The following is a 59,466-nucleotide window of genomic DNA, read 5'->3' on the forward strand; positions in this document are numbered from 1 at the left end:
ACAATGTAGAACTCGAGAGAAGCCCGCTAATACGGGAGGATGAGATATGTGTATTTCAGTGTATTTTAAATATAAATACGCCTAAAACGGTATTTAAATATAAATATAAATACATTTTCTTGCCTGTATTTAAATACGTATTTTAAATACATGTATTTCTGTTTTCGGGGAGGCGCTAGATCCTGAGGGGTATAAACGGCTCTGAGGGGTATCATTCGTTGTGGTTGTGTTCGTGCGCCTCGGCGGCGGTGGCTATGAATGTAGTGCCCTGGTCAGCGCATGAAGACAGAAGACATCAATTGTTCTCAGTCGTCGGTTTCGCGCTGTTGTGTCTTGTATGAAATCGGCAATCAGCTGTTCTCGTTTTCTGGAGTGTACACCAAACTGTTCACAGTTCAAGGTACAGATATTTAATCCGAGTGGGAAAGCCTCGGCGGTCTTCCTGTGGATTCGTGGGTGCATAAACGAAGATGGGCATAGTTTTCGGGATGGCTGTGTGTTCGACAGTTCATATCTGTGCGCTAAACTAACTTCTATTTTTTAAAAACAACTTCAATATATTGCAGTTGTAGCGTGATAGTTTCCTTGGTTTTGTCGCATATTGCGTTCACTTCATCTGCTTTTTCTTTTCGCCAAGTGGTGTAACCCCCGCTTTGACTATTGCGGCCTCCCTAAGGTTTATGTCGACACTCCAGACACTGGGTAAAATTTAGGAAGCCATCAATCCTTCTGGAGAATATTTACGAATATTTGTCACAGTATATAAGCGTATGATATCGTCGGACATATGCGCCGGCCCGTCAGCAGCTGCCAATACGAGACCAAGTTCCTCATAAAGTGATGGAATTCGAAAAACGGTATGAACTGCGGGTGGAGCAGTGGGTTAGCTATCGAACTAAGCGTATCAGGTCATTAAGTCACGTTGTATAGATCGGCACAAATATTATCGGAATAGCACGGGAACTGAGACGACCGAAAAAAAAATAATCAAAAAGTAAGACTTTACAGTACTTTTTCTTTTTTTGCCTACTGCAATATTGATCACTGGAGGAACATTCGTGTCCTTTCTTGTATTTGCTCTATATGGCAATCCGGTCAATGCACAGAATGTAGGGAAACTAAGGGTTATATAGAATACATTACCCTTTCAGAATGTACTTCATTACTCATCTTTAAATGAACTATCCCTGCTGCACATGCTACTTATAGTTAATAGCTGTCGGCGGGGAGATCTTGCCATGATTTATTGGTTGTTCTACGCCGAGGGAGCAATACATGGCGAGTGTAATACACGATGGAGTGTCATCACATAGCAATACAGTAAAGCATCGCAAAACGCGAAGAAAAAGCGTTGTTACAATAATAGGAACAATAGCAACAAAGGAGTACACAAACTGGTGAAGCAACGAGGAGATCGGACACTAATTCGGAACAGCACAAAAGGTTGACATGACCGCCACCATATCCGCCTCAATTCGTGCTCCATATTTTTCTCTTTTCTGCTTGAAAGTACAATGCTTGATCCTCAGTTAGGTAAGCTTTTTTTTTTTTTCTTTCTGAACCCAATATAACTTTCTCTTTGCCAGAATATCACCGAATTCCTGTTGTCACGGATGAGCGTCCTGTAGCACCCGTGTCATGATATCAGGTGGTTGGTGCAGGTAGCTTGACTCTACTCGAAGCGCACAAATGGTGAGTGCTGGTCTTTGTTCTCTCCCTGACAAGTCCTACTGCAAAACAAAATCCACGTAACGCATTTTGTACTCTCGGTTATTCTGGGGCTGAACTACGGACTAGATCTTGATGTGGTTTCTGAATCTTGTGACATCATAGAGTGAGCAATCTACAACGCTTCTGATGCCTAAGGCACAAAAGGCCTCTTCACAAAAGGAGTGGCGAAAATCGCTTGTTGCGCCCGTTATCGTCTGGCAAGCCAACCTTCTGATAACTGCGAACTGGCATCCTGCCCTCACTTCGAACACCAACGCCAACAGTATTTCACCGCATTCTACAGATACCATGTCCCACTCCACCCAGCCCTTCTACTGGGTGACACCCCTCTTGCGCCGTTTGATAACGTAATCAAATTTTTGACCACGTGTGGGTTTCTTAGTCAGATGTAGATGATAAGCATTGCTCCGCTTTTATCCATTATCACCGAACTCCTCATGTAAATATCTCATTGTCACACTTGTAGATAGCTTTTAACTGCCATGCTCGCTTGCTATCGTCATCCCCCTCTCTCTTATCCTGGTCAATCAATCATCGCTCATCGCTCATACCTGTAGATAGGTTTTAACTACCACACTCTCTCTCACATCATCTTTCCCATAATCGTCTCCGACACACTCAGCATAGTTTTGGCGCTCTATGGCCTTTGTTGCCTTTGTGCCATTAAACACATAATCAATCAATCAATCAATCAATCAACTGCGAACTGCTGGTCCTTCATGGTCCGCTTACGAAACGATAACTGGCGCCACGCGAAATTTTCAGCACTCCTTTTGCAGAAAGGCCCTTCGAGCGTGCGTGTCTCTTGGGTATGATAAGATTGCTCCCCGAAGGTCCCTTTCTCTCTCTTCACCACAGCCACTCGTAGACTTCCGACGTTCGACGAAGAACCACAAGGGTGACACAAAGTTCCGACTCTGTAACCACCCCCAAGCGGTCGTTTATGGCAAAACCGCCATATTGTCCTGCCCCCTTCGTCTCGCAGAAAACGTGATCTTGAGGTCATGTGACCTTGTTTAAGTTCCCTTTTGCAGCTGGCTGGTATTTCTTTGTCAGCGCAAAGTTATCAGATATGCAGCTGTATTTTGCTCGTGTAATTTATACCGTAGGGCATGACTTTTTCGGGTTTTATTTTTGGCCAAATTCAGGGGGTAAATATCGGGTGATATTTTTCATGTGAAAATTCGGGTGTATTCGGGTTAAATCCCATTACGGCATATTCTGTCGTCAGGAATTCGGGTGATTTTTTTTTTGTTTAATAAAGATTTGTCTTAACATGGAACTAATGTTTAGCAATGTTATCAAACTTTATCTTAATGCACACTTACGAGTGTGCCACGCGACCCGGTTGTTTTCGGGTAGATTCGGGTTAAACCCGAATTTTACAGATTTCGTTCGGGGGGTAAATATCGGGCGGATACGGGTTTAACCCTAAAAAGTCAGGCCCTATTTATACGGTGCTTCTTACCCGATATAGCAGTTTACTTCTAAGGATTCTCAGTGCATGACGTCTGCTCAGTGAGCCTTAGCATCGCCGTCGTCGTCATGTCCTTGAGAATGGCGAGCAGTACGGGAAAACATGCGAAAGCCGACCTGACCTGTTTTACTGCAATAAAATTAGATAAAACTTACATGTATAGATAAAAAGACTTCACAAAACGACGCACAGAAGCAGGAGTCGCGTTGTCTACAATCGATTCGGCCGCCGATCATGGGCGCCTCCGTATTTATCGTCACGTGCGTGATGACGTTTGCAAGACGTCAGGCCAGGACCTGTCCAGAATGCATTGCGTTCCCCTGGCACACTATCGTCGATGCAACAGTATGTCGTAGGCCGTGAAGGGAAGTACCTAACATACCAAATACGCAAGTAGTGCTTGAAGTACATTTCTGAGTACGTAGCTGTACTTTATACTTTACTACATTTCGAATAGTGTACTTTGTACTCTGTACGCTTTTTCTAGTACTTTCCCGTCAAGTACTCAAGTACCGAAACTTGAACTCCAAACAAAAATCACAAAAAAGAACGAAACATTATTTTTCTGCTTTTAGGTCGAATCTTTGAAGAAGAAAATTTATTGTCGAGAGGCCTGAAATGTCGGTAAAGAACCAGCAGTTTTATCTATATGTTAAAGGAACAGAATGCAAAGGCACGCACACATTATAGCACCGCAACTGGCGGCACGGTGACTTGGCCTTGTCATTTCAGTTCCCCAAATGCACGGTTCTAGTGCTTCTTAAATATCGTTTCCTCTGTTGGCAATTGATAATCATTCTATATTAAAAGGTACGATTGGATTACGTAATCAAGTAAGGAGACTGATTGAAAGAAACAGATGCTCTCCTTTTCCATTTTGGGTTGTTTAAGCGGTCGCATTGACTACACTGCTGCAGATCACAGTCATAAAAAAAAATTACAAAAACTACATTTTGCTTTATCATTTTTTTATACAGGGTGTTCAAAATTAAGCTTTCACGAGCGCTACGCAAACACAGCGATGACAGGAAACCAGATGATAACTTTACGCTACTTGTGTAAGAAACAGGTGCTGCTAATTATGTAGCACCTGTTTCTTCCTCAAGGAACAGAAAAAATAGCACCAGTTTTCTTTTGTTCGCCTATTTATAAAGTGCTAGTGAAAGCTTAATTTTGAACACCCTGTATTCCGCATACTCGTTTTTGCAACACGTTGCGTTTTACAAAGCATCAAAGAGTAATCCGAGGTACATAATATCTGTTGGCTTGTGCTCTTTTTTCCCCTGGAGTTTCCTTGCACTTTGTACCTGAAGGTTAGTACCAGCATACTACCCTATCTCGGTGAGCACTGATCTTGGATCAGACAGGGTATAATACTATTGTGCGCAGCTCATTGCCTCCGTACATATAACTGGTGATGGCGATGTGACAAAGAAACAAACGGGGATGTGAGTTACGACAAAGTCGAACTGGTTACCCCAGTACGGTTATACACACACAAAGTAGAAACAGATGAGCGAGTTAAATAAATGATGGAGTTCAACACGTAGTTCAAAAGTTTCAGAGTGTAAAATGTCCGAATCGGTAGGGTGGCACACAGCACACATTCAGTCATAGTCATAGAGTCATACTCAGCGAGTCATAGAATGTCCATAGCCCGATTGTATGACCTGTAACTGCAAATTATGCCATCTGATTCAATTCATATTCACGGGCTAGTACTTAGCAATTAGGAATTCATGGTTTCGTTGCATTTGCCATGAATGTTTTCTGAAGTTTTACTAAAAAAGCAATTCATAGCAACCAAACAGTGAATAATCGGTGAACGCTTTATTCTAGCTGCTTAGCTGGCTAACACAAGGCGGTAGCTCTTAGACAGAAGTAAGGTATAGAATGCTCCGGCTGGGAGCTCACAAGCTTTTATACACAGCGGCGGACATTGTAGAAAGCGCGCATCGCTGAAGAAGTGGAAGTAGAGAAGCTACTTCTAAGGTCGTCGATCCGTCCGTGAGATTGATGCGAGCGAAGGAACAGATGCTTCTGGAAGCATCGCTTGCTAATCAGCGCGACGTGTTGTGGATCTCAGCCCGTCGCTCGACGGCTTCCCGCCCGCTGCCGCTGTTCCGTGTGGTCGCTTCAAAGATGATACATGGCAATATGCTCAGGAGCAGCAAATCAGAAGAGAACATTCGATCACAGTTGCTTGATGAGTTGGGGATTATTCGCTACCAGACATAGCCGTTTTACCTACATTTTCCTACAAAATTAAAAGCGTCGAGCGTTCGCTGTCACATGTACAACTGAACTGTTGGCCTGGATTTACAAGCAACAAGCTGTTAAACTACTGCTTCAAAAAAAAAGTGCTCGCCTTCTCATTCACAACACTTTTAATGACTACGTGAAGTCGTTTTAACAATCGGGCTTCCTTTATCGAGATGTCGTCGGCAGAGCTGATATTTGATGTTATAGGAGGTAAGAACTCCTATCTGCAGGTATTTAGTTACTGGTGTAATAGGTGTAATATTGTTCTTCTACGCTTCGTAATTCTTTTTACAATATTTATTGTTCAATACTTCTCCTTCATAAAGTGTGCAGCGTTAATGGAAAAAACTAACTATTTTTCGGATACGGGCGAGCAGACGTACCGCCATCCAGATACCTCTATCCATTGTGACGTCATCTGAAGAATTGTAGCACCCAATCAGACGCCAGTGCGGAGGTACACATAACGTTCTGCTCTACACTCATAAAAATGAACTTCACGCCTCTGGCGATGAACCTCCCCACTCTCCAAAGTCAAAATAAAGTTGTTGTTGTCGCCTCCCGTTATCAACAAATCAGGAGCGAGAATGTTGTCCTTGGGGGAGATGGTTGGCTAGCAGTGTGCTATATGTGGTGAAGATACGGACCTATCAGATTAATCCGCACAAAAAGTGTCACAGCTAAAATGTTAAAATCGCCATTTGGAGCCGACACAGTCGGCGGGCTAGCTTGGTAGAGTTTTAGCCTCTTTATGTTCGTTGCTGAAAGAACTGTATATAACCAAATCCGAATAACCCACCAGCCAGATTAGAAACCAACCCAACCAATCACATAATTTTTTTTTTAATAATCTGACGTACAGTTCATTGTGCGCATTGTGTTTTGAAGCACATGCGTTAAACTCCCATAACCCCTTTGAATGAACTCCTGCATTCAAGCCGTTAGCAAATTCCAGGGCTCTGAGAGTCAGTCTAAAGTCAATGCGTACAGATCCAGCGGATGGCGATAAATTGTTTCATATCCCAGTGGTAGATGGTTAATAAGACACGATTGGCGTAGAGAGTTCACGGGGCTCGTTGTTCCATGCTAAAGCCATCATAGAAAAATATAATAGGAACGTGAGCAAGACTAAGCAAAATGTCATCAGTCCGAACAGAGTGACCGACTCCTTACAAAACAACAGACACACGGTTACACAATAGGGAACACCGGTTGATGAATACACGAAAGTACCAAGACGAAAAAGGATGAAACACAGACGTGCCTTTTGGTCTGTCTTCAAAGCACGACCTACTAGATGATAGCGACCATGTCATGCGGACCCCTTCCCAGCGCAGCATTTGGAGTCTAGCAGTGGCCCTGCTCATCGGCCGAGTTATTGCTTCCTGAGTTTCTACAATATTTCGAACTTTAACTTACCTTAGTATTTTTGTAAGGCTGTGGAAGTTCCACGAGAGATGCTTCCTTCTAAAGTTGATTACCATCATAATTCTACGCATTTTCATAGAAACTATTGCCGTCGTCTGCTACGGTAATCGTGCATCCACTTGTGCGCGTTCAAAATTGAAATTTCCATCGTCCAATCATGATCCAGATCTCGCGGGCCGATGAGTGGCGCCCCTAGTGGATCTGGCGAACGGGCTTCTCATTGGGTTTGCCGATTATGACATGGTCGCTATGATCTAGTAGGTCGTGCTTCAAAGTACCAAGAATACGACACCGAAACTGGCAATACGGTCTTTCCATCAACTTACTGCATGGAATCTACTAAACTGAATAATGCAGCTTGCGTCTGGGATCCAGGTCAGGTGGCGCTTATTAACGCCCTCGAAACCATCCAAAACAGAGATGCGTGTTTCATCCTCGGGAACTATCAACGTACCACAGGTGCCACTTCTGTTAAAGTTAGCCTTCAGCTTACTGATCTTGCGGTACGCCGGAAAATTTCCCGACTGTGCCTCTTTCACAAAATCTATTACCACAATGACTCAATGCGAACTAACCTTATCCGTCCTGCGACGTACCCCTCCCACCGCGCCAGTCATCGCCAAAAAGTACACGTGCATATTTCGCATACTACATGCTTCGCTAATTCCTTTGTTCCCCGTACAAGCCAGGATTGGAACCACCTTCCTGGTTGTCTCACATCCATTTCATCCATTAACCTATTTAAAACCGCTGTCTGTGATTCTGTTACCAAGTGTGAAATTTCCTAACACGGCAAGTTCTTATTACTATCATGCAGATTGTAACCTTTTTGCAATCCACTCCCCTCTGTAACGCTCGTCGCCCCGAGGGTAAATAAATAAATAACTCGTTGCAACAGGCCATTGTCAAGCTTAGAGGGGTCGTAATTCATTTGCAACCGCACGGGTTGAAGCGCGCGTCTCGGCAACACTGCAGTCCATATGTCTCACAGGAAAAATGCTACCTGTCACCATGGAACACTTTTTTAAGGTATAGTTTTTGTGAAGTGTGAGCGCCTTCCATATCAGTATCAATCAATCAGGGTGCAGCTTGCTGAGTTGCTCGCTGGTAAACGTTGTTATGGGTCAGCGACTCCCTATACCTCGAAGGGTACCCCTTCCCGGGTTTATCTCGTGAAGTCGCAATGGTGTGCCCCGACAAGTGTGGCGATCGTTTGGGGAACGTCTGGAATTTCAAACAGGTGTTGAACGACGGACCATCATTTATTACTGCTAGTGGTTTTTGAAAATACAAGCAGAAAGTTCATGTCGAACATCTGAGGACGGGACTAACCATTTTGTCAGATGGATAGCATGGATTGATTTTCATTGATTTATTTTCCAGAAATATACCTTCTGTCATGTGCTTGCAGGATCCACCATTACTCGAGACAACGGCGGATGAAGCTGGAGGATCGTCCGATTCTAGCTTCAACATGGAGACGTCCCCCGAGACGGCGACGATTCGGAAAGCGATGCGTGACGCCATCGACAAAGGCGACTTCGGTGAGGTGGAAAAATGTCTGAAAGAGAACAGAGATCTCAGCCACTGGTTGGACACTAATAAGAAATCGGCCTTGTGTAGGGCGCTAGACAGGAAACAACTTAAAATAGCTGCCCTGCTAACGACACATAACTGCAGACTTAACCACAAAAAAGAACAAGAAGAAGAAGACCTCATTGGACAACTCAATCACATGGAGGGACGCGAGTATCGTTACCAACTGGGCCTGCTTGTGCACAAATGCGATGTTGCTCAACAACTAGTAAGCAAATCGTCAAGCAAAACGAGCAGTGACGGGTTCGAAGTCAAAGTGAAAGAACTGTATGAAATACTCAGTAAGATCCCTATGGTGGACACTATTCTCCGCGTTGTCGCTACGACCCCCGTGGTTAGAAATCATATTTGACTTCCAGAGCGAGAAATTACACTGTATGCTGGGGAGCGATTACAAAACAACCGTGGGTCTGACTCTGCCTCGGGAGGAAAAAATCTATCTTGGAGCAAAGAGGGAGGACAATGAACTTCTGGGAACAATGGCGTATGAGTTTTGCCATGCTGCCCTGGACATGGTGTATAGAAATGGTGGAAAGCCGTACCGGGGAGATCACACAGTGCGCAGAGATCGCTACCGACGCATTCTTAGTGAAATCGAGGCTAACAAAAATAAACTCCACACTATAATAGCACAGACATTCCATAAAAAGACTTATAAAGAAGAGGAACTTGTGGTGCGCATTCCGCACTTGCTCGCAATGTGTTTCCCAAAGCCCGACACTTGCGAGGCTCCCGTGACATCACGACAAGAGCTTCTACAGGAACAAGTTCCTGAGCTCTTTCAGTTTTTTAAGGACGACATTATTCCAGATATGAAAGAGTTCATCTCCAAAAATCGTCTAGAAAAGGATAGAGAGGACATAAAGAAACACAATGGGCAACTAGGCAAAGCCGAGGCTACAGAAAACCTGAAGATAGAGTTTAACACAAACTTCAATTTGCAAGATCGCCCACTTCTCGTTCTAAGGTCCTTCCTCGAAGTGATGATTAACGACGCTGCTAGGTTGAAAGGAGAGAAAAGATGTGGGACGATGATCTGGAAGAGGCGTTGTCAAAGAACAAGTCTTACTGTGTAGTGCTCTCGGCTGACACAAAACATGACCCGGAAGAAAGACCCCGAAAAGCGTTGCTAAGAGTGTTGAAGGCATTAATTGAAGTTAGGGGCACCAAAGTGATTGTGCTGACCGAAATTTCTGAGCAAGACGATAAGTTCGTAAAAGAGATTAATGAGTATTTTGAAAATAAGGCGCAGGTCGTTGATGTGTCCAATGGTAGGCTTGCCGATGTAACAGGTAGTTGCAAAGGCGAGGTGTTGAAATCCTCTTTTATTCAGTTTCGAGGGGTATGCAAACTCTCAGTTGATGAAGTAATGACAACAAGTGGTGAAAAAAGACACACGGACGCTGAGGAAGGGACTGTAAACACATTTTCGGACATGGTGGACGACGACACCTTTCTACATTTGTGTCGAGACAAAGAAATTAAGGTGGGACCGGAACTCCAGGCGCTGAATGAAAAGATACCTGGCTACTACATTGAACGCACATGCGAACGTGTCGCTCAGGTGGATCTTAGTGCGGCGTTACGTGCTCTGACGAACGAGGCTTTTGCAATCGTGGGTTCCTGCGGCGAAGACATCGATAGTTCGTGCCATGCGCGCCATCACAGCGAAGTGGAAAGTTTTGAAAGATGTGTGTTGCTGGACAATGTAAACGGTTACGATGCGCTTGCGCAATCGGCTATCTACAAAGCCAAGACAGTCCACCTTCTTCGGTACGACTCAAGAAGCTCGAGATTCCACTGGGTCAGATCTAATGGTCCTCTTGGACTCCTCATGAAAGCAGTTGCCGGCGAATACGAAATTTGTGACATGAAAGAGTTGCTTCGTGACGTTGCTGATAAGGTCGTGGCCATTTGTGGCGATCCCGGAATGGGAAAAAGTGTCATGTCATTGCGCGTGGCTCAGGATATAAAATTTCAGGAAGAAATGACATGGGTGCTGCATGTAGACCTGCAAAAAAAAATAACATTGAGCCCGTGGAACGCAACGATAAGGAAGTTGTCATGCTTGCTAAATTATGCGGCTTAATGGAGGACACCTTCGAGTTCAACCTTCTCGAGAGGAGCATCTCTACTGCCAGGCCTTTCAAGGTTTTCGTCATTTTGGACGCATTTGACGAAGTCATCGCCGAAGTCCGTGAATTTTTGCTAGAATTAGTGGTTGCCCTGCAAAAAACCATGATTTCGAAAATATTTTTGTTCAGTCGGAATTGCTCAAAGTTCGAACTGCAAAACAAGTTGCACACGATAGCTTTCGAAATTGTCGGTTTGAAAGATAAAGAACAAGTGCAATTTCTGAAAATGTTTTGGAAACGAAATGATTCCGAAATCATTGATCAGAGATTGGATTCATTCGCGCGCAGATCATTAGGAAGATTTTCTTCACAGGGGAAAAATATGATCACCAACAACCCGCTGCTGATTCAAATGATTGCAGAAATCGATGAAGCACGACTCCAGCAGTTCGAACAAGGAAAACCCGAAGAGGATCCTGTACATAGAGAAAGATCCAGCATTTTAGAAATCTATGAGAAGTTCGTTGAAACTAAGCTCACAATTTATAAGAAGAAAGAGTCAGGAGGAACAGTTTTAAACAAAAACCTCATTGTTGTGCAGGACGAGAAGGTAAATACGAGGTTGTCCCTGTACGAGGACCACAGACTTCTCGCCCTGAAGGTCGTCTTCAGCCAGGAGCTGCTGACCATGTTGCTAAGCAAAAAGGAGCTGCGGGAAATTGAAACTGGTGGACGGCTAATGAAACTTGTAGTCGATGGTCACCTCAAACACGGATTGGTAGACGGACACAACAAAGGTATTCCTGTGTTTGTCAACAAAACATTTGCCGAGTTTTTCGCAGCTCATTTTCTCGCTAATGAGGTTAGAGAGGAAGATAACGCGGAGGGCGACGTTACAAAGTTTGTCGCCAGCATGTACGGTAACAGCGATTATGATGGGGTCCTCAATTTCTTCGATGCATTGGGAGCAAAATGTCACGCACTTCACTGCCATGTCATGAACAATGACTGGCGGAGTGTTGGGGATGTTGCAGAGGTGCCCTTCAGCCGTGATGCTTTTTCAAGATTGCCTATGCATATAGCAGCGTTGTATGCAGATGAAGAGACATTGGACAAGGTCATTGAGATGCACGGTGAGAAAATGGCTGAGGAATTGCTAGAAGAAGACGGACTTGGAATGACGCCTTTGACGTACGCCGACAGACTACGCCATTGGAAAAGACTGAATGAACTTTGCAGACATCGCAGTGAGAAGAGCGTCAACTGGGCGAAGCAACTGCCTGTTGCCACAAGGAACATAACAGAAAAAAGAGACTTCGGATCTTCAGTGATAGGCAAGGCTGTGCTGATGGAGTTGAAAGAACTCTTGAATTGCATTTTGAAAGCGTTCGCCGTCCTGAAGAACGCCGAACGGCCCCTTGTTACGGATCCTCAAGAGACCGGCCATAATCAGAGAACTACTAAGCACCCAGAGATTGATATCGATACGATCCAGTGCAATGTCGGACACACTCCTATCTTCCACGTGAAGTCTTACGAAGTCTTCAAAGTACTCTTACCTTATTCGGACATTAGAGTTGTGGCGAAAGACGGCTCGACACTCTTACATGCGTACGCGGCGGTGGGAGCACACGATGCTTGCAAGTACGTTCTGAGTCACCTTCCAAGTGATGCGTCCGATGCAGATGGTCGGAGGCCGCTGCACTTGAGTACGATTTGCAGTAATTCGGACATTGTGCATATGTTGATACCCCATTCGACATCAAGATATGCGAGTGACAAACAAGGAGACACAGCACTGCACCTGGCAGCATATAATGGATATGTTTTTGAAAGTAATGAACTCTGTGTATGGCTTCCTTTCTGTGCACTCTACAGTACGACCTCGGTAGTGCAAACAGAAGTAATCAAAAAGATCCTTCCTCATGTGGACATCACCTCTTCCAACTGCGATGGCGACACTGTCTTGCACAAAAGTTCCTACTGCAATTCAACGAGTGCCGTGACGCTCCTCCTTCCCTATTCAGACGTAGATATGAAAAGAAAAGCTGGTGATAATTCACTCTTAGGGAGTGTTTCTAGAGGACGCATACTGGGGAGACGCGTCACGACAGCGGTCAGCACAGTCCTCGATGTGTGTGAAGGTTATATTTCGGAATTGCTTGATGGCATTACCAGAGAGTATGAATCGCGGCAAGAAACGAATCCAGAAAGGAAGGCATCCGAAAAGGAAGATATCAAGGTCATGAAACTTATTTTGCTCCATTCAGTCGTTAATGCTGTCGATGAAGATGGTGGCACTTCACTTCACCTTAGTGTTCGCGCAGGAGAACTGGATGTAGTAAAGCTACTGTATCATCATTTATCAGCCAATGATACCGACACAGAAGGACTGACCTCGTGCCATTGGGCTGCCATAAGCGGTCACTTGCACGTAGTAAACTTCTTCTTTTACAGAATGTGTTTCAATGCACGAGATCACAAAGGAGCTACTCCACTCGTCTATGGCGCTCTCTATGGCCATATCGACATCGTGAAGGTTCTCCTTCCTATGACATCAGCGGACATCCTTGACACGTATGGATATATTCCTTTGCATTATTCTGCCAATGAAGGTTACACTGAAATTGCTCAGTTTCTTCTTCCTCATTCGTTTGCTTCAAAGGATGCTAAAGATGGTTTCACCCCGCTGCATCTTACGGCAAGAAAGGACCACGTAGAAACATCGCGTGTGATTCTCCCACACTCAGATACTGCTGTCTGCAATGACAACGGTGATACGGCCATACATGTGTGCACGTACAAGCATTACTGCGAAGTGGTGCAACTGTTACTTCCTTACTCTGAGCTGAATGCCGCGAATAAATCGGGGAAGACAGCACTTCTACAAGCATGTTGTGGTACCCACCGATCGAAACAAGAAAACGCTGCGGAGAGCACCAGAAGCAGCAGCACGCTCGGAACACAGAACGTCAAAATGATCAAACTCCTGCTGCTCCATTCTGTCGTTAATGCTGCCGATAAAGATGACTGCACTGCACTTCATCTGAGTGCTCGTACAGGAAACTTGGATGTAGTAAAGCTATTGTTTCCTCATTTGTCAGCGAATGATACTGACAAACGTGGACAGAACTCGTTCCACCGCTCAGTTATAGGGGGCCACTTGGACGTAGTCAACTTCTTCCTTTCTAGAATGTGTTTCAATGCACGAGATCACAAAGGCGCTACTCCACTCGTCTACAGCGCTCTCTATGGCTATATCGGCATCGTGAAACGTCTCCTTCCTCTCATATCGGCCGACGTCTCTGACACGTATGGATTAATTCCGTTGCATTATTCTCCCTCGGAAGGTCACACTGATACTGTTGAATACCTTCTTCCCCATTCATTTACTTCTAAGGGTAACAAACATGGTTCCACAGCGCTGCATCTTAGCGCGCAGTACGGTAGAGTCGAAGCAACCGGAGCGATTCTCCCTCATTCAGATACTGTCATTAGCGATGGTGATGGTGACACGGCTCTGCTGTGTAGCGCACATGGAAATTGTTGTGATGTCGTTAAACTGCTGCTGGTTTCTTATTCGGAAGTGAATGCCACGAATAAATGTGGAATGACAGCGCTGGCGTACATTTTCCATGAAGACATCCAACAGTTTGAGAAGAAATCTGAAAACAGTGAGGAGAACAAAGAGAGCGAAGTGCCAGAAAAGAAAGACATCAAAATGATCAAACTGCTGATTCTCCACGCGAATTCCAACGTTGTTGACAATGACGGACGAACTGTATCTCGACTGGCTGCCTCTCGGAGATGGTTCAATATAAACAAATTATTTCTTCCTCACTTGGATGTTACCTCTGTTGGAATTCAAGTAGCACACGAGGATGCTGTGGAGCTGCAGGGATAATAAAAAAAATAATACGCGGTTTTATTCGTGCTGTGATAAATAACAGAGAGTCAGCACCAGAACAGAAGTGGGTCGGTTATTCAGCGACTGAATGCAAGTGGCCTGGCACGGTTACGAAATTGAGATGCGTTTCTGTTGGCGTGTAACAAAGTGTGGCGGTACGTTTATAGATGTAAGTAACTGTGAGTGAATGTTACTTGTCTGATAGCAAGCGATGCCTTTCCCCTTGGAAGCTGTGAGTTTTCAGTGTAACGATTGATAATCAGTGTACATATAACATATTTGAACTCTTTGTTCGCCTAAGCTTCAGAGGTTTTTGGATCTTCATGTTAGATGTATATCGCAGTGTGGGATTTTGGCGTGTATCGTCGTGTATGTGCAGCTTCATTAAAGTGTTTGAACGGAAATGCCGGCTGTGTTTTTCTGATTGATGAGATAGGGAGTGATGTTACGGCACGTTACATGACTAATTCCAGCGAATTTCGACCAAGCATGGAATCTGACAATCTCCAATTTAAAAAAATAAAAAATATTCCTCAAGAGACGGAAATGATGGAAAATGCGCCGATATTTATGCCCCAACCTTCAGCCATTTTCGACGGAGAGGAGGAGAAAGAAAAAATGTGACCCAGTCGTTTTGGGTTACTTAGCGGGCTTTTCAATTGAGAGCTATGCGGTTCTAAGAGCAACAATTTTTTTCACCTGCTCACTGCTATATGGACAACTCACTTTCTTCTTCGTACCCGTTTGCAACTGAAACTTTTTCGTAAAAAAATGGCAAAGTAGCAAGAAAACGCGAAAAACGCCGTTTTTCGGAGCCTTCCTGAACTGACGCCGTTTATCTAAGAATAATGAAACCTACACCATTCGTTTCGTCATTGCACACCCTATCTGTTGATACATTTCTATTGTTCTAGAGTTAATCTGCTAGAAGCAGATTGTAGTAATCCCACAGGCGGCATCGCGATTTAGCTGTATTTCGGCCGGCGCAGGCAAAAAATGGCCTTCAAAAAGTTACCGCGATTATTTTATATGTTGCGCAGAAGCCCTTTCCTAACACACAGAAAAAAAATCGAGCTTCGTATTTGACTGTCGGTGACGCTACGATTTTTTAAAGCGACAGTGTGCACGCGCGCTGCGCGCTACCCGTAGGCGGTACTCTCCGGCAGCTGGTCGGCGTTACGGTCGCCAAGGGCGGACGCGAATCAAAGAAATCAAGTTAAAAACGCGGTTATGGCGCTGTTACGGCGGCTGTCGTGGTAAGCTCGAAGTTTGCACAGTACGTGCATACGCATTCCTCTCTGCATTGGCTAATACTAACCGACTTGAGGCGAATTCAGTGAAATCTGTTCAAGCTAAGCCTTATGTCTGGATACTTGTTCCTAAATTTTCTGTAGGCTTCACGGATTGAACAAGTCACGTACCTCTTAGCTTTTGTGAGCTTCTGGCCTCCTCCTTTAACGTGCACGACATCTCTTGATCTTGGGCTCTGAACTGTGCAGTCCAGTTCATCCACCGTATAAAAGCTCGTTGCTCTCGCCAAATCATCTTCCTTCTGAGCACAGCGCTCGTACGGGTCAGGCAATGCCCACACATCTTTTACCGCGACCAACTTCTGGGACTTCTTAATCATGTACCGGGTTGCCTCAGGAACGATTGCTTGGATGTCGCTCTCTGACATCAATACAGGAAAAAGCGTAGGAATTTAGCATCGCTGTTGGAGTGACTTACTTGCTCGGTAGGCCATCCTAATATTTCCCAACAACACTGAGCACAGCTGGCGGTTGCTATTCGATGTACCGAGAAGGGAAACGTCGAACGCTGCTTCAATCTGTCGACGTGCCTTGACACCTAGAGCTTCCGAAATTTCGGAGTTCTTTCTTTTCACGTAGTACGACGTGGAGGGCTTCTTGCGCTTTCTCACTGGTGTCACGCCGATGCTTGCGACGTTATTAATCGAATGTTTTCATCAATCGCTTCGTCTTCCGCTGAAAACGGATCATCTTTCGTGCTGGTGTTGGATGACTTGGACGTTCAGGGTTGTTGTGATTCACATAACCTATGGAAGTTCACAAAGCAGTTTTGGCACAATATCTGATTCCCGGATATCAGATGCACCTTCGGCACCAAGTACATCTTTCAGGGCGTCGACACCAATCCGAGTCACGCACTGGAAGTCCTTAGTACGACCTTTTTTTTTTTTTTCTTCTTGTGCTTGTGCAAATAGTCTGCACAGTAGACCCGTTTGCTGCTCTAAGCAGAACTCATGTCTCATGCGGAAGCGTCAGGACTACAATGAGAGTCTGAAATAGCCGCGGCAAAATTCACCTGGGTCAACCGCTGGATTCAGTCTTGACCAATTTTGGCGACGAGCGATATCTGTCACTATTCTCCGTCAAAGCCAGCTTTAGCTTGGTGCCTTTGAACACAAAAGCAGCGGCTCTTGGAAGCCGCCAATGAGGTATCATTACCAGTTGGTCAAAAAGGTTGGCCCGTGAGAAAGCTTTAGACATACGGTTTCCCACGGTCTTGAGGAAACAAGAACTCCGATGATATGCATCGATGGTGTCAGCGATTCGGATATGAGCCATAACCGCGTTTTTAACTTGATTTCACTGAATCGCGTCCGCCCTTTGCGGTAGAGCCCTGCACCATCCGCGGATGGAAGCGGATATCCGCAATATACTTGCGGATTCGGATGAAAATTTAGCACTTTCTGCGGTGTGCGGATCGGATGCGGATGGCTCGAGGTCGGATGCGGATACGAAGGCAGCGGATCGGATGCGGATATACCGCGTGCTGTCATTTTTCCACCCGCAATTTATTTGTATTGCGCGCCGACAGCCGACAGCGAGCGCATGCTCTGGTTCACCTTTGACCATGCACGGCGCCAAGACGGGAGAGGAGGCATTCAGGCGTCTCGAACCGCGCGAGCGCCGACGAGGTAGCGTTCCACGCGTTCCAGAAGTCTCTCCATATCGCGTTTGTTGAAAGGTTTACCTTTGCTTGTCGTCATGACTGAGTCCTTCCGTGACAGCATGGAGGCATCCGAAATTATACCAACATGCTTCCGGCGGTCTTTACGCGTCTTTCGAAACGTGCGGATTTTTGCGGATCGGATGCGGATGGTGCGTTTTGCTCAGCGGATCGGATGCGGGTGTAAACTGTTGTGTATGGTGCGGATGCGGATCGGATGCGGATAACGTGTGCGCGGATGCGGGTCGGATGCGGATGCCAAAAACCTCATCCGCGCAGGGCTCTACTTTGCGGCCGTAACGCCGACCAGCTACGGGAGAGTACCGCCTGGGGGCGCCGCGATGCGCGCGTGCACACTGTCACTTTGAAAAATCGTAGCATCACCGACAATCAAATACGAATCTCAATTTTTTTCTGTGTGTTAGGAAAGGGTTTCTGCGCAACATATAAAAAAATTGCGGCAACTTTGTGATGGCCATTTTTTTGGTAGCGCCGGCCGAAATACACCTAAATCTCGACACCGCCTGTGGGATTATAACAATCTGCTTCTAGCAGGTTAACGCTAGAACAATGAAAATGTATCAACAGATGGGGCATGCAATGACGAAACGAATGATGTAGGTTTCATTACTCTCCGATAAACAGCGTCAGTACAGGAAGGCTCCGAAAAACAGAGTTTTTCGCGTTTCCTTGCGACTTTGCCATTTTTTTTACGAAAAAAAGTTCAGTTACAAATGGGTAAGAAGAAGCAAGTGTGTTGTCCATGTAGTAGTGAGCAGGTGAAAAAAATCGTGGCTCTTAGAACCACATAGTTCTCAATTGAAAAGCCCGCAAAGTGGCCCGAAACGACTGGGTCACATTTCGACCAGTTTCTTTCTCCCCCTCTCCCTCGAAAATGGCTGAAGGTTGGGGCTTAAATATAGGCGCATTTTTCATCATTTCCCGTCCCCTGAAGAATATATATGTTTTTTTTTTTTTCAAAAAAAGTTGGAGATGGTCAGGTTCCTTGCTTGGTCGAAATTCGCTGGAATTAGCCCCATACGAACGCGTATGTCATTAAGGGATATTGTTTGGGGGGCATTACGAGCTAAGCATATCGTTAGTATAGTCAGAATCACCATGTCGTGTTTCTTTCTTCATTATTGCGTTAACTGGAACAGCCGTCGAATTCTCATCACTAAGGATAAAATTGACCTGAGTTTCATAGCCCCGAGTTACACCGCCGTGAGTTTCAGGAGGTGCAAAGACTGTGGCACGAAGACTGTTTCAAGACCGTGACACAGGGTGACAATCATGATCGCCAACGACAAGTTATATCTTCGCAACGGGGTGAGGATCGACATTGAGGTAAGGAGACAAAGCACCAGAAGGCTTGTAAACGCAGGCTGGAGTCCGAGCTATTGCGAAGGGTTCTGGGAGGATGCACGATCAGTCATCACTGAGTGCAAATAATGTTTTTGTTTGAGGCCAAAGCGGCTTTCAGTCATCGTAATTTCTGATGAACGATAATTCCTTTCATTGTTTGAGGGATCCTCCCTTAGGCGTGTGGGTGCCCACGAGAACTAAGCGGAACGGAAAAAACATCTTTCTTTTTTTTTTCTTTTTTTTTTTTTTTTTTTTTTTGGCAGACAACAACAGGGTGGGTGTAGTGCTCACAGCAGCCGGAGCGTGTTGGGGACTGATTGAGCGGTGTGAGGCGTAAAAGCCTCTATTTTGGACCGAGTGAGCGACCCGGACATGGTAGACGAACCCAGAACGTATGGCATATTATGAAAGAATTGAAGAATTACTTATGTTTCTACCGCAGGGAATTTGGAGTGGGAGGGAAGGAGCACCGTGGCAGTAGCTGTGTCAGAGAAAAAACACGAGGATAAGCATACTAAATAATGAAGTAACTGCAACGGGAAAACTACCATAACCGTCTCAGCTTTACCGGCTCGCCCTTAGACCTTCTACGTGGTCTCCGCAGCATGAATTTATATCTCTTCGTCTGTCGAGAGCGAAACTTTTCGAGGTTCAGACGTTCTAGACCCTCTCAACAAAGGTGTAGGGTTTTTTGGAACTGAAAAAGTTCCGCAATTGCCGGACCATAGCAAGCAAAGCGTGATTGCCACACTTGATACACAGGAATGTTGGGAAAGGGAGAAAGATAGCGGTACTGTCCCCATTCCACTGGCTTCTGGGTGATCGCAACAAACACACGTGGGATTTCCCCGATTAGCATGCCGTTACCTTGCCTCTTGCCTTACAGCTTTCGTGCTCTCCCCGATTGGGGTTCTTCTGTACCAGAGTTGTACGTAACGCGTTACTAGTAATTGCGTTACTAGTAATCAATTACTTTTTTCAGTAAATTTTAACGTAATCAATTAATTTTGTGAGCAAGTAATTTTCCAAGTAATCTGATTACAATTTTCGGTAATCAATTACTGAGTAATCGATTACTCTTTTAACCTTCTGTCAACAATGGCAACACTTTTCAGCAAGCCCGATCTTCGACTGAAGCAATGACGCAGAGGTCACTGTGACGGCCGTCTCTAGTCCTCACGTGTTCCATGCAGACCACAGTAATACGATAATTCCTTACAACCGCGACCTACTGGAGCAAAACGAAGCGGATGTTTCAACGCCTATACGGTTGTCCTCATCTGGGACAGGAGGCGAGACAATTTAAAAGTAACGGGAAAAGTAACGCGTTACATTTCTAATCGGTAACGTATTACATTTTTGACGAAGTAATTTGTAACGATAAAGAATTACTTTTCGCGCAGTAGTAACAGTAATTGTAATCAATTATTTTTTTCGATTAACGTGTACAACTCTGTTCTGTACGTCCCCTCATGGCAGCAGGTCTTCCCCTCAGCTTCCCACGGCGGGGTCGCTGTCCCCGATTTTTATTTTTTTTTATTTGATTTTATTTGGTCTTTTCTTCAAGGTAAAAAGTCAAAAACTGAGTGGTCCCTTAGCGGAGGCTAGTGATGGGTCCACTAAAGACGTTCGTCAATGACATTGGCAACAGTGACAGCAAAAAAGGAAGAAAGAAATGTCTAGAAAAATCACTGTAAAGTACAGCACATAGCCACAAAATACAGTCACTGTAAAATAGAGCAACCATTCGTTGTAATCGGCATATTACGGATTTACCATATATGTATTCGATCCTCCGACAGAATGAAGTCCTGTAATGATTTTGAGAACAGCTGGGTGTTTCTTACTTCTAACGGCAACTGGTTCCAAATGCGCACTCCCAAATGCTGAAGAGTCCTGGTACCATAGACATTTTTAGCACTTGAAATGATAAGCTTTTTATCTGTTTGCATCCTAGTTGGTCTACGCGGTTGCTGCAGGCTGGAAACGTCAATTGGAATGTTGTTTCTGATTACGTTATTCATTATTTGAGCCCATCGCTGAACCACTAACTGCTCCAAAGTAAGAAACTGCAGGGTATTGAAAAGTACCTTGGACGGGAAACGGTTATTGGTACCTGTTATAATCCTAACCGCACGTTTCTGTAACGTTATTAGTACCCTTAGATATGTGTGGTATGTACTACCCCATGTTTCCAAACAGTAGGTGAGGTGACTCTGTATAAAAGAGAAGTACAACTGTTTCACCAGAGAGACACCTGTTTGAGGCACCTGTATTGAGCAAAAAATGTAAGAGTGAAAGGAGGGTGAGTGAGAGTGAGCGGCTGGTTTGTCGTCCCTTCAGATGACGCACCCCGAAAGTCGCTGGAGAGGCGTGTTAGCTTAGCTCAATTGGTAGAGCTCTGGACCGGTAATCCAGAAGATGTGGGTTCGATCCCTACAGCTGGCTAACCTTTTCAGTGACTTTCATCGTTACAACTGTTTCATTACGTGCAGTGGAAATACGTATGTGCCTACACTTGATGAGTAAATGACAATTTTCTTCTAAGTGATTCTATATGTGGCTTCCAACACAGTGTGTTATCAAGTATTATGCCCAGGTACCGAACCTGACTGGACTGCGTTATGAGACTATCACACAACTTCACGTGAAAGCTGCTGGTGTCTATCTGACTTTTAAAGGAGTGAAATATAAGAAATGTGGTTTTATTTGTATTTAAAGTTAGCTGATTACGAAGCAACCACCTTTCTAGTGCACGCAAATCTCCTTGCATGGTGTCTGAGATATCCTTAAGTGTTGGACTTGATATAAATAAGCATGTGTCGTCTGCATAAAGGTAAGAAGTAAAGGCTATTTGGTAGATCATTTATATATAAGGCGAATAGTACCGACCCCAGCACAGAGCCCTGCGGCACACCGACATTTATGTCCAAATACGCAGATGATGTCCCATCGATAGCTACCAGCTGTTTACGTCCTGACAGGTCGCTACGGAAGAAGCTATTTAAGTGTCCCCTAAATCCGTACGAGTTTAATTTATCCAACAGTATAGCGTGATTGACAGTATCAAAGGCTTTTCTTAATGCTAATGCTTAATGCTGACAGTATTAAATGCTTCTCTTCGATGTTCTGCACCACTCGAAAGGGCACTAAAGTTTCTTTCTCTTCAGCCTTTATCTTCGTGGAATGAAACATGTCATTACTCTGATACCGATATCAAAGGAACGGGACTCGTCTTTTGCGTCCTTATGTGTCCTATGAGGGAAAGGAACCCCGAGTTACACTTCCTCTCTCCCTCTTATGAAGTCCGACTCTGCGGAGAGGTCTGCTATTGGTTTCCTGAAATGATCTCTGATTGGACAAATCGTCCGAGGAGACCAATGGGAGCCCGCTCTGCATTGTCGGCTCTGCCTTCTTAAGGAAATTGAGAAGGAAAGCGTCATTCGCGGCTTCTTTTACTCATAAATCGCATACTGATAAGTCGCAAAATAACGCAAAGGATGAATCCCATCATGGCCGCTATTTTCAAGGAAACGGGAGGTGTTTGCATGAGTGACAACCTCCAGCAGAAAGGAACTGCACCATGCAACCTGTTAATGCAGCCATACTACTGTAGCTTTCTTCGCTCTTTCGTTCAATACACCGTGGCTCAAAAAGTAGGCAAGAAAATTGGGATTCTCAAGGACTCGCGATTTGAATGGATTGAACATCAGCCATACTCGCCGTATCTTCTCCCATCGGAGTAGTTTTTTTTTTTTTTTTCCCGCGGATCTGAACAAAAGCTTAAACTGAAACGGAAGGACCCAGAGGTGTTCGCAGCAGTCGAAGCATTTCCAAGAGCAGACGTCGGATTTCTTTTTTCAGTTAAAAAAGCTTCAGAAACCATATGCTAAGTGCGTTGAGCTTCCACGGGAATATGGCGAATTCTTACATAGGGTTATGACTCCAGGCCAGTGTTCTTCCTTGTCGGGCCGATAACGTTTCAGCACCCCTCGTGCTGACTTCAGGATGCGTGAAACTTGTATCTTCCAAACTGATCTCTCTCAAGTATGGTAGGATTCACTAGGAATCAGCTGTGCTGTAAGTAGCTACGTTTGTAACGCAAAGTTTGTTGTACAGCCGTCGTTCTGAATTCTTTGTGCAGCAAAACTGTTTTCAGCAGCCACAATGCGACAGCATTCTTTTAGCGGAATTCCGATGATTCGTTGCTTCTTTCAGGTTCCAGGAGTGTCAGCGGCTCTTAGCAGTTTCGAAAGACTCCCACAAATATACAACTTCAGATTAGTTTAGAAGTAGAAAAAAAAATCGAAACGTAGGTCGCACTGGTGCGACGAGGTGTTCTATGACGCTTTATGTGCGAAAAAACATTGAATGATTTAAAAGATTACTTCAGCACGTATGTCCTTGATGTGGTTCACCAGGGCACAAAGCGCAGGGTGTTGGTGCTGCTTTAGCTAGCTCCCCAGAACCTTCAGAAGAAGAAAAGGTCGGTCGTCAAGTTTAGCAAGAGTGTGCTTCAGTTTGAGGCTGTAACTGTTTAGATTTTGAATAGAAGAGGATTCACGCTCATCTAGTCCAATTCCGCATTTCAAATAAAATCATACGTGGAACACTCAATCGTAATTGGTGGGGAAAGCGCTACGTCAAAATGACGTAAAGTTAGAGCGCGGGGCGGAGCTAAAATGCGAAAGAGTGCAGTGAATATTTCATCCGTATGCAAGCGCCTTTTGTTTTTGAGCGTTAGTAATTGCAAGGAGTTTTCACTGACTAAGTTCCAATAATATAACACAAAGAAATGTGCACCTTTTGTACCTGTTTACGGCCCCTTTAAGTCAAAGCGTAGGCAGGTGACCAGCACGTTCGCCGTGTTCTCCACGCCTCCGGAAACTTAACAATTCAGCGGTCCAATGATACATACCTTACGAAGGAATGCTGCTGCGAAACGGACGTTGAGTCGCACGCGATGGATGACGGACTCAAACGGCCTTTGCACCTTCGATGGGAGGGAGAAGGTGCAGTTGGGGTCGACTCGCGCGAGGAACGAATGATTCTTCACGGGTCCTGTCCACATATAGTCTTACAGAGGCGATTGCGTAGAAAGGCAAGCAAGTACCTTGCGCCAGATTGCGTGAAGTAGATTTTGGGAGCAGTTCTGTTATAGTGAGGAGTTCGAGCAGCCTGGTCCCCCTTTTCATTTCCACTGATACCGCAGCGCCCTGGGATCCACAGGACGGTGGTGATGTGATCTTTTTGTTTCTGCAGCGTTGTATATACTGCTTATACAGCTTACAGCTTAATTCCCATCTTACCGCCGTCGTGCATCAGAAATCTAGTCTCCAAGCACAGTCACAAGATAAGCTGCTAAAGTGCCAACACGGACTAAATCTCGTGTCTTCGGAATCCTACCAAAGTATGTGTTACTGAAATATTCTTGTCTCACTTTACATTCCTGTAAAATCTTTTGGCTCTACGTGACGCTAGGGGCTCTTTGGCTCTGCGTGACGTAAGCTAGAGAAAAATAATTTTTATTTTTGAGAAGTGTGACGTCATGTTAGGCTCCGATGGAGCGCCTGGCTCTCATCCAGTAACGTTGTTGCCCTTCGCGTCTTCCTAGGGGGGGGGGGGGTTCACCTGTTGCAGTCCGTTAGCGGAGCCCCACGTGACATATCCTCCGACCGTTCCGACCTTGCATTGATTGACTTGCATCACGACCACCACCGCAATCTGTTTTCAGAGTGACAGTGGGATAAAGGGAAGTTAATATGCGTCCTGGGCCGACCTTACGGAAACTGTGACAACAACGTTCTAAAACGACTGGGGCCGCGGTACGCATATTGTACGCCAGATTTACACATTCGAGCTTTGCCTCAGAACATTTCTCTGATGGTCGTCACATATAGTGCGATATCTTTTGTATAGCAACAAGGCGCAATTGCATAAAGTGGATAGATAGGTGTGCATTATCTACATCAGGTGCAATGTCCACTATTTGCTGCCTTCTCGACTGTTTTTTCAGTTGGGCACTGGCGAGTCCGAGATATAGTTTTTGACTTTATTTGAGATTGAGTTTATGACTCTGCGCTGCCGCTATAGCGGTAGCGCAGCGTCATGGATGACCTCCTATGAATGTGCTTGCCAACACAACTCGTGGTCCACGGATAACGCAAAAGTTGACAATAATTTAAGGCCGTTCCTCATATTGGTGCCGCCAGGAAATGGTACGACTTACGCCTACTTAATCACCGCCAGGCGCCGTGGAAGTCGTGGAAACAAAGCTTCCTTCTGTCATTCTGTGAGGACAAGGTTGCTCGCTGGGATGACGCAATAACGTATAGGTATGTTGGTGGCTCGTTCATCGATTACCACTTCGAAAAGCTACGCCTCCTACAACTTGCTGAGCCGTGTCTCCCCGACTCTTCGGTTGTCGCATTGCTGATGCACGGTCTTCCTACGCATATACGGCAAATGGTGAAGATTAAAGGACCAACAGAGTCGGACGCTCTCCTACAGTGGCTGCCGGATATCGGCGAATGCGAACGTGGCGAACAACGAGCCCAACCGGCGCGTTATAACCCCGCCAGCTTTCCACCCCGGCGCACCTCTCCATTGCACGTACCACAAACGCAACACGGTAAACCGAGATCCGTGAGAACATCAGCCACAGTGGAGGACTACGTCGACGATGTAACTACAAAAAACGAGTAAAAGAGGGTGTCAGTTTCCACCCGCAGAAAGAATTTGAAACTGTCTATCTCGTATACCGCCCTCGGTGGCTCAGTCGGTAGCGTGTTCGCCTTCTGATCCCGAGATCGCGGGTTCGAACCCGGCCGAGGACGCCAGCAACTTGGTGGCATGGTACAAGTTGCTTAGACACGCCGTCTTCCGCGAGGGACGTTAAATACGGGGTGCCGTGTGATGAGCTTTCATCGCACGTTAAAGAACCCTCAGGTGGGCAAAAGCAATCCACAGACCGACCGCTGTGGCGTCGCTCATGATCTCAGTTGTCTCGCGACGTAAACACCCAATTATTATTATTATTATTATGTCTATCTCGTATCTAACAAACTGATCTACATTGATGTCATTCTAAACAACTCGCCTACACGCGCACTAGTACACAGCGGATCGTCAGTTACTTTAGTGAACAGACGGCTTCTGAGTCCAGCGGCCATCCGCAGGGGAAAGCCCATACAAGTCAAGGGGTTTGACGGTAGCTCGCAAATTTTCGATCAGTGGACTCAAGTCACAGTAAGTGTATCAAATGAAACGATCAAAACCACCACTGCCCTAGTGATCAGTGGAGTAGATTACGATGTTCTACTATCAGGTCAGACATGAGGCGTCTGAAACTCAACATCTATTGGGACGATACCCGCGACGATACAGTGTCTGTCGCCGACGGCCGCCTTGAGACTTCGCTGCCAAAGTTACCGCTCATTGTATCCATACGGCCAGTGACATGCCCAAGCTGTACCCGGAATTGATCTCCTTGTCTGGATTTCCTTCCCCAACTTCCGCCCTTTCACTCGTCGGGACACGACACCTATCAGACGAAAGCCTTACAATACATGTCTCTTGGAAAAAAAGAACTCGTTAAAACAGGAGCTCCAATCTATGCTAGACGCCGGTATCGTTCGTCCATCAACATCACCATTTGCCTCGCCCATCACAATCGCTCACAAGGCTGACGGTTCCTTTCGTCTGTGTACCGACTACAGAATCCTCAATCGCCAGAAAGATATATACCCATTTCCCATGCACAATGTCGATGACATCATCAACGAAACTGGTGGCAACACTGTATTGTCGTGCATGGATCTCTGCAAGTGATTTTGGCAACTACCATTCACGGAGGACACAAAAAAGTACACGCCGTTTGTCACACCCATTCGACTTGTATGAATACAATCGTCTTCCGTTCGGTTGGAAAAACTCGTCTGCTTGGTTTCAAAAGATGATGACAGCCGTACTCCAACCGCTCATTGGAAAATTTGTACATGTCTACATCGACGACATCCTCATCTACTCTAGGTCCATGGAATAACACTGTCAACATCTTCACCTATAGTCCTACAAGCGCTACGCGAGGCAAACCTCAAGATCAACGTGAAATAAAGCGTTTGTTTCCAGTCTTCCGTTGTCTTCCTATAAGACGGCGCATTAACGGGAAGACAAGAACTATACACTCTAAGAAAAGAAGGTATGATTTTCTACCCATTTCGGTAGAGCTCCATTGCAACCACATTTCTACTCCAACCAGTTTTACCTTTTGGGTATAACTGCAGAATAGAAACAAACTACCGAGTAGAAGCTTCTACCAGCTTGGGTAAGAAATTCTACCATTTTCTCTTAGAGCAGACGTGAGAGAGAGGAGCAAGGGAAAGGGACGCCGCCGGTTATACCCGCGGGGGAGAAGGCGCGTGTGAATTGGCATGAAATGGTAGAAGTACCGTCCCGCTGCAACTCTGGGTAGGAAATTATACCTTTTTTTTTTTTTAGAGTGTACAAAGGAGGAGTCAGTAGACAAAATCAAACATATGAAGACTCCGCACGATGTCCACCCACTGAGGGTATTTCCAGGACTCGCAGGCCACTTCCGTGCCTTTATACAAGGTTATGCTGCGAGAACAAAATGTCTAACAGCCCTACTTCGGAAAGAAACTCAATTCGTTCGGACACGAGGGTGTGAAAGTGCTTACCAAGACATCTTGAACAGAATTTCCTCCATCCCTGTTTTGGACCTCCCAGACTTCCGCTTACCCTTTGAGTTACACACGGATGCCTCTCAGTACGGCACGGGTGCTGTCCTCTACCAGCGAGACATCACGAGACCAACACCTCAACAACTCACCGTTATTGGGTACCACTCGTATACCTTCAACGATACCGAGCTTAATTACAGCATGCACTACGGAAAAAGAAGTACTTGCCGTAATCGAGGCAACTACAGCTTTTTCCGCCGTTATTAGTCCTCTTGTCGTGCATTTTAATCCTTATACAGATGACATTTAATCCATTTGCCACCGGAATTAATCTTCCTTTCAATATTTTTAGTCCTCATTTCACATAATTTAATCTGTTTCTCACGCAATTTAATCCAAGTGACTATGTGTGGGCTACATTACTTTTTTTGTGTATTTTGGAACAATTCCCATGTGTACGCATTTTGCACATGCTTTTCACTAATATTGTGGGTTTCTGCACCATAACGGGATACTGTGGGACTGTCAGTCTGGATTACGGTGTTGTGGGACTATTCCAATGTCTACGAGTATTACCCTTGGTTTTCACAAAAAAACGTGGGTTTCTGCATTGTAATGGGATACTGTGGCACTGCCAATCTGGATTGTGATATTGTGGGACTATTTCCATGTCTACAGATATTACATATGCTTTTATTAAAAACATGGGTTTCTGCATTGTAATGTGATACTGTGGGACTCTGTATATGGATTACGATATTGTGGGAGTGGGCCTATTCCCAGGTGTACGGATATTACCCATGCTTTTCATTAGATATGCGGGTTTCTGCACTGTAATGGGATGTGGGACTATCGATCTTCATTACGATATCCTGGGACTATAAGCAAGTCTACGGTTAGTCCCAGTGCTTTCCATTAAAAACGCGTTTTTTGCACTGTAATGGGATACTGTGGAACCGTGTTTTGTCCGCTCAGCCAGACCATAGCCTCCTATATACTGATCAGTATATAGGAGGCTATGGCCAGACATCCCATTCCAGAATCCTTTATTGATAGCCATCATCATGGTGCTTCTTACACTCGCGCGCTATCGGCTCTGCGCGACACCACATTTCCCCCTCGCGACAAATCCAACGTTAACACACACGATAAACCCATTCAACAAAAACCCAAACGTAGAGGTCGCTTCCTCGTTCTTGAGCTACGTCTATAAGCTGCACTTCCTGAGGAGGAACGTCCACCTTGTCCGTCTTCGTTTGCCGACTCGTTCCGCTCGTGATGGCAGAGTTTTGAGCACGTTCGTCGTCAGCTCGCCTGGACTGGGCTGTGGCGGCCCCGGATCCACATCCGTTGTCATCCGGCCAACTGGGGTCTGGAGAAGTCTGATGAGGGGTTTCATCCGTAGGTACGTTCCAGTACATAGCCACTGGTGTTCCATCCGATCCGGAAATGGGCCTTCGCAGTAGTTTTGGCAACGCTTCTTTCGGAACCTTAGAACGCTTGCTGCTGTTCCAAATTCTGTTATCGTCTAGAAGGAACGAATTGTTGCTCCGTTTTTCGATGATCTTCCTCCGTTCGAAGTACTGGAGTTGACCTTTATAGATGTGTCCAGGAAGCTTGACACGCACAAAGTCGCCTGGTTCGAAGTGTTGTTGCTTTGCGCTTCTTTTTTCATCAACGTAAGCTTTAAGACGGGCTTGCTTCTTCTCAATTCTTTCTCGGAGGCGATTCATTTCCGATGCTGGCTCGGTCAAAAATTTTCCTGTTGGAAAACCGATGGTATTTAGTCGTGTTCGTATGTCTCTTCTATGTAACAGAAAAGCTGGAGCTATAGTCCCGTTGATGCGTGAGGTGTAGCACGATACACCCCGATATATTCCAGTACGGCCTCTTTGATTGGACGATTCTCTAACTGCGCCACTTGGACGAAACTTTTTAGTACCTTGTTGAACCTCTCGATCGTGCCATTTCCTTGTGAATGGTAGACTGAGGAGCGTATAACAAACAACGTTGGGCTAGTTGGTTAGCATACGACATGGTAGAAAGCGCACAAAAACACGGACAGAAGAAGACGACAATACCAGCGCTGAGGAGCGTATGTGGCGAATTCCTCGTTGTTGGAGAAAAGCACGAAACTCGTGGGAAATGAATTGGCAGCCGTTATCAGTCACAATTTCAACGGGATGACCTTCCCTGCTGAATTTTTGGCGCACAAACCCGACAACAGTTGAAGTTGTGACTGTATTTGAAAAGCACACTTCGGGCCACCGACTATAGTAGTCTATCAAGGTGATCATGTACCGGCTGTTCTGTGGGGCCTTTTCAAAAGGACCAACAACGTCCATGCTGACCTTTTCCCAAGGTCCCTCTGGAAGTTTCACAGGAGTGAGTGGAGCAGGTGCCGTCTTCGCGGACTTGTCCGCTGTTTGGCATATGTCGCAGCCCCGGATAGCAGTTTCAACGTTGCTGTCCATCGCAGGCCACCAGTACAGTTGACCCAAGCGCTGCTTTGTACGCACACGCTTCATGCGCCATGCCAATTACCCTTGACACTAACGCAGGTGGCACAACAATCCTATCCCCGCGCAGCAGCAGTCCATCAACCTCTGACAGCTCCGTGCGAACCTTGAAGAACGGCACAGCGTTGTCTCGAAGAGCCGCTTTCGAAGGTCATTCTGTTCGTATGTAGCGCAGAACGTCCTGCGTTACTGAGTCGGAAGTTGTCTCACGCTGGAGGAGGAGGAGGAGGAGTGTCGTTGGGAGGAACCGAGAGGTCTGCCTGCCTGATTAGGCGGCATGTTTCTCGGGAAGGGAAAGGTGGTGGAGAGGAGGAGAGGAAAGGGTGAAGTGGAAGACCGAGCGGAATCCGCTCGGGGGGAGGATAGCTGCGTCCATGGGCCGACTTCAGGGGAACTGTGCCGGCATACGCCTATTACACATCTGAGGGAAACCCAGGAAAAACCCCAGACGGCACAGCCGGCCCGCGGATTCGAACCGCGGACCTCCCAGTCTCCAAGCGCACGCGTTACCGCTGCGCCACCGGAGCTGGTCTCTCACGCTGGAGCTGCTCCTTTGAGATGCATTCTGTGACGATGCACACCACGTCGTCTTCGAAGGGCTCCTGTGCATGATATGGAAGTGGAAGTCGCGACAACGTGTCTGCAATTTCGTTATCTTTTCTTTTTTTTGTAGACGACAGTGAAATTGTAACTCAGAAGCCGTGAGACCCATCGTGATATTCGTAGCGGTCGGTGTCCGGTGCCCTGAGTGCTTAACAACGTCTGAAGGGCTTGGTGATCCGTCTCTAATGTGAGCGGACGACCCCAAAGGTATACATGCCAGTGTTCAACTGCCCAAATGCATGCGAGGGCCTCTCTTTCTCCAGCTAAGTATTTCCGTTCCTGGGGAGTTAACGCCCGGGATGCGAATGATACCGTGCGGAAAATGCTGCCATCCCGCTGACGCAAAACAGCACCAAGCCCATAAGCGGAGGCGTCTGTAGTGACGGTAACAGGTAATGCTGGCTCGAACATGCTGAGGGCTGAACATGTTAAGATGAGTCTTTTGACCTTCTCAAAACTTGCTTGAGCTCGTGGATTCCAGTGGAAAGCGTCTGCGCCTCGCGGCAGTTCACGCAGGGGTTCCACCACATCTGCATAATTCTTTACGAATTTGGCGTAGTGGCTGCACTCATTCCCAGAAGTGACCTCAGTGTACGTAAATCTGATGGTGCTGGAGCTTCTAAAATGGCTTTAACGTTGGTCTCGAGTGGAAACACTTTTCCGTCCTTTACTGTGTGACCGATAAAAGACAGCTCGTTGATGCCACAAACGCACTTGTGATTTAACCGTAACCCTGCATCAGAGATCCGTTGCAAAACTGAACGTAGATTCTGTTCATGCTCTTCTTCATTCTTCCCAAATACGATGATATCGTCCAGCTAGTGTAACGCCCCTGTACATCCTTTCAGCACATTAGCCAAAAGCTTCTGAAATGCAGATGGCGCGGAGGCCAGCCCGAAGCACAATCTCTATTACCGGAATAGCCCTTCGTGCGTTATAAACGCAGCGAGATCTCTGCTCTCTTCGGCCAGTAAGAGCTGGTGGTATGCTGCTGTTAAGTCCAACTTGGAAAATGTCTTTGCACCGGATAACTTGTTCAGCAGCTCTTCCATATTCGGCAACGGGTATAGCAATCTGGCACGACAACTTATCTGGCGCCCGCAGATCTACGCATAGCCTGATCCGACCATCCTTTTTCTTGGCCACGACAAGTGGCGATACCCACGGCGATGCATCAATAGACTCAATGACGTCCATATCCAGCAGTTTCTTTAGTTCTTTAGACACATCGTCACGTATCTGTAGGGGTATCCTTCGAAGCTTAGTAGTTGTAGGCTGCACGTCTGTCCGTACTTTGTCTTTGTGCTCGTAGCCTTTGGCTAGGCCCTGCTCCGGTGAAAACAGGTTCGCAAACTCGCACTTTGCTATTCGCTCGCTAGCACCGGTTCTAACTGCTGTCTCCAGGCACTGTAAGAGTGCCCCGTCAATCCGTAAGCCTTACGCAGCAACAGCGTCGAGTCCCATTAGCGTCGTTCCATGATGTACGACATAAAAGAGAAGGGTCGCGCTATGTGTCTTGTACTTGACAGGTAGGATGACGCACCCTCGCACTGGGATCTCTTTCCTCGAATAGTCGTGAAGTTCGATTGACGCAGGCTGCAGGGTGAACTTCTCGGCGTACGTGGACTGATACACAACCGACGAAATTGTGGAAACTGACGAACCCGTGTCTATTAAAAACGTGACGTCCTTTCCACCGGCTTCTGCTGTAATGTGGATAGCCTTCGCCGCAGATGATTGCACCCCCAATAGTATTGCAGGTTCTGTCCTGGACGGGTAATCCTCGTGATGTGCGCCCTCAGTTACGACTTCGCGAGTGGCACCGCGTTGCTGCTTTTTTGCACCTCGGCATACGGCTCCGAAATGCCCAATGTCCTTGCACTTAAAACATTCTTTGTACCTGGCTTTGCATTCCTGCGAGTTGGCCAGGTGGTACGCTGAACCACAACGAAAGCAAGTAGTTGCATTCTTCCCTTGAGCTTGGGGCTTGGGAGTTGCGGGCTTGCCAGCCGATCTCTTGAACGGCTTCTTGAACACTTTGTCAACCGCAACTGTATTCTCCTGCAAGATCCGCTGGGCCCAGAGTGGCCCAGAATGGACAAAAGGGAAGGTTATGGATTATCTAACTGAGAGCCAGACAATGACTGAAGCGAAGATTCAAGAATTGTGCACAAATAAATATAGATATATAAATATTAAATTTACGTAAGCGGATATAACGAGCGGATATAACTAAGATTCAGACCATTTGGTGTGAGACACTTGATTTGCGAAATTAAGTATGACTCTCCATTCTTAGGTTTAATGTCGGTGCGGAACCCAGATTCTAGCAATATAATTTTCAAATCAGTTTCAAAATCGTGATTAGGTTGATTGAAATGAATGGCGACAGGAGTTTGGCGGGCATTTAGGATATCAAATTTGTGGCCGTAAAATCTTTTTCTCATTGTGTTGGAAGTTTCACCGGTGTATTGTGAATTGCACTTGCAGCAGAATATCAAGTAACAAATATTGGGTGAATTACAGTGGAGTGAATGACGAATTTTCAAACAGAAGCACCCAAAGTACTACGGGCAACGGTGGATGGCGCGATAAATTTACAGGTCTGGCACCGTGTACTACCACAGGGAATTTCCACAGGGAATTTCCTGGCTCTGGACGGACACCAATTGAACCTTCGGGGCGCGAGATGTTTGGCTTCCCACTACCGTAACTGCATCGTCACGCACATCTTGCAAGACCTCCCACCCTCAGCTGTGACGTCTTCCTCCTTTGAGCTGCGTCTGGAAGATTCCCCGTCGATGAGAGACCATCTTCTTCTACAACCGACGCCACGACTGCGCGCCATTCCGACGTTCTTTCTCCACTTGGCCCGTGCAACGACCAGCCAGCCCCTTCTGTTTCCGAACCTGCGTTGGTTCCTACAACCGTTGTGCCCAAGAAATCTCCTCCACAAGCTCCAGCTTCACCCATCAACAGTCCCCCAGCCTCTTCTCCAGCCGCTGGCAACGTAATCAGCTCATCTCCTGCGGAGTGTGTTAACCATAGTGCCGGAGCCCACCTGCGATCCCCACTTCACCCCGATGTCACTTCAGGGGTGTCTGACTGTGTGAACGTGGGTTCTTCACCAAGGATTTTTTCTCCTTCGCGTGGTGCGTCTGCTCAAGTACGCTCTTCTCCTCCAGCCGGGGCACAGAGAGGAGTTGGCCGTCGCTTCCCTATGACGACACGTAAGCAGTCTAGACAACGCAGGTCTGACCGGACACAATGACTTTTACAGAATAATGAACGCCATTCAGTGCCCTTCTTGAAAGCGCGTAAACTTTTGGCTAGGAAAGCTAGATCCCTGTCCAATTTTAGCTTTTATGCAGATTGTATATCTCAACGTATAACTCCCAAAGGTTTATCACTGTCCATCGCGCCGTCTTTTAAAGGACAACGGAAGCGAAATTTGTCCATTGCAAAAAAGGGACCGAACAAGGTGTAAATATTACGTAAAATTATGGTGCCACTAGTATTTTGCAAGTACGCTGTACGGATGGGCATATTTTTGACGATTACGAACGCGCTGGGCCGCCCACCCACACGATCGCCCATGGAGCGCGCCAAGCATTGCGGGAAAATCTGAGGAGCGCGTGACGTCAAATATCTCTCGCGCTCCATGTGCGGCTGCCCGGCACAAACACGGCGAATTCTGAATAACGCCTGAAGATCTTCGATACGGTTATCTCGTGAAAGTCTGAAGGCGATATATCCTATGAGAGATGGATTCGTACATGCTTCTTCGTCTCCGTTCTTTCTCCGTAGCGGGAATTAGACGTACGCCGAAACGCCAAATGAAAGTCAGGAACTCCAACAGGAGAGCCAACGTGCGTCACTTCCGTGGTCTGCTACGGCGGCGCGGCGACGCTCACCAGGGGCTCAGAGTGCTCCACGGCCGAATGTTATATCGCGATTGTGACGGCATTTCAACTAATATACGCAAATCTAAGTCGAATTCCGGATTGTTTTGGTACACATCGCAATATGAGGCAAATAGCTTTGCAGCCTATTTTCGCTTCCGTCGTCCTTTAAGTTCCATTCCCCCTTGAGCTCTACGAAGTGGGCTACCGCTGTCAATAATGCGTCTTTAATCTTTTTGATGTGACCCCCGACCAGGCTGAACTTAGTGTTCTCTCAAAAGGTCTCAGTTTTGTACCAACGGAGCGTAATGTTGATGAATTTGAAATTTTGCACGATCTGCACAACTTAGGTAGGAGAATAGGAAGGGAGTTGCCTCAGGACAGAAGCCGCCGATACTTCGAACAGAGACTGTTCTTCTTCTGGGCGGCCAGAAGAAGAACAGGGCCCAGAAGAATAACAGTCTCTGTTCGAAATATCGGCGGCTTCTGTCCTGAGGCAACTCCCTTCCTACGTCTCTACCGGTTTGCTGGATTTCTACCCATTTAGGTAGGAGAATGCACCTGAAAACCTTCTTTCACGATAAACCTAGCTCAGATGCTGCGCCCTTCCGAAACCCCTCTAGCTGACGCCGGACTCCTCTAAACTAGCCCCCTCGTTGATAATTACATCAAGGCCGTTCACAAGGACATCAAGACTAATTTTTCGAAGTCTATTGTACAAACTGATGACACGTCTAATTGTGAGAAAGTAGCGCTACGAAATCTTAAAGCCCGTAATGACATTATCATCAGACTAGCGGACTACTTTGGCGGTATAGTGGTCTCAATACATCCGACTACATCGCAGAAGCGGACAGGCGGTTGAGTGACCGCTCGTTCTACAGAGCTATCGATCAGAATCCAACCCCTTCCTTTTGTCTTCTTATTAAGAAGAAAATTGATGAATTCGTCACTAGTAAACTTATCCCATCCCATATTTCCGAATTCTTGCGTCCTAAGAACGTCACACCAGGTAATTTTTATCCTTTGATCAAAGTTCATAAGCCCAATAACCCCGGGAGACCCATTATTTCAGGAATAAACGCACCATGCTGACATTTTGTTGGCAACAATGGATGTCGTTTCGCTATACACTAACATTCCCAATGACGAAGGTCTCTCTGCTGTTGAACACTTCCTTAATTCTCACCCTTCCGATATTCTTCCCATGCCCGCTATCATCCCCCTTTTAGAACTAGTTCTTAGTTGTAATAACTTCGTATTCAACGATCAACACTTCGTCCAAATTCATGGCACTGCCATGGGCTCCCGGGTCTCACCTAATTATGCCAATTTATTCATGGGTCGCTTTGAAAACTCAGCCCTTAATTCTTTCCCCCTTAAGCCACTTATATATCTTAGGTTCATCGACGACATTTTTGTCCTCTGGTCTGGTGATGAGGCATCTCTGCAGTCATTTTTTGATCACTTCAATTCTCTGCATAGCAAAATTAAATTTACCTGTAACTATTCAAGGTCATCCATCCATCAACTTCCTTGATTTGACAGTGTCTTGTAAATCCGGTAGGCTGACCACTGAACTATACAAGAAACCAACGGGCAAGCGCCAATATCTCCACTATGAAAGCTATCATCCTAATCACCAGAAAAGGAGTATTCCATATGGTCAGTTCTTGAGCCTGAAACGAATCTGCTCAGATCAGACTGATTTTGCAAAACATGCTCAGCAAATGGTATCTGATTTCCAAAAAAGAAATTACCCATTTGAACTCACCCATGACTCGTTTGTCAAATCATCAAGCCTGTCCAGGGAGTCCTTGTTCACCCCGAAGCGCAAAGAAGACTTAAGTAGTGTAGTTTTATCCACCACATATCATAAATCACTTGTCAATACCAATTCCATTCTTAGACGCCCCCTCAATATATTACATGCTGACGAGCAATTAAAGGAAATTTTTCCGACTCCCCCATTAGTAGCATTCCGTAGACCCAAAAATTTGCGCGACATCCTCACGTCATCATGCATGATGAAGCGCTCGCTGGGTTGTTATCCCTCTGGTAGTGCACGGTGCCAGACCTGTAAATTTATCGCGCCGTCCACCATTGCCCGTAGTACTTCGGGTGACTTCTGTTTGAAAATTCGTCATTCACTCCACTGTAATTCACCCAATATTCGTTACTTGATATTCTGCTGCAAGTGCAATTCACAATACATCGTTGAAACCTCCAACACAATGAGAAAAAGATTTTACGGCCACAAATTTTATATCCTAAATGCGCGCCCAACTCCTGTCGCCATTCATTTCAATCAACCTAATCACGATTTTGAAACTGATTTGAAAATTATATTGCAAGAATATGGGTTCAGCACCGACATTAAACGTAAGAATGGAGAGTCCTACTTAATTTCGCAATTCAAGTGTCTCACACCAAATGGTCTGAATCTTAGTCCTGGCTCGTTATATCCGCTTATGTAAATTTAATATTTATATTTATTTGTGCACAATTCTTGAATCTTCGCTTCAGTCATCGTCTGGCTCTCAGTTAGATAATCCATAACCTTCCCTTTTGTCCATTCTGGGCCACTCGTTCCCCATACTCCTGACCCCCCTTCCGCGAAACTGGGTTGGCGAGCCTTTTTGTTCACAATAACACCTTTTACTGTTCTGAAACTGTTAGAGGCCACTTATCCGTCTGCCCAGCTATTCATTGTACACAGACATGTGGCACCATATCTCCTTTCCCCTTCCCTTTCCTTGTACAGCAGTGTGTGACCCTCCACTCCAAACCGCCGAAAGACCGTACGGGAGAGGGCCGCAACGTCGAAGATTCTGGAACAAGAAACCACCCACGACCTGGTCATGGGGCCAAGGGCACCCAACATATATCCAATACGAGGATACCCCAGACCAGGAAGGTCAACAGCAGTGGTACCAGGAACATGGCCCATACGCAAGCCACAACCACCACCCCCAATATCCGCAACACCTCCATCCCCTAAGACAGGATATCAACGAAAGACAGCAGCAGGAAATCCTCCAAGGACAGGCATCATACAGAAACGAGCAGTGAGACGGCTGTCAACGGGAAATCGCACCGCACCTGACCCCAGAGGAGAGCCAATGGCCCAAGATCAACCAAGCGCCAAACATGAACCCCGAACCCATAGCGCAGCAAAGCGAACCGTGGACAAGCTCCGATCCACGCACGCTGGCACCAGCCCCCCAGACACAAGGCCTCCGAACTGCCTGGTGCAACCCCACAAGCTACAATGTAGGGTACCTCCAAATGCAGGACCATCCCCAGATGAACCCCACGAGAGTGGTCTAACACCGATAGACGCTCCCCCTGCATGGGTTCTTGGCGGACAAGATATCGCCCAGACAAACGAACAGCTGCCAGTAAGGAACGAGAAGAACACGCGCGGCAAACAGAGGAAACGCCGCAAAACAACTAAAGTAACTAGACACGACGAAATATGCCTAGCCAGCTTAAATATCAAGGCAGGCTCTAGTCTAAAATGGGAGGCGCTTCAAGTAAATGGAATAGAGCAAGACGTAGCAGTGTACGCCATCACCGAATCTCATTTGAGAAATCAGGAAAAGCCACGCCTAAGCGGGGATTGGCAATGGATAGGAATAAACCGAAACACCGTTGACAAAAAGGGAGGAGGCATAGGCTTCGCCTACCGACAGCATCTGGTCAAGATAAAGCAATCAAAGATGTGCAGAGAACATATGTGGGCTGAATTTGAAACACAAGAGAAATGGTCCTTCATCCTCGGGGTAACATATATGGCAACAGGCAACGGCGCCGATCCATGGAATGAGACCATCTACGAATGTCTGCAGCAGAACCTAGCCGCCTTCGAACAAGACAAACCAGGGGACAGAATAATCGTGATGGGTGACTTTAATTGCCATTGCATAGAGCTAGACGGACACGAGTCAGCTGCCCGAATGAGAACACTAGCGGAAAGGAACCAGCTATGTATCCTTAACTTGGAGCCGGAATGTAGAGGAAAGAAAACATGGTCAAGAGTCACACAAACCTCGACCATCGACTACGTACTCGTCAATAGGGCCTGCCAAACATCAACGACAAAGGTCAAGCTCCAGATCGAGGAAGATGGCAGCTTCAACTGCAGCAGCGATCACAACCTACTTCGACTCACAGTAACTGTTAAAAGACCGCCAAGCACACTGTCAAAGCCGTCAAAAGGACCTACAACACCCAAGACGCAAAGATGGAAAACCGCAAATGAAGAAGCTCTTATGAAGCTCACGGACCTACTAGAGGATAAACTGAATGGGCACACGAACACCACGGATGCGGACTATGAAAGCTTCACCAAGCTGCTTGTAACTTCGGCAATGGAGACAGTAGGAAAAACCTCGGGCAACAGAGGGTACAGGAAGAAGAAGAACCAGCCATGGTTTGACTAGTTTGACGAAGAAGTAAGAGCAGCCATTAAACTGAGGCAAGAATTGAACAGGAAGAGGAGACGGGCTGTCAAAACCAGGAGAGATCACCTGGAAGATGACCAAGCCTATGAAACGCAAAAACAGGTGGTAAAGACCATGGTCGCTACAAAAATTAAATCGTTCCAAAAAACAAATAGCCGCAAAAATAACAGACAGCGGACGAAGGACAGGAGCGGCACTGTGGGCCTACATAGCCAACATCGACAAAGAAAACCACCAAGAGTTTACCTCGAACATACAAGATGATAAAAATAATACTCTCTCAGACCCCACGAAGAATATATAACCGAATTTTACACAAAGCTGCAGCAGACACTCCTACGACGAAGAGCGCCATGCACTAGGGAAGAAACTACCCAAAAAACAAATGAAGCACGACGGAAACGAATCCCAGACATAACTCAAGACGAGCTAGAGGTGAGCATCAAACGCCTGGCACCGGGTAAGGCAACGGGCCTTTACTTAGGAACTCGTTAGGGAACGAGTTCCTAAAAGCACTCAAACCCGGAACAGTGGAATTCCTTAGACAATGCTTCAACCAGATTATATCTACGGGGGACATTCCAGTAGATTGGAGGGAAGCCAACATTACACTAATACACAAAGGAAAGGGTAAGCCAAGAGAAAATCTTGGCTCCTACAGGCCTTTCGCCATCCAGAGCAACGTGTATAAGCTCTTCACATCAGTTCTTAACCGACGACTACAACGCGAGTGCGAAGGGAACATAGCCGAAGCACAAAATGGGTTTCGCGTAAATAGAAGGACTAGTGACAACCTATTTATTATTACACATTATTATACATTATTACACAACTGATCGAAGTCTACAAGATACAACGAAAAACGTTGTACCTCGCCTTTTTGGACTTTGAGAAAGCGTACGACGCTGTACCACACGACCTACTAAAACAAAAGATGCAGGCCTGCCAAGTGTCCGAGAGCTTGGCGACTCTGATAGATCTTCTGTACAGAGACATCTACAGCAGATTCACCTTGGGCCCGTACACGTCGGACAGAATCAAACAAGAAATCGGACTGCGCCAAGGATGCCCACTTTCACCCACTCTCTTCAACATTTTCATCAACGATCTCCTAATCGCCCTCGAAAAGTCGGAGAAAAGAGTCTACCTGCGCACACAGAATGTGGACGGGAATTTTGAGGAGACCGTGATCTCGTGCCTAGCCTTTGCAGACGATGTCATCCTGATAGCCGATGAACCGGGAAAACTGCAGGACCTCCTAGATATATGTTCTGAGATAGCAGAAGCGGAAGGCATGCTTTTCAGTAGAGAAAAAACCAACGTAATGAAGATCGGAGACAGCGCAACATTCCCCTCATTTACAGTGCCGAAAAGCAAAAGTGGACATCACCACAGCATACAACTACCTTGGAATCTTGCTCGAGGACAGGGACAACTATTTACAAACGTACGAGGAAAACCTCCTCAGAAAAATGAACAGCAGGAAATGCCATACGTGGCACATAGCACGCCACTCCTTCCACCCCTACGAAATAGGACGGCTCCACTGGAAGACCACCGCTGTCCCAGTGGCAACATATGCAAATGAAGTAGTATGCCTCAGCAAGACAACAATTACACAACTTGACCGGCAACAACGAGAAATCGGCCGATGGCTTGTACAAGGATTTTTCGCCACCCCAAATCCGGTCATTCAGGGTGAACTGGGGTGGTCCACGTACGAATACAGAGAAGCACGCTCCAAGACAAGATACCTTGGAAGACTGATCCACGGACGCGAAGAATCGTACGCGACCCGCCTATTCAAGTTCCTCAGATTTGCCAATATACAGACCAACTGGATAAAGAGGATCAGTCAAATAGACAGAATATACAGCAGACACACAGAAAGGAACACCGCCAAATCTGAAAAGGAATGGAATGGCCTCGTCAAAAAAGAAATGGACCTCACTGAAAGGGAAAGGTGGCTCTCGGCTGTGTCAGTCAAAAAAGAAAGCATGGCGTTCTACAGACGACACAAGACGACCCCAGCGCCCGAGAATATCTATAGGGGAGACAAAGGTAGTGGTCTCCTGTTCCAGGCACGAACGGGTTCCCTCCCAACGAGGAAAAGATTGAAGGAGCTCTTTGGGAGCGACAGCGCTACCTGCCTCCTCTGTGACAACGGAGAGGATGAGGACATCGAACACATACTCTTCGTTTGCCCGGCCCTACACAAGGCAAGAAACACAACGTCACAACAGATAGAATTGCTGCTAGGTTTTCAACTCCACAGCGACATCCAAATAATGGGAGAGACCAGGCACCTCCTAATAGAGTGGGAGAAAGCATCAAGGACAAAACCAGACGGACAACGTCCCCGACCAAGGAGCCCCCAGGAAACACAAGGGAACGTCGCGCCTGGAACCCAACCAAGCCCCACCAACCCAGAGGGAGAAGCCGAAGAAGAAGCGGCGCCCACAGAAATGACAGACACAGCCAGGGAGGCAAGCGAAGCCAAGGCAGCCACGACCATCCCTGTACCACCAAGCCAACGACGGAGAAGCTCCGAAGCTCCACCCCGCCTGCTACACCTCCAGTGTCGAGGTAGACCAGACCCAAAGACCAAGCCAAGCCAAGCCAGACTGTGCCAAGTCATGCAGCCATGCGAAACGAGATGCATTTTCCTTCCTCGGAGGAGGAGGAGGAGGAGGAGGAGTGTCGTTGGGAGGAACCCGAGAGGTCTGCCTGCCTGATTAGGCCGCATGTTTCTCGGGAAGGGAAAGGTGGTGGAGAGGAAAGGGTGAAGTGGAAGACCGAGCGGAATCCGCTCGGGGGGGAGGATAGCTGCGTCCATGGGCCGACTTCAGGGGAACTGTGCCGGCATACGCCTATTACACATCTGAGGGAAACCCAGGAAAAACCCCAGACGGCACAGCCGGCCCGCGGATTCGAACCTTCCTCAGTCCCTCTCTCTAAGAAATTCTGAGGACGCCCTCTGCTTCCATCACCTCGACCTCACTCCTTCTCTCCCTGTGCCCTCCCTCGCTCACTTTCCTTCTCCCCTCACCCATGCTTCCTCTTCCTTCTTTCAGCCTCTCTCTCTCTCTCTCTCTTAGCCTGTGGCATCGCTTAGGTGCCTGCCCTGATGCAAAAATGGACGAGGCTACCCTGAACCTGAACCTGTGTTTAGTCGTGTATATGTCTATACGGGTCTAGGACATTTCGGTGCACGGACTTTTCTGTGCACGGACATTTCGGTGCACGGACGTTTCGGCGCACGGACACTTCGGTGCAAAGCGGGGGATCACTGCAACGTCGGTTCCGTGAAAAATGGTCCCGGTAATAGCTGTCACGATGTCGAAATATCGTAATAAAACAAAGGGAAGAGGGCGGCTTGGCATCAAAAGTAGTGTTGTCAAGGAATTTCGTTTACATAGAGAAGGACGTGCTTTATGTATTTTTGTGTACTATTATAGATTTAAGACCTGATCTGCATGTGGTCGTGATCTGTCGTGGCTTTCAAACTTTTGGGGAATTTTCTTTTTTAATATTTTGCGCCTCATATGTTCTAGTCGGTGCTGTACAGATATTCATTTTTTTATTTCTTTTTTCAAGAGTAGACGAAGAATTGCTTTGTCATTTTGTAGTGAGTATTATCTCGAAGAGGGTATCTTCAAGGTACGGATATTATGCAATTTGAATTCCATTTGTTGAGGACGTGCCGGTTACAGCTTTGGTGTAAGCATTTGATTAGACGTTACTCCCCCTTCTATCCCAAAAAGTTACCATGTCCCGTTCCTGTGTTCTCATTTCGATAAAAACTCTGCACCTTCCCGTGGCCCTTCAAGTTTGCATAAATGGAACAAAAGTCTTCAAGCATGGAATAAGCCGTTTTATCACATTATGGCCATCCCGTGATGAACTATGTTAAAAATCATGCGGTCCGCAGTAAAGGAAACCTATACAAAAAAAAAAATTTTGAGATTGATTGAGATTGAGAAAAAGATTCGAGCGACAAAAGTAACACGTTTAAATGCGCTCCGACATGCACTACACATAGGTTTCAGTCAGTCAGCTTTTGCTCTCGAGTTAAGAAAACAACAGATTGAGGTCAAACCGCAGAAGCAGTACATAATTGTCAACCACGTAATTTGTTATTTGAAATCATTGTATCACTTTAGCCACCGCAATAATTTTATGGCTAGCAAGTCTAACAGCTTTTGGAGGGGCACCACGGTAATATTATGTCGTTGTTTAGGTCTTGAAAATATGCGGCCATTCCCGAGGAAAAATTATGTAGGAATACAGGGGGAATAACGTCTAATCAAATGCTTCCACCAAAGATGTAACCGGCACGTCCTCAACAAATGGAATTCAAATTGCATAGTATCCCTACCTTGAAGATACCCTTTTCGAGATAATACTCACTACAAAACGACACAGCATATTCTTCAGCTACTCTTGAGAAAAGAATTTTAAAAAAATAATATCTGTACAGCACCGACCAAAACGTGGGGCGCAATATAATAAAAAAGAAAATTCCCCAAAAGTTTAAAAGGCCACGAGAGACCACGAACACATCAGGTCACACATCAGGTCTTAATTTATAATAATACACAAAAAAATACATAAAGCACGTTCTTCTCTATGTAATTCAAATTCCTTGACAACACTACTTTTGATGCCAAACCGCTCTCTTCCTTTTGTTTTGTTACGATATGTCGACATCGTGACAGCCATTCCCGAGACCATTTTTCCGGGACATCTCAGCAACGTTTTGCACCTGAATGTCCGTGCACCGAAACGTCTGTGCACCGAAATGTCCGGATCCCGTCTATACTATATATACTTATGTGTGTCACCACTTCACTTTGTACCTGAGGAAGCATGGACTTCCACGCGAAAGCTTGTACAAATTAAACTTAAACAAAAATCTTCAGTGTCGGTTTCTGTATTTTGTTTATGTGATCTACAGGACTTGACTCCCCACTTCGTTACGCTTCAAGGTGTGTAAAGTGGGCTTCACCTAATGCACCCGTGCGTTAGGTGAAGCCAACTTGCAAAATGGTGACGCCGGCATTTCTTTGGTAGGCGTCACCATTTGAAAGTTGGCTTCACCCAATACTTCCCTGTACTGTGGGCAAGCCCACTTCAACGAACGCTTATTGTTGCGGAATTGTACGTTTGTAAATTTTGCGGAACTTTTCCATTCATTTATTTGTGTTGCGGGAAAGCCAACTTCAACCTGACATCAGAGACATTGTTTAGTGATAAATTAGGTTAGATCAGCGCGGCTGTGGCAGCTTCAATATCTCGCTCCCCTCAATATCGAAGCAACTTTGTGGGCAAAGCAAGCTGCCATGGCCCTATTAATCTAACCTAACTTCATTAAACTAACCTAAGCATTATCGAAGCGCATTTGGGGGGCAAAGGAAGCCGCCATAGCCCAATTTATCTAACCTAACTTCCGTCCAATGCCGTCCCGCCTCAAGCCGTACGTCAGCCCGTTCTCGTCCTCTGTTGCCAGGATGACTCTGGTTTCAGCGGGGGTAAGTCGGGAGTAAGAGGGAATTAAGACGTCCCCCCCCCACCCCCCCCCATTGCTTACAGGACCTCTGCTCATGACACCAGTCCCTCTGCCTGCCTCTGTGCCTGCCACCAGCCCTGTGCCTCTGAGCTTGTCTTATTAAACTTCTTTGTCCTCATCATATACAGGGTGTCCCAGAAAACGTGTCATTGAATTATAATAAAAAAACTACACCTGCACCTACAGTCATGAGGTCAATGACATTTGTTCTTATTAGGTTTTTTGCCACCTCCTAATGTGAATGTCATGTACTCCAAACTTAATTATTTAAATATTTGCGAACTTACCTCGGAAATTTGCCAAGCAAAGGTTACTTTTTTACCCCCGCCCAATATGAAGAGCGTGCCGAATTTACTCAAATTCACGATAATTCGCAGTGATATTCAGGAGCTATCCCATCGGAAAAAATAGCCGAATATCATGCTTTTCGGAGCACTGGACCATAGCGCGCGATGACTTTTTGAACGCAATCACTCTCAGTGCGACGAAAGGAGGTTCTGAAGCCAGCCCACAGAGTGATAGTAGAAAAAGTAAGTTCCTAAAATTGGGAGAGGGAATGCATCATCCCAGCGAAAGTCGGACGTGATAAGCCGTGCCTCTTTATCTCTTACTGCGATTCTGGGAGGGCTGGGTTTCCAACCTCCTTTCGTCGGACTGACAAAGATTGCGCTGAAAAATTCATCGTGCGCTATTCTGTGCGCCCTCCGTAGAGCATGATGTTCGGCTATTTTTTCAGATGGGATAGCTCCTGAATATCCCTGTCAATGATCATTAATTGACTAAATTAGACACGCTCTTCACATTGGTGGGTAAAAAAGTGACCTTTACTAGCCAAATTTCCGACTTAAGCTCGCAAAAAAATACATAATTAAACTTACGATACATGACATTCACACGAGGAGGTGGCAAAAACCCAGTAAGAACAAATGCCATTGACCGCATGACTCTAGGTGGTGTAGTTTTTTTATTATAATTCAATGACACGTTTCTGGGACACCCTGTAGAATCAAAAATAACAAAGTGCCTATTCATGTGATGTGCACTGGTTTCCTCCACGTACACCTCTAACCCGTCTGTGTCTGTCTGTCTGACCTTGTCCAGCCACCTCCTATTGATTTCGTTTTGCTTTTGTTTATATTGTGCTGCATTTGTTTGTATTTCCCTTCACCGTCAACCTTTTTACTTGTACCATGTGACCTGTTTTTTTACATGTCCTTCACCACTCGTAGCTGGTCCTCAAACCTGAGGAAGTGCAGCCTACTGCACAAAAGTCTTGCTTTTAATGTGTGTACGCCTAGAAAACAGTTGATGCTCTCAACCATCTTTGTTATTTTTGATTCTGCGTCACCAGAATCTTGCACAGTGTTTTCCTTCACGTTTCTACAATGTCCCTCAATCATAAAATGAGAAGTTACCCGCCAAAAGAAACTCGTTACGAGTTACCATGTGAAAAATGAAGACTGAGTTAATAACGAAGTTCTTCAGCCTGAAATGTGACTCACAGTTATAGAGATAGTTAAAAAAAAAAATGACGAGTTAGTTCCAAATTACCTCGGACACAAAATAGTACTACACAGGAGCAGCACACGTGATCAGTTGAGTTAGTACCTTGAGTTGCCTGCGGAGGGATGCAGCACGCTTAGATCGTTTTCGTTCGTGTCCAACAATTCGAACGCTTTGCATCTCGCTCCTGTGTGGCGCACAGCGGTTCTTACTTCCTGAGTGGAATACTGTCATTGATTGAATGTCACGTTCTGTGGCATAAAATGCAATGAAAGAACTGGAGAGAAAGCATTGAAAAACAAGTGGACGTCAGTGAAAGCCGAAAAGAAAGTAATGTGGAACTTAGCTTAAGTTACTTTGTCAAAAGTTACCTGACAAGGAAACGGGTTCCTCTGAAAGCTACCACGGCACAAAAGTACCGAGTTCGGTTTAAGTTACAAAAAAAAAAGGTACAAGATTACAGTAACGAGTTACTTCGAACTCTGGTCCTCAACATTAGTGAGAGCCTGAAGTTTTTGGGGAAATATTTTTTCTAAATTCGGGGGGTAAAAATCGGGTAATAAACATGTGCACTAAAATTCATGTGAATTCGGGTGAAAAAAACTTCCATTACGCAAAAATCGGGCTCAGTTATTCAAACTAATTGTAGCGGTTTGGTACAAACGGTGATGTATCTGCATTTTTCTGCCAAACAAGTAAGTTGGTGCATTCCTACAGACATCCCAGAGAGGGGAATTTGCGTGGTAAAAACCGGGTTTCACCCTAGAGAGGGAACCTTCAATTCGGGGTGCAAATTCGGGGAAGAATCGGGTAAAACCCAAAAACTTCAGGCTCTAAATATTAGTTACATAAATTGGAAGAGTGTTACCAAAAGTTACTCATTCGTTTTTTTTCTCTTTCTCTCTCTTTTGCTCAATGACGCTGAAGAAGCATGCAGGAAAACCGCCACTGGAGGGGAAAGGATATCAGGGAGGAATGCATTTCACATTGCACTGGTTATCCACAGTTAACTCAATGTGTCCAATACGTTCCTCCTTCCAAGCAACAGCTGCATTCAGGGCGTTTGGTGCTTTGTCCTCTGTGTCCCCTACTCAGAAACTCGTGTCAATGACTATGTGAGGGCCTCCTTGTGAATGAACGGCAGTTTTTTTTTACTTGAAAATCCTTCTACGGATCACCGCCTTCCACCTGTTCTTTGATGTATGACAGGTAAGGATATTGTAGACAATCAGATATGTAAGCGATACAGAGAGGCAATGCTTTCATATTTCTGCAGTCTGGTAAAGTAGAGGTTACTTTCCAAGTTACGAGAATGTGTTACTTGAATTTGTTAACGGTTAATGGAGTTACGTGCGATTTTTTAAAGGAACGTATATACGTATTTAGTTCCTTTTTCGGGTAAATAGTGTACAGCACTGTACACAGGATGTGTCAATCAAGATATCCTACTGAAAATCAACTGTCAACTTAACTTGGGGGGAGCTTCTGCAAAGTTTCCAAACAATGGAGAACTGTTTCATTGGGCCAGGTGGCACAAGGAAGCAGCAATGTCAGCACCCAAAGTACACAATGTGCGGTAGTTTAGCAGACGACGTGGCATTTTCAAATGCATGGTCTCGAGCTCGTCACACTTGACAAAATGAACCACAATTTTTTGAATATCCTACAGGTTATTCGTGGTTTTTCTTTTGCACCATACATGCATGAAAACATTCTGAAGAAACCAGTGGACCACACCACCCAGTGTTTAGATCCTCTTGACCCAAAATGGCGCTGTGCAAAACTTGCAACAACAGCTCCCAATCGTAAAATTTGATCCCTGAGAAATTCAATTTACAACGTTTTGTTACGTGAACCTCACTTTTTTTTTTTTTCCAGAAGAGGAAAGCACATGCTTGTTTTCCCCTATTCCATTGTAAAATACATAAGTACGTTCGCTACTACGACGACAAAAATGAAATATCGCACTGATTTTTTACTCTCAAACGGTACCACTGTAAAGCAAAATTGTAGAATCTAATGTAACTTATCTGCATAGAAAGTTTTTATACATGCTTAAGAACAGGATAAAATGCTAGGCTTTCGAGCCGAAGCAACTGCTCAACGGCACAGTCTCAGTGCAACTGTCCAACTGGTCTCAACAGGTCATGCCTAATACTCAAAGCAAAAGCAGTGCAGTCACTCTCCTACCCTGCATCACACTGAGCCACATGTCAACCGAATGTCACGTTAAGACGATTTAAGTTAGTTGACGTGGCAAAGCGCGCCTCAAACGTACGTACAAGCGTATATGTACAAGACGAAAACACCGTTCACTTCACACAGCCCTTCAGCAACATGGGCGACGACGTCAAGTGCAGAACACTAATAGCTGAAGGCGGCGTAAACGTCCTCTTCTGCGGTTTCACGTGTTGCGGAGTTTTCGCGAGCTCTCCGCGTGCCCCCAGCACGGCTGTCTTCGTTCCACTTTTGTCCTCTTTTCTGGGACTGGACTGCGAGAGGACAAATATCTCGTGCGGGGTCAGGCCCGTTTCCCTCGCCCTGCTCCTCGTGATTCGCAGCATGGTTCCGGATCCACGCGGCTCCGGATGTACAGGCTCGCAGGATGTTCCTTGCGGATCCTTGTCATGCGTTTCACTGTAAACATCATTCGCAATACAGTCCTCGTGTTCCGCGCTTTGCGACAGGACGACTTTACGTCTCCTCGGATGTCCGTTTCTCGTCCTGGTTTTCCTCGGAGTCTCGCATAACGAAGCGTCCCCACTCGCAGGCTGTGAGAAGTGATTTGCAGAGTCTCCGGTGGGGAGCTCCAACACTCGTGCTTCGATTCTCTTTCTTGTCCTCTCAATGGCTCCTGGTGAGCTCTCAGACGCTGTAGGGTCTTTGCTTGGGACACCAAACAGCTGTCGAGATGTATCACACAGGAACGAACTCTCTGACTTGGAAAGTGAGGAACTCGTAGAATACTTAAACTTTGGCGTGGCGGGTGAATGCAACAACCGTTTCGAGATCCTCCTCCTTGGAGTGGTTGGAGGCACGTCGGAGACCGCTGCTGGATACCCTTCTGCGGATGCGAGGTCCGAAAATGCGACAAGTTTTTTGGGACTGCTCTCCGAACCCGCGCAAACGCTCTCTGGAGTGGAGAATAAGGACTCAGATCCGGTCCACTGTGGAGGGGTTCCTAGAGTGCGGCCCCGCTGAGCAGATTTCCTCGGGGTTACGTGGGTAGCGTCTGCGAGAACCTCCGAGCTGCTTGCCCAAGTGACGCCCGACAGGAGGTTAGCCTTCGACGGAGTGAACTTGTTCTTCAAAATCGACCTGGTTGGAGCCGACGCGCCGCCTACAACATCGGACGACTTAGTCGGGGTTCTTTTGCTGTCGAGGACCCTCTGTTGACACTGCAAATTCCCAATGTCGCCGGGAGATGCCAACAGTGCCCTCAGCGACAACCTTCCGTGCGCCTTGTGGATATCCCTACCCGCAGATTTTGTAGGCGTCTTCATCTTCGGTGGGGTCTTCCATCTTCCTGCTACGCCGCTTCCAGACCTGGGTCGAGTTTCCGACACGTTACTTAACGATTTTCTGGGTGTGGTGCTCGTTTCTTCACGCAGCAACTTCTGCGGCGTCTCCCGGATAACCCGTACCGTTACCTCAACTCCCGACCTTTTCCTCATCCGTGCTTGACGACGAAGGACGACCTGGCCACCCTGTTTATGTGTCGGAGTCTCCGGCACAAAGGTTGTCTTCAGCACACGTTGTTGTCTCTTCGGTGTTGCAGGCCTTGAAGATTGCTGCGCTTGTTTTTTAGTTGGAGATACAAAGAGTCCGCGACGTACAGTCTGTGCGGATTCCACCTGACCTGGTTCCCTCTTGGACGTTCTGCTGGACCGTGGAAGTTCCGAGTGCACCTTCTTCGATGCTCTTGGAATGACAATTTGTCGCTTTGGGTGTACAGAAGGCTGTGAAAGATCCACTCGCGGCAGTGGACGATTTTCACCTTTTTCGGCAAGTTTTTGGGAAGACATTGATGGGATGCTCGAAAGATAAGAGTCTTGCGATGGCACTGAGCTGATGGACGGAAGAGAACCAAAGTCGCTAAAGTCCCTTTCTGTGTGCACAGAGGAGAGGGTGTCGCTGAACAGTGGCACATTCAGTTCCTCACTGATTTCGAGCAGTATATCACGGAGACTCATGAGATAGCTCTCTTTGATGGAACCCCACAGGAACTGATTAGCTTCCGACGGACTGTAGATAAAAGATACTGTTCGTAATAAAGAAACAACCGTCTCGACGCAATCACTCGTAGATAATCTAAAGTGCAGTTCCTTTTCAAGGGCAAGTAGAACCTGAAACTGGTACTCTCGTAGACGGCGCTGTTTGCTGACACAGTCTCGAAGGCAAGAATATTTTTGCGCAATCTGCGCGCAGCTCACAACGAAGTGCGTCTCGAGCAGTTTGAGAGCAAACTTTGCGCTGTTGGGACCAGCACAGTGTCTCGAATCAGCATGATGCTTTACAACGCTGACTACATTTTGAACGCACGTCAGCAACGAGGTCTGTGACGCCGAATTCAACGCCGCTTCGAGCGAAGACTTGAGGTGCTCTATCAAGTGACCTTCATCCGCATTGCTGGACAAATCCAACAATGATGGCGGCCGCTGTTGGGACGACTCCGTTCCATTTGGTGGCACTGTTACGGTGGTCCTCGCTTCCTTCCTCGTGCTGATGTAGCTGTGCGCAACCATGTCCGCGGACCTGGACGAGACGTTCAAGGACGCGCTCAATCGCTTCCTCAGAGAACGAGTACTCGACGTTACAGCAACCTGGTCACTCTTCGGCCTCTCGTCTTTCTTTGCCTTGCTTTTTCCACTGGAATACTTGGCTGTGTACTCGTCTCGCAACTTTTCCAGAAGCCTCTCTCGCTTCTCGTCGAGGGAATCTTCTTTGCAAACCGAAGAGAGGAAGTCGCTCATAGGTGCCGGCGGGATGTACCACTTTTCCAGCACTCTGGCGTCAAACGCTTTCAACGTTGTTTCAGGCACTTCCCGCGAACTAGTGTTGGGCGGATTTGTTAGGCACTCTGGGCTTTCACTGAACGCGTAGCAACTCGGGGCTTCAAATGATGTTTCTCTCAACAAGTGCAACGGTAATGACGACAGCACAGTTACTACGTGGACACAAAAGGCGGTCGCGTTTACAGGGAACAGAAAGCCGTGACAAACGTGATGTACGTCAGAAGACAGTTCGACTGCAAAAGCATCACTGCGCAGAGTAAGGTCCCTCAACACTGCTGACAAACTTCTGGCAGAATCACTTGAGCTGTTCGGGTCAAGGCGATATCCGAGCACTTGTTCGCCATTCAGGGCACTCTGTTTCACTGCCGAAGAAGTCCTGTACAGAACCTTTATTTCTTTCCAAGATCCTTTTACCCGAAGTGCCGATTTACACACGAGGCCCTCCGGAGATGCTGTATACAAAACAGAATCAAAACAGCAGACGACGCGACACACTTGTTCGTCTCCGAGAACGAACCTGGCTTGGCCTGACGATGGTGGCAAGGGTTCCTCATGCAGATACAACTCTGCTACGCTTGACAAAGGCTCGCAGAAGAAAACATTGCAGTCATCTTTTTTAGTACCACAAGATTTCATCAAAATCTGCAATGGAAGCACTTTTCCATTCAACTTTGTAATAGCAGCTCCGAACTCTTCGAGTTCAGACGGCACTGACGGGTTGCAGTCTATCCAAATGAAACGTGTATTAAGGCTGCTTATGAGAAGACGTTGTAACTGTGGTGGCATCAACTCTTTCGCAATATCTGCACCTTTGTGGGGCTTGCCCAAAAATATGTCGAGCTCTTCGTGCGAGTACGGGATCCGTGAAATATGAAAGACGCAATTAAGAACTGCGTCGTCGTCCTCCCCATCAGAGAGTTTTCTCCGCTTTGCCGGATTTCGTTTTACCGGAGACGCAATGTCCGGAGCATCCCAAGTATATTCTGATGCCAGTTGAGTAAGTGCTACTCTGATTATGTTGCACGGAGCGTCTTTCACCGGTGTCTGATCTATTGTCGTCCGGTCAAAGGCACTGCAAGCAGCGTTGTACCTGTTGAACCGGTGGAGCAATTCATCCTCAAATTCTTCGAAGCTTTCCAGGTTGAATTCGGAAAAAGGACGCTTCTCCATTTTCTGTCTTACGTTCCCATTGCTGCAGTAGTATTTGCAGCCCCATCGTGTATTTCGTGTACCGAAGTACGTGAGGAACTTCAAACAACTGTACCGAATGCAGTTCACGCTCTGTTCAAAATCTGGATGCAGCAAGTTGTCATCGTATCCATGGAACGATGCTATATCTATCAGGAAGACAGTTTGAACGGCTCTGGGCATTGCATGTGCTACAACGAGAGATCGGACTTGAAAATACGAGCGGTTGTAAAATTTCGCACATACGAAAACACCCGCTATTGTCGCCATTCACGGATACGATGACTGTGGCTCCACCTGGCTTACTTTCGAATTCGATTATTTCTTGAGGAAATCGACGCTACCGAAATTGAAGTATATAAAGTAAAATAAAAATAACGGTCAAGAAAAAGTAGAGTCTCAAGGAATACAACTGGTACAAGTCAAGACCAGGCTTCATTTTTGATTATACCTCGTTGCAGAGAAAAGTCATCATGTCGTTGGTAGAAAGACTGAAACCGAAACAATTTATAGGGGACCATCGTAATTCGTAATCAGGCCTCCACAGCTACCCGCATTTGCGGCAGTAGAAAAATAAAATCGTCACAGTCACGTGGTATTACATCGTCATGCATCATGACCGAAGCCCATTGGCCAAAGGAGGATGCGCGCTCCGGGGTTGGTTGGGAGTTTCGAAATATCTGGCAGCTCACTTTTCGCGGGCAGTCTGGGCAGTTGGCCAGGCGGGCAGCTCCAAGCAAGGTCGCTGCGTCTCCGCGGCTCGCCGATGTCGGTTGACCACAACGACCAAAGAGGAAGTGTACGCGCGGGTTTGTTCGTGAGCTATAGTGACTCTTGCCATGTACTGATCTCCGATAAAGTGTCAACCTACGGACATTCTTGCAGGGTCGGAACTGGAATGCTTGGTGAGCTGACGCCTAAGGAACACTTTCGAGCGCTGTCGCATTTTCAAATACAGTGACTAAGAAAAGAGTGTTCGTAACGACAAAAGTATTTCCCGTGACTGTGTGACCTACGGTGCATCACCAGAATGAGAAGAAGATGCTCATCTGTGAAACACACACACATGGACTTCGCTCGCCTCCAGAAGTAGACTGTATGTGTGCTTTGCAAGTTCGAACTTTGTTTGGTTGTTGTCTATTCAAGGAACGAAACGTCCTGTACGCACGGTGAATATATGAGTCAAGCATTTGAGTTTATACGTTGCATCAATAAATATGTATTTCGCCTATCAAAAATGTCTTAGTTATTTTGGAATAACGGGCGCCATGTATGAAAACCAGTCAATGGCAGCCAGGGCCGGCCGAAAGCCGAGCCAAACTGAGAGTTTGCTGATTGGCTGGCTGCTAGGCATCACGACGCCTTTTTCATTGGTCGCAGACGCTTTCAGACATATGTCGGCACAGTTCCCCTAGAAGTCGGCCCAGGACGCACATTTTCCCCAGGGCATCAGTCGTGACGTTGCCCACATACGTGAGGCCGACAACGGCAAGCCCTTTCACCATCACCACCACCACCATTGGTCGTATGTCCAGTGTTGCCTGAATTATCTCAAACTATGGGCTCTATGGGGAGCTGTGGGCGCCTGATCGTAATCCCCTCACTACCGTAACTTTCGAGCGCGACCTTGTTCACCCCCTAGCCTGGAGCATAGTTCTACTCTACCAAATTGGTGGCGCTGTCTAACACTATGTCATTTATTTACAAACAGGGAGAGGTCTATTCAATGATATCACTTGTACAGCTATTATAGACTTTTGCACTTCTGCCAAGCTTAGGCCATGCATGTTGGGATTTTGGCTTTGCAAATTCAGATGAATAGTTTTAGTGTGTTGCTGCTTTCGTACGACTGTTTAAAATTAACCATGCGCTTAGTTATAGTTCCTTGCCGTACGCTGTTCAGTCGTACTTGCCGTACGCTGTCGAACGCTGTTCAAACCGATCAGTTTCAGAATCATGTTGTATCTGTACTCCGGGATACTGGAAATAATTAGACTCAAACTTGCGGTGCGGGAAGGAGAGGCGCTAATAGACCTCTCCTTGTTTGTAAACACTTGACGTCTAGGGAGCCTCCAGGTGCGTCCCCTTTTCAGGGAGGCTACAACTCCGTCGTCTGCTACGAGCGCCGGCATTTTGACTCCCACATCGCATATTGGGCGTCAGCGGCGGGGTTACGTTTTTCTCGATTTTTCGCGTCAGGAAGAGGGTAAACGCTGTATGAAGGATATACTAGCGCAGCAAAACTGTCATATATGCTAGTAGAGCGCTGGTCATGGGTTGTAAAATATGTTGTTAATGCTTTGTAACGTTTGTCTAAACTCGTCACTGCCCCTGCACACGCAGTCGTGTCTCGACCAACGAATTACAACAGTAAACATGGGAATGTGTACAGACAACAGAAATAGGTTAATTGAGCAGATTTCATTCAAGTTCAACGCCTGCTCCCGTTTTGCTTGAAAACGACGTTGTTTTACCGACATGCTCCTGTCACAGGTGCACTCTCAATCGCAGTTACGCAAATTTGCCCACGATTACATGATATAGTTCTTTATGTTGGTTACAAGCCGGAAGATTATTATCCACGTTATTATGAATAAAAGTCGATACAGTCTTGAAAGGTGAGAGCGTCGCATAAATGCGTTTCAAAGCAGATATCGCCCTGAATACCTCTTACATTGTACGAAAAAAATGTGCTACGCCAGCCCGAAATATACCGAAGATTCAATACACTACGTATGTGTTCACGAAGCGCAGTGAGCTTGTTGCGCTTTTCTAGAGGTTCTGCACATAATCCGACGTTGCATGATTGGCATAACCGTCGTTCAGTGCACTCTCAGGCACTCCACAGTTACCTCTTCGATAAATACATCCTCCAGGTCGCTGTCTTCATCCCTTTCTCCAACAATAAGGAGATAAACTGAGCCGTAGCAGTGGTTCTCAAATAAATAGAGAAAATAAAGACGGAGCACTTCAGGCGTTAAAAGTCCGATGCATAAGAACTGTGTGACCGAACGTGGTACACGCAGAAAAATGGGGACGGAACACTGGTAATTACCCGAGGTTTGTAAAGAGTGCAATAATCTTTTTTCCAGACGCAAGCACACATGCAAGGAGAGAAACAAATTACTCGTGAAAGCAGTAAAAGAGGCAGTTCTGACACGCTTGTTGCACGCTGGATTTAAAATTCCGGAGGGACGAGTTGCTATATATTTGTTCCCAATGACGCTAAGATACAGAAGAAATGCAATCACTTGCGTGTACACGTGCCGGATGGCCGCTCGAACGCGCAAATGCACAGAGGGCAATGGGCAGCGCATAGCAAGTTGGGAGTCAAAATGCGCGCTCCGCGCGAGGGCGAGGAGGAAAAGGCGGCGTTGGCAAGCACGTCTACGGATTAGAAGAAGAAAGGCGACAACGTCACGCTAATTAAGGGGTAAATGCATCTCTAAAGTAAAAGACAGCGTCAATTACAACGTTTCTTTCAACGTAAGTACCATTTCCTCAAATCATTTACACAAAAGTGGGCGTGATCGGTAAAAAAAAAGCCCTTTCGTAAGTTGTAAATCCGTGCATTAACGAGCACATCCAAACGCCTCCAGTGCTTCGCACTTTCGACTCATTCCACAGCATGGGCGTTCCCAAGATTTTTTCCTAGGGGGACAAATAGGGGACAAACCCGTGCACCCCCTCTTTTCCTGGAAATGGGCACATGCGGACTGTGCGGGTGGTTCAGCGGACGAGAATAATCATGACGACCTATATATGTCTCAAGAGTGACAATTTTAACAACTGACCTTGGGGGTTTTTCAGGAAGGACACCCCCACTTGCCCCATCTCGGTAACACACCCATGGCCCATCCCAAACAGAACGAAACTGCATGGTGTTCGCAGTGTTCCTGGGGGATATCCCTTCACAGAATTCGGATCTCCCAGGGAGACAGATATTTTTTCCGGCGGGACGTCCCTTACATCTCGAGTGGCCACGTTTGGTCACTTTGGCACAATAACTCCGAGCGCCCTCAAAGGGACGCGACCTTCCGTCCTACTGGACGTGGAACATTCGTGGACGTTCCTTCTTTCGGTTTCAGACCAACGTAGTGACGAAACGTTTCTCTCCAAACGAGGTTCAATGAGAAATGAAGCTGGTTTTGAATTGTACAGGTTGTATTATTCCTGAGACCCTGCTTTTTCCTACAGTTTTTCTTTTTTAATTTCAATTTCGGTAGGTGTGATTTTTTTTTTCAGATGTAATCGATCTCGAATGTAAGCCAGGTGGAGCCACAGTCACCGTATCAATGAATGGCGACAATAGCGGGGTATTCGTATGTAGTAAATTTTACAACCGCTCGTATTTTCAAGTCCGCGTACTCGGTGTAGCACATATGCCTATGCCCAGGAGTCTTTCAGACTGTCTTCCTGATAGACATAGCGTCGTTCCAGGATACGATGACAACTTGCTGCATCCATATTTGAACAGAGCGTGAACTGCATTCGGTTACAGTTGTTTGAAGTTCCTCACGTACTTCGGTACACGAAATACACGATGGGGCTGCAAATACTACTGCAGCAATGGGTACGTAAGACAGAAAATGGAGAAGCGTCCTTTTCCGAATTCAACCTGGAAAGCTTCGAAGAATTTGAGGATGAATTGCTCCACCGGTTCAACAGGTACAACCGCTGCTTGCAGTGCCTTTGACCGGACGACAATAGATCAGACACCGGCGAAAGACGCTGCGTGCAACATAATCAGAGTAGCACTTACTCAACTGGCATCAGAATATACTTGGGATGCTCCGGACATTGCGTTTCCAGTAAGACGAAATCCGGCGAAGCGGAGAAAACTTGGAGACGACGACGACGCAGTTCTTAATTGCGTCTTTCATATTTCCCGGATCCGCGTGCTCGCACGAAGAGCTCGACATATTTTTGGGCAAGCCCCACAAAGGTGCAGATATCGCGAAAGAGTTGATGTCACCACAGTTACAACGTCTTCTCGTAAGCAGCCTTAATACACGTATCATTTGGATAGACTGCAACCCGTCAGTGCCGTCAGAACTCGAAGAGTTGGGAGCTGCTATTACAAAGTTGAATGGAAAAGTGCTTCCATTGCAGATTTTAATGAAATCTTGTAGTACTAAAAAAGATGATTGCAATTTTTTCTTCTGCGAGCCTTTGTCAAGCGGTAGCAGAGTTGTATCTGCATGAGGCAGCCTTACCACCATCGTCAGGCCAAGCCAGGTTCGTTCTCGGAGACGAACAAGTGTGTCGCGTCGTCTGCTGTTTTGATGCTGCTTTGTATAAGCATCTCCGGAGGGCCTCGTGGGTTAAGTCATCACTTCGGGTAAAAGAGCTTGGAAAGTGAAATCAAGGTTCTGTACATGGACTTCTTCGGCAGTGAAACAGAGTGCCCTGAATGGTGAACAAGTGCTCGGGATATCGCCTTGACCCGAACAGCTCCAGTGATTCTGCCGGGTGCTTGGCAGCAGTGTTGAGAGACCTTACTCTGCCCAATGATGCTTTTGCAGTCGAACTGTCTTCTGACGTACGTGGAAATTTGTCACGGCGTTCTGTTCCCTGTAAATGCGACGCCTTTTGTGTCCACGTAGTAACTGTGCTGTCGTCATTACCGTTGCACTTGTGAGAGAAACATCATTTGAAGCCCCGAGTTGCTACGCGTTCAGTGAAAGCCCAGAGTGCCTAACAAATCCGCCCAACACTAGTTCGCGGAAAGTGCCTGAAAAAACGTTGAAAAGCGTTTGACGCCAGAGTGCTGGAAAGTGGTACATCCCGCCGGCACCTACGAGCGACTTCCTCTCTTCGTTTTGCAAAGACGATTCCCTGGACGAGAAGCGAGAGAGGCTTCTAGAAAAATTGCGAGACGAGTACACAGCCAAGTATTCCAGCGGCAAAAGCAAGGCACAGAAAGACGAGAGGCCGAAGAGTGACCAGGTTGCTGTATCGTCGAGTACTCGTTCTCTGAGGAAGCGATTGAGCGCGTCCTTGAACGTCTCGTCGAGGTCCGCAGACATGGTTGCGCACAGCTACATCAGCACGAGGAAGGAAGCGAGGCCCTGCGTAACAGTGCCACCAAATGGAACGGAGTCGTCCCAACAGCGGCCGCCATCATTGTTGGATTTGTGCAGCAATGCGGATGAAGGTCACTTGATAGAGCACCTCAAGTCCTCGCTCGAAGCGGCGTTGAATTCGGCGTCACAGACCTCGTTGCTGACGTGCGTTCAAAATGTAGTCAGCGTTGTAAAGCATCATGCTGATTCGAGACACTGCGCTGGTCCCGACAGCGCAAAGTTTGCGATTGAAACTGCTCGAGTCGCACTTCGTTGTGAGCTGCGCGCAGATTGCGCAAAAATATTCTTGCCTTCGCGACTGTGTCAGCAAACAGCGCCGTCTACGAGGTACCAGTTTCAGGTTCTACTTGCCCTTGAAAAGGAACTGCACTTTAGATTATCTACGAGTGACTGCATCGAGACGGTTGTTTCTTTATTACGAACAGTATCTTTTATCTACAGTCCATCGGAAGCTAATCAGTTCCTGTGGGGTTCCATTAAAGAGAGCTATCTCACGGGTCTTCGTGATATCCTGCTGGAAATCAGTGAGGAACTGAATGTGCCACTGTTCAGCGACACCCTCTCCTCTGTTCACACAGAAAGGGACTTTAGCGACTTTGGTTCCCTTCCGTCCATCAGCTCAGTGCCATCGCAAGACTCTTATCTTTCCAGCATCCCATCAATGTCTTCCCAAAAACTTGCCAAAAAAGGTGAAATCGTCCACTGCCACGAGTGGATCTTTCACAGCCTTCTGTACACCCAAAGCGACAAATTGTCATTCCAAGAGCATCGAATAAGGTGCGCTCGGAAGTTCTGCGGTCCAGGAGAACGTCCAAGAGGGAACCAGGTAAGGTGGAATCCGCACCGACTGTGCGTCGCGGACTCTTTGTGTCGCCAACTAAAAAACAAGCGCAGCCATCTTCAAGACCGGCAACACCAAAGAGGCGACGACGTGTGTTGAAGACAACCTTTGTGCCCGAGACTCCAACGCATAAACAAGGCAGCCAGGTCGTCCTTCGTCGTCAAGAACGGATGAGGAAGAGGTTGGGAGTTGAGGTAACAGTACGGGTTATCCAGGAGACCCCGCAGAAGCTGCTCAAGAGGATTTGAGCGCCACACC

The 59,466-nt window shown here is 46.5% G+C and overlaps 2 protein-coding genes, 1 long non-coding RNA gene and 1 other non-coding gene across 4 annotated transcripts; 2 read left to right on the plus strand and 2 right to left on the minus strand.

The window, feature by feature from the left end:
• The first annotated feature begins 292 nt into the window (after positions 1 to 292).
• On the plus strand, positions 293 to 14,874 carry LOC135368086 (ankyrin-1-like). The gene is made up of 4 exons (XM_064601161.1): positions 293 to 400; positions 1,587 to 1,692; positions 8,310 to 8,442; positions 11,171 to 14,874. Exons 3-4 carry the CDS (start codon positions 8,338 to 8,340, stop codon positions 14,471 to 14,473), a joined length of 3,408 nt encoding a protein of 1,135 aa, XP_064457231.1. The 5' UTR covers positions 293 to 400; positions 1,587 to 1,692; positions 8,310 to 8,337; the 3' UTR covers positions 14,474 to 14,874.
• LOC135368087 (uncharacterized) lies at positions 8,142 to 16,258 on the minus strand. Its single transcript, XR_010414662.1, has 2 exons — positions 15,898 to 16,258; positions 8,142 to 8,459 (listed from the first exon to the last, which is right to left on the minus strand). It is a non-coding gene; the product is annotated as an uncharacterized LOC135368087 (long non-coding RNA).
• A 4,931-nt stretch (positions 16,259 to 21,189) lies between these two features.
• Trnat-ggu (transfer RNA threonine (anticodon GGU)) lies at positions 21,190 to 21,262 on the plus strand. Its single transcript has one exon. It is a non-coding gene; the product is annotated as a tRNA-Thr (tRNA).
• Positions 21,263 to 48,038: 26,776 nt separating this feature from the next.
• On the minus strand, positions 48,039 to 52,543 carry LOC135368088 (treslin-like). The gene has a single exon (XM_064601162.1). The coding sequence runs from the start codon at positions 52,462 to 52,464 to the stop codon at positions 48,391 to 48,393; it is 4,074 nt and encodes a 1,357-aa protein (XP_064457232.1). The 5' UTR covers positions 52,465 to 52,543; the 3' UTR covers positions 48,039 to 48,390.
• Positions 52,544 to 59,466: the final 6,923 nt, after the last annotated feature.

Source organism: Ornithodoros turicata, chromosome 9, assembly GCF_037126465.1.
Source record: "Ornithodoros turicata isolate Travis chromosome 9, ASM3712646v1, whole genome shotgun sequence".
NCBI classification, from domain to species: Eukaryota; Metazoa; Arthropoda; class Arachnida; order Ixodida; family Argasidae; genus Ornithodoros; species Ornithodoros turicata.

Excerpts from the sequence above, each read along its gene's own strand:
- LOC135368086 (XM_064601161.1), top strand. The coding sequence starts at position 8,338 with ATGAAGCTGGAGGATCGTCCGATTCTAGCTTCAACATGGAGACGTCCC. Across the intron at positions 8,443-11,170 it reads CATCGACAAAGGCGACTTCG|GACGAGAAGGTAAATACGAG; the intron begins GTGAGGTGGAAA and ends ATTGTTGTGCAG.
- LOC135368088 (XM_064601162.1), bottom strand. The coding sequence starts at position 52,464 with ATGCCCAGAGCCGTTCAAACTGTCTTCCTGATAGATATAGCATCGTTC.